This window comes from Bos grunniens, chromosome X, assembly GCF_055505025.1.
Source record: "Bos grunniens cultivar Pamir isolate PY7600 chromosome X, Bosgru_T2T1.0, whole genome shotgun sequence".
In the NCBI taxonomy this organism is placed as follows: Eukaryota; Metazoa; Chordata; class Mammalia; order Artiodactyla; family Bovidae; genus Bos; species Bos grunniens.
Genome location: NC_141194.1, coordinates 57,963,458 through 58,035,546, shown reverse-complemented (window position 1 = coordinate 58,035,546; position 72,089 = coordinate 57,963,458). Strand labels below are relative to the sequence as shown.

General features: G+C 37.4%; 1 pseudogene across 1 annotated transcript; it reads right to left on the bottom strand.

Annotated features, from left to right (window-relative positions):
* Positions 1-38,692: 38,692 nt before the first annotated feature.
* LOC147340507 (progesterone receptor-like) lies at positions 38,693-69,116 on the bottom strand (annotated as a pseudogene). Its single transcript, XR_015158677.1, has 6 exons — positions 69,086-69,116; positions 66,737-67,042; positions 57,132-57,275; positions 55,438-55,568; positions 41,770-41,939; positions 38,693-38,956 (listed from the first exon to the last, which is right to left on the bottom strand). The product of XR_015158677.1 is annotated as a progesterone receptor-like (transcript).
* Positions 69,117-72,089: the final 2,973 nt, after the last annotated feature.

The window sequence follows — 72,089 nt, the reverse complement described above, 5'->3', positions numbered from 1 at the left end:
GAAAAGTGAAAGTGAAGCCCCTCAGTCCTGTCTGACTCTTAGCGACCCCATGGACTGCAGCCTACCAGGCTCCTCCATCCATGGGATTCTCCAGGCAAGAGTACTGGAGTGGGGTGCCATTGCTTTTTCTGTATGTGTGTATATATACACACACATACACACACACACACACATAGAGAGAGAGCGCCCACATTCCATCTGAAAGCAAGAGATTACACATTCTTTTTTATATGAATATGAACCATTCTCTATAAGAGATCACAAGCTAGGCCACAAGGAAGCCTCAGTAAATTTAAGAAAAATTTAATCATACAAACATCTTTTCTTACCACAGAGCTCTGAGACTAGAAATCAACTACCAAAACAAACAAACAGAAAAACTGGAGAAAATACAACAGAATCACATGAAGGCTAAACCATTCTGTTACAAAACACCCAATGGATCATTGAAGAGATTAAAGAGGAAACTAAAACATATCTAGAGACAACTGAAAATGAAAACATGGCGATCCAAAATGTATGGGACATAGCAGAAACAGTTCTATTATGGAAGTTTTTAGTGACACAAACTTACCTCAGGAGACAAAAAAAAAAAAAAAAAAAAAATCCAATATAAACCGCCAAACCTTACAGCTAAACCAACTAGAGAAAGAAGAGCAAACAAAACCCAAAGATAGTAGAAAGAAAGAAATCATAAAGATCAGAGCAGACATAAATGATCTAGAAGCTAAAAAGAAGCCAGTAGAAAAGGTCACTAGTGTTATCACTAAGAGCTGGTTCTTTGAAAACATAAATAAAATCGATAAATGTTGAGCCAGACACAGAAGAAAAAAAGGGGAGGGCCCACATCAATAAAATCAGAAATAGAAAAGAAGCTACAACCAAGACTACAAAATACAAAGGACGATAAGACACTACAATGAGCAACTATACACCATTAAAATGGACAACATAGAAGAGGAAGACAAAGTCTTAGAAAGGTACTATCTCCTAAGACTGAACCACGAAGAAATAGAAAATAAAAACACACCAGTTACCAATACTAAAATTGAATCAGAAATTTAAAACTCTCACAAAACAAGGACCCAGGCTTCAAAGGTGAATTCTACCAAGCATTTAGAGAAGACTTGATATTGATCCATCTGAAACCATTCCAAAAAACTGCAGAGGAAGATATTCTCAACAAAATACTAGTCAAGCAAATTCAATAATGCATTAGATCATAAATCATGATCAGTTAGGATTTGTCCTAGGGGTGCCAGGAATTTTCATTATCCACAAAAAAAGAATCACTGTGATATACCACCCCAGTAACAAAATGAAGAGTAAGAGCCCTATGATCATCTCAGTATCTGCAGAAAAAGCTTTGGACAAAATTCAACATCCATTTATGATAAAAAGCCTCTCTAGAACATATATCAACAACACATTAAAAGAATTATACACCATGATCAAGTGGGATTTATCCCAGGGATGCGCAGATTCTTCAGTATATGGAAATCAATCAATGTGATACACCACATTAACAAACGGAAGAACAAATACCATATGATCACCTCAACAGATACAGAAAAATGTTCAACAAAATTCAACACCATTTATGATTAAAAACTCTCCAGAAAGTGAGCACAGAGGGAACCTACCTCAACATAATAAAGGACATAAAAGACAAACCCACAGCAAACATCAGTCTCAATGGCAAAAAACTGAAAGCATTTTGTCTAAGACCAGGAACAAGACAGAGATGGCCACACTCGCCACTACCACTCAAACCAGTTTTGAAGTCTAGCCATGGCAATCAGAGAAGAGAAAGAAATAAAAGGAATCAAAAATGGGGGAAAAAAGTGAAATTGTCATTGTTTGTAAATGAGATGATATTAACTATGGAAAATCATAAAGATGCTACCAGAACACTACCAGAGTTTATCACTGAATTTGGTAAATCTGCCAGATATAAAATGAATACACCAAAATTTCTTGCATTCTTATACACTAATGACGAATGATCAGAAAGAGAAATTACGGAAACGATCCCACTTTACATCACATTAAAAATATAATAAAAATACCTAAGAAGAAAACATACCTAAGGAGGCAAAAGACCTGTACTCAGAAAACTATAAGGATTGATAAATGAAATCAAAGATGACACAAAAAGGTGGAGAGATATACCATGTTCTTGGAGTGGATTAATCAATATTGGGAAAATGACTACACTACCCAAACTGACTAACAGATTTGATGCCATCTCTACCAAATTACAATAATATTTTTCATGGAAATAGAACAAAAATGTTTACAAATTGTTTGGATGAAAACAAAAGACCCGGAACAGTCAAAGCCATCTTGAGAAAGAAAAATGGAGCTAGAGGAATCAGGCTTCCTGACTTCACAATACACTACAAAGCTACAGTAACCAAAACAGTATGGTACTGGCACCAAAACAGAAATACAGACCATGGGATAACAATAGAAATCCCAGAGATAAAACCAGTCACCTATATCAACAACCTCAGATATGCAGATAATACTACTCTTAATAGCAGAAAGTGAAGAGGAACTAAAGAGCCTCCTGATGAAAGTGAAAGAGGAGAGTGTAAAGCTGACTTAAACCTCAAAAAAAAAAAAAAAAAACTCATTCAAAAAAACTAAGATCATGGCATGCAGTTCTATCACATCATGGCAAATAGAAGGGGGAAAGGTGAAAGCAGTGACAGATTTTCTTTTCTTGGGCTCCAAAATGATACAGACAGTGACTGCAGCCATGAAATTAAAAGATGCTTGGTCCTTGGAAGGAAAGCTGTGACAAACCTAGTTCAGTTCAGTTCAGTCACTCCTTCATGTCCAACTCTTTGTGACCCCATGAACCGCAGCACACCAGGCCTCCCTGTCCATCACCAACTCCTGGAGTTTACCCAAACTCATGTCCATAGAGTCAGTGATGCTATCCAGCCATCTCATCCTCTGTTGTCCCCTTCTCCTGCCTTCAATCTTTCCCAACATGAGGGTCTTTTCAAATGAGTCAGCTCTTTGCATCAGGTGGCCAAAATATTGGAGTTTAAGCTTCAACATCAGTCCTTCAAGTGAACACCCAGGACTGATCTCCTTTAGGATGGACGGGTCAGTTCTCCTTGCATTCCAAGGGACTCTCAAGAGTCTTCTCCAACACCACAGTTCAAAAACCTCAATTCTTCTGCGCTCAGCTTTCTTTATAGTCCAACTCTCACCTCCACACATGACTACCGGAAAAACCATAGCCTCGACTAGATGGATATTTGTTGACAAAGTAATGTCTCTGCTTTTTAATATGCTATCTATCTTGGTCATAACTTTCGTTCCAAGGAGTAAGCTTCTTTTAATTTCATGTTTCTGCAATCACCATCTGCAGTTATTTTGGACCCCCACCCAAAAAAAAAGTCAGCCACTGTTTCCCCATCTATTTGCCATGAATTGATGGGACTGGATGCCGTGATCTTAGTTTTCTGAATGTTGAGCTTTAAGCCAACTTTCTCACTCTCCTCTTTCACTTTCATCAAGAGGCTCTTTAGTTCTTCATTTTCTGCCATAAGGGTGGTGTCATCTGCATATCTGAGGTTATTGATATTTCTCTCGGCAATTTTAATTCCAGTTTGTGCTTGATCCAGCCCAGTGTTTCTCATGATGTACTCTGCATAGAAGTTAAATAAGCAGGGTGACAATATACAGCCTTGACGTACTCCTTTTCCTATTTGGAACCAGTCTGTTGCTCCATGTCCAGTGCTAACTGTTGCTTCCTGACCTGCATATGGGTTTCTCAAGAGGCAGGTCAGGTGGTCTGGTATTCCCATCTCTTTCAGAATTTTCCACAGTTTATTGTGATCCACACAGTCAAAGGTTTTGGCATAGTCAATAAAGCAGAAATAGATGTTTTTCTGGAACTCTTTTGCTTTTTTGATGATCCAGCGGATGTTGGCAATTTGATCTCTGGTTCCTCTGCCTTTTCTAAAACCAGCTTGAACATCTGGAAGTTCATTGTTCATGAATTGCTGAAGCCTGGCTTGGAGATTTTTGAGCATTACTTTACTAGCGTGTGAGATGAGTGCAATTGTGTGGTAGTTTGAGCATTCTTTGGCATTGCCTTTCTTTGGGATTGGAATGAAAACTGATCTTTTCCAGTCCTATGGCTACTGCTCAGTTTTCCAGATTTGCTGGCATATTGAGTGCAGTACTTGCACAGCATCATCTTTCAGGATTTGAAACAGCTCAGCTGGAATTCCATCACCTCCACTAGCTTTGGTCATAGTGATGCTTCCTAAGGCCCACTTGACTTCTCATTCCAGGATGTCTGGCTCCAGGTGAGTGATCACACCATCGTGATTATCTGGGTTGTTAAGATCTTTTATGTATAGTTCTTCTGTGTATTCTTGCCACCTCTTCTTAATATCTTCTGCTTCTGTGAGGTCCATACCACTTCTGTCCTTTATCGAGCCCATCTTTGCATGAAATGTTCCCTTGGTATCTCTAATTTTCTTGAAGAGATCTCTTGTCTTTCCCATCCTAGTCTTTTCCTCTATTTCTTTGCATTGATCGCTGAGGAAGGTTTTCTTATCTCTCCTTGCTATTCTTTGGATCTCTGCATTGAAATGGGCATATCTTTCCTTTTCTCCTTTGCTTTTCACTTCTCTTCTTTTCACAACTATTTGTAAGGCCTCCTCAGACAGCCATTTTGCTTTTTTGCATTTCTCTTTCTCGGGGATGGTTTTGATCCCTGTCCCCTGTACAGTGTCATTAACCTCCATCCATAGTTCATCAAGCACTCTGTCTATCAGATCTAGTCCCTTAAATCTATTTCTCACTTCCATTGTATAACATAGACAGTGTATTAAAAAGTAGAGACATCTCTTTGCTGACAAAGGTTCCTACAGTCAAAACTATGTTTTTTCCAGTAGTCATGTACAGATACGAAAGTTGGACCATAAAGAAGGTTGAACACCAAAGAACTAATGCTTTTGATTGTGGTGCTGGAGGAGACTCTTGAGAGTCCCTTGGACTACAAGGAGATCAAATCAGTCAAGTTTCCAGAAGAAACTGACCTAGATGGAATTTCTTATAACTGATATTTTAGAAATAATTTTTTAAAGTATTATATATATATATGTATATGTATATACATATATATATATATATATATATATCCTAACAGGCAAATCTGGAATGCTTTAAACATCAAAATAAGTCATGTAGCATTGGCTAATTGGATTATAACCCGAAGTGTAAAATGTCCATAACCACACTGATGCAACGAAATGGCAATAAATTTCATTTATATAAATAAATGTGAAATAGAGAAGAGACAAATATTCTGTACAGAAGAATTTCAAATAACAATTGATATTTTATTATTTTTTCCTGTAGGGATTTGAGTTAAACCCTTCCCCACTTGAGGATGAGCTAGGCCTAATGACTAGCTTCTAAAAATAGAGTTCAGAAAAATTATTGTACCCTTACAGAGAAGGCTGACAGACAAGATCTTAACCAAGTGATAAAAATTATCATCATGGATATTGTGCAGTTGTCTTGTAACCTTTAAGATGATGTGATGGGAAGAGCATATCACCTCTGTGGTTTTCTTTCCCAAAACCCATAACTCCAGTCTAATCATCAGAAAAATGTCAGGCACATCCAGATGGGGAACGTTTTACAGGATGGATACCAGGTCAGTATGTCTCAAGATTGTCAAAGTCTTGAAAAATAAGGTAATACTGAGAAAGAGTCACAGATCAGAGGAGACTTGGAAGACTAGACCCCTGGATTGCATTCTAGAAAGGAAAAAAGATATAAGTGGAAAAAGTGATGATGTCCAAAGAAAATCTAAAGTTTAGTTAATAATGTAACAACTGAAAACAGTACCAGAAAGTAGCCACAAGATAGCGACATGAACTGGGGGTACCTTATTTCCTTTGTGGAATTTAAGTTGCTTTTGTTCAAGACAAATACTTTTACTTGTTTCCCTCTTCTAAATTGGGATCTGTGTGTGGGACATGTTGCCTATTCATCACTGAATCCAGGCACTAGATCAGAGCTTGGTCTACAGTAGGGTCAGCCCCTTTCATTAAATGAATGAATCTACTAATAAACATTTCTAGAGTTTAGAGAATCCACCTGTGTTGCTTTTGTGTCTATGTCTCCTTGCCCAGGAGTAATGGGATTCATTCTTTAACATCCACTAAATGCATGGTTCTACCCTGAAGTTATTTATATATTAATGGAGAAAACATAACCTTCCTCGTGATCATTATATAATGTTCTTAAGTATAGAGATTATACAAGACTTGATCTTCTTTGAAGGGAAAGGCTACCCACTACAGTATTCTGGTCTGGAGAATTCCATGGACTATACATACAGTCCATGGGGTCACAAAGAGTCAGACACGACTGAGCGATTTTCACTTTCACATCCATACCTGACTACTGGAAAAACCATAGCTTTGACTAGATGGACCTTTGTTGGCAAAGTAATGTCTCTGTTCTTCTGATAGACCTGTAAATACTTGAATTAAGATGGATGATTTGGCAGTGATGTAGAAGTGCTCGATTTTCTAAACTATTCCATACAAAATAACTCCAAAATTTGAAAATTAAGCTATGCTAAACTTAAAATTGAATTTCTTGAGCCAGAGAAGTTGAGTTCTTAAAACTGAAAAACACAGCAGTTCTTCCTATTAAAAAAAAAAAAAAGACAGTGTAGATGAGAACATTTGAAGAGGTGTCCCCTCTTCATATGGGACACCCTTGGGAACACAAGTTCCCAAAATACTAATTGAGTACTTACTTACAAATGCTGTTTCTAGGTGTTTCATGTCAATGAGCCAAGCATGGCATTCAGCAGGGCTCTGTTGGTTGATAGAAATAAGTTACCTGAAACTTTCTACCTTTCCAAATTACCAGGAGCTAGTCTACTAAAGAAGATTCCCTTGGTCAGCCTGGGCTAGAGAAAGGAAAATAATAACATATATTTCCCAATACTCATTATGGATTTTGATATCTCTAAGTCACGTATCTACAGACAAGCTTATTTTTCACAGATTGAGTGCATTATATGTTGCCTTAGCAATTACAGTTCAAATATCTCTCAAACATTTTTGGAGCAACAAAAGCAGAAATATTTCTTCAATAATTCATGCTTGGAAGCCAGTATGTTAAACACGTGAGCCTAGCTACTAGTGGGTACATCTCCATGTGTTCCTACATCCAGGCCCACAACCTTTGGCATCTAGAATCCTTGAGGCTTTTGAGAACAAGATTTAGAAATGAGTCAGAATCTCTCATATCACTAATTAGAAAACTGAGGGCCGTGTCAGTATGTTTTCAGTGGAATCCCGGAATCCTCTGCTGTGATCTGACCACTAATTTTTAGATGTGTGGGGAGGACAGTTTCTTATATGCTTTGACCTTTGAAAAGTCTTAACTTTATTTGGAAAGGATATCCTCTGATGAAGCGTGTCTTCCCTGAGGGGTACACATGCAATGGGAAGGCAAAAGATAATATTCACTAGCATTGGCTATTATTAAAGGAAGAAAAAAATTATTTTCGGTGTTCAAGAATTTCTGAAAAGTAGATATAAAATATCTAGCCCAATGCCTTGAACCTAATAGATATTACTGGATAATAATTATTATTAAATTAGGCATATGACGATTTTGCAACTTTCTGATGTAAATAGCAAAAGAAGCAGTGAAACCTTAAATTGTAATAATAGACATTAAACAATGGCACCAAAAACATGGTACATAACCAGAAGTCCATACTGTCTCATGATCCTCTGATCCTTCCAACTACTAGACACAGACATTGGATGTCTTTTTTTTTTTTTTTTAGAAAACTGAGACTAAAAGGTTATTTTCTCCAACTTCCCAAAGGTCAGATAGTTGATAGTGGTAGCTTGGAGTCAAGCCCATGTGTCTGCTTTGAAATCCAGTACTCTTTACAATCAGCATGTTGTTGTTTAGTCACTAAGTAACGTCTGACTCTTTCTCAACTCCATGGACTGTAGCCCGCCAGGTTCCTCTGTCGATTTCCTCTTCCAGGAGATCATCTTGACCCAGGGGTCCAACCCGGTCTCCTGTGTGTCTCCTGCATTGCAGGCAGATTCTATACAGCTGAACCACCAAGAACGACACTTAGTGGGGTGTGGTAAAAACTCACCCACCACTGCATTTGAAAGAGGTCTTTGGCAAACTCAACCTTACCCAAAAGAAAACTGAAGATGGTGAGAGGATTCAAGCCCTGTTCTCTAACAATTGTTTTAGACCAGAGAATTGCTACTCCATGTGTAACCTTGAAACCATCCAAGAGCTGTTTAAAGATGTAGACTCTCAGGCTTTCTGAAGCAGCATCTGATTGTAATAAGATTTCGAGTGCTTTTGTATAAACACTACACTTGAAAAGCACTGATTTATTGAAAGTTTGATGAGGCTTTCAGGGAGATCCAAGGGCAGGAAGAGACAGAGCTTATGTCTTATTATTCTAAAGGCCAAAGATAGGACCCCTTGGAAGAAGTCACAAAAATTGATGCAAAGCTTTTTTAAAAGTAGTTTTATCACTAACACTTCAAGGAATGAACTCAAAGCACAGCTTTCCGTCATAGTGTTTAAGTGCATCTGGATGACTCACCATTTGTCAGGGCTTCACAAAGAAAAACAGAAAAACGAGAATTTAGACAAGTCTCAAAAGACAATCACTGAGCACCAGGACCTATGCAAATCATTGGAGAGCCCGAGTAAATGAGACATTATTCTTCCTTTCAAGAGGACCGTGGTTTATTGGGATAATAGATAAATCAATGAAATGTCAAAATGTTGAGAAGATGGAGTGCTGTGTGCTGTGAGAGCACAGAGGAGAGGTGCTGTTCTGAATCCAGGAAATGTAGAGGTGAGGACAAGGAATACACTAGTAGACTGTATGCAGAGAGAGACTGTGGGCGATTGTGCCTGGATGCCATCCAACTGAGTTTGGCCAACTGAGAAGCTGAAGGGGGCAGGACTCTGCAGGCAGGTGGGAGTTCCCCTCACACAGAGGAAGGGCTTACAGTGAGGGGTGGGGAGAGGGAGGGATGAGAATAGGGAGTGGGGAAGGGCTGGGATGAGCTGCACTTCCTCTCTTTCCGTGTCTTCATCCTTTCAAATAACAAAGGATAGCACCAAGCAGTGTTCTAGTTGCTCACCATTTAAAAAAATAATAGATATGGTCTTTGTTCTCAAGTCCATAGCTCAATGAGGGAGACAGACATGAGTTAAAAACAATGGTACAAATGAAGAAAGTGTGATAGAGAAACACATATGAAAGCTTTTACACATGAAGGGAAATGTCCTCAGTAGACCTTCAAGAATGGAACATGGATGAGGAATCAAGGGAACAGAGACCCAGAGACTTCAAGGTGAGTGGGGGTGGGGTGAGCTGGGAGATTGGGAATGACGTATATCCACTTGTTCTGTTGTTTAGTCACTCAGTAGTGTCCAACTCTTTGCGACCCCATGGACTGAAGGCCGCCAGGCTCCTCTGTCCATGGGATTTTCAAGGTAAGAATACTGGAGTGGGTTGCCATTTCCTTCTCCAGGGGACCTTCCTGATCCAGGGATCAAATCTCCATCTTCTGCAATAGCAGGGAAATTCGATACCCCTGAGCCATCTGGGAGCCCCATATATGCACTACACTGTATATAATAGATGACTAACGATTGCTGACTACAGCCCAGGGAGCCCTGCTCAGTGTTCTGTGAGGACCAAATGGGAAGGGAATCCAAGGAAGAGGGGTATGTGTATATATGTAGCTGATTCACTTTGCTATACAACAGAAATGAACATAACATTGTAAAGCAGCTGAACACCACCACCAATAAACAGTTGAGTGGGGTTTCTCCCATTCAAGATTAAAGGGAGATGGTGGGAGGACAGGAAGAGGTACAAATGAGCAGAGCCGATTTCATGAGGAGGGCCAATCTGGAGCGGCAGGAAGGTTTTAGGGAGAGGGATGTGATCAGATTAGCTTTACGGAGACCAGAATGCAGGGTGAGCTTATGTTTGAGTGTCGAGCATGTGTATCAGGCCCTGCAAGCTAAGGAGGCAATGTTACCTCAACCCTGAAAGACAAACAGGGTCAGTCCAAGGAAATGATTCATTCCAGAGGTCAAAGTGACATGACATGGCCATTGTTTGAATGAGTAATTTAGGGGATTCAAATGTGGCTCAGATGTCTGTAGGGTACTGGGGAAGGAACAGCAATACAGGCAATGGGCAAAGCTATCAATGCTGAAAGAAACAGCCAGAAACCCTGGGCACCGTGAGTGGTGGCCGTGGGTGACAGGCTCACCTGAGCCTTTCTGATGGACAGCCCTCCAGGCGCTGACTAGCGGCAATGCTGAAGAGACTGATTGCTTAGTGCAGCCCACAAAACCAGGGGCTTTAACTGGAATTTAAAGGATAGAATTCCTGGGTTGGGGGGGTGGGCTGTGAACTCCCTAGGCTGTCAGTATATGCACATTTTCCCTCTCAGCAAGAGGGTCCATAGGTATAATCAAACTCTCAAATTTCAGCACTCAGTTGATCTACCTTCTCCAGTATCAAGAATACCAAATGCTGCTGCATACATGGACGCTAACATTTGTGACCAGCGTGTCTGTCAGAACCAGGGATTGACCCTGAAGGTAGGAGTGGAGTTTGAGTGGGGACACCTTGACCCAAGGAATGAGGCTCTGTTGACTAAGCTCAAAAGCCCATGCCAGCCAAATGCTGCAGCTGCTTGATGAGGAAATGCTGAGACCACAGCACACATCGAGAGGGATGGTCCTAAAGGGGGCCAGAGGCAGCAGCAGGGGGTTTAGACCCCAGTGTCAGCCTGTTGCCTGGGGCCAAGTTATGACCTAGAAGCTGAGGAGGTGGCCTTTTCTTCTGCTTTGGGAACTAATGAGATCCTTATGCCAGAAGGAATTTTCTGGTCCTTGCAGAGCAGAGGGCCTTCACACTCTCTCCCTGATGGTGGGCGTCTCGGGACTCCTGGGGCAGACCAGTCTTCCCTATCCCCAGGGGGTGTTGAGTGGTGTGAAGCACAAAACTCAGGGGTTGTAGAGTGAGTGAAACTGCTGAAGGTGGCGGAGGATTTTATTTTTAATTTTGTCATAGCAATGTTTATGAAGTTTGGCTTTGATATGTTAGCCATTTTTCCCCAATATATGTTAAAAAGAGATATATAGTTATCAGGTCTTTTTAGCTGAGAAACATTGCCTTAAATAAACCAATACCTCTTATAATGAATGCTTTAAAAGAGTTGCTTTTCTTAGTGATAATAAAACTTGATTCATGGAAATAGTGGGGAATTGCTTAAGGACCATCTGGCCTCTACCTTCTGCCTGTTAAAATCGCAAGGGGTGGGGGAAAGGACAGGCAGGAAGAATCAAAATTCCAAACTGTGCTTGGTAACTGTAGTAATAGTCTTCCAGAAGTGGCAGACAGTCTTCACTGCCCATGTCCTCTCCACCCTTCCAGAGTTGGAGCAGGTCACTCTCCTCCTGAATCTAGGCTGGCTGTGATGAGTAGAACGTGGTACAAGTGCTGTGCCAGTTCTGGGCCAGCTTGGGGATGCTAGCCCCTCACTGTGCTGTGAAGAAGCTGAGACTAATACAAGCAATTATTTGAAGCCGCAGGAATAGGATGTAAGGAGTAGCATTGCCGCGTGCTCCAGCCCCGAAGCCAGCTCTGTGTGGCCCAGACAACTCCTGTGAGCACTTGTTCAAGTTCTGACACATAAAAGCAGAACAAATAATGAATTCTTTTAAGTCACCAAATTTTGGCACAGTCTATGTAGCATGGAAACAATAATTATGGGACCATATAGATCATTGACTGAAGAAGGCAATGGCAACCCACTCCAGTACTCTTGCATGAAAAATCCCATGGACAGAGGAGCCTGGTAGGCTGCAGTCCATGGGGTCACTAAGAGACGGACACGACTGAGCGACTTCACTTTCACTTTTCACTTTCATGCATTGGAGAAGGAAACGGCAACCCACTCCAGTATTCTTGCCTGGAGAATCCCAGGGACAGAGGAGCCTAGTGGGCTGCCATCTATGGGGTTGCACAGAGTCGGACATGACTGAAGCAACTTAGCAGCAGCAGCAGCAGCAGCAGACTGTGAGCCCCAGGAAACCACGTTCTCTGAGCCCAGGGAAGGAGCACTGTGTAAGTGGCCTACCCAAATCTGATCTTCCTCCGTGCTTATGGAACTTAAATTTCCTTTAAGGAGACAGTGGGCTTCCCTGGTAGCTCAGCTGGTAAAGAATCTGCCTGCAATGCAGGAGACCCTGGGTTTGATCCCTGGGTCAGGAAGATCCCCTGAAGGAGGGCATGGCAATCCACTCCAGGATTCTTGCCTGGAGAATCCCATGGACAGAGGAGCCTGGCAGGCTACAGTCCATGGGGTCGCAAAGAGTCAGACACGACTGAATGACTAAGCACAGCACAGCAAGGAGACTATCTGATACAGTTTCTGCCACTAATATGTAAATAAAAGTTATAAATGGGAAGTTTCTATGCAGGTTTCAGTTTGATTTGATTTGATTAAGTGCTACACCCTTTTTCATTGTGATTTCTCTTCTTATTCTTCCTGCCTGGAAATTGGATGAGGGCCTGGAGGTGAAGCAACAATTTGTGGCCCTAAAGGTGAAAGCAAGAAAGAGCCTGGGTCATTTATGTTATTGTGGAATATAACTGCAAATTGTGCTGTTTTGTGAGGGAAAAAACCATATTGGTTAAGCAGTGTAGTTGAGTTTCAGCTACAGTCAGCCAAATCGAATACCTTCTTCCTCCTCATTCTACTAAACCATTTGCAGAACTGAAGAATATCAATCATGAAGAAATTCTGTGCTTAACATACATGGTGGCTGAGTACTGCTGATTTCACCTGCATTTTTGAAGGAACCAGGAACCTTGATATAAAAGGCTCAACGTTTGTGAGATATGACTTACCATGCATATGTATGGTTGATGAATGTACCCATTTCAGACCATCACTGTGTTATGCTTCTCTCCCCATTTACATGTTGAGTAACTAAAATCACCAATCCAATTATGTCATATAGATTTGCAAACTAACCTTTAAAATTAGTATTTTGTTAATAATGATGAGTTTTATTTGTGATTCCATAAGAATATGATGACTCTGCTTTAAAAGTTATGTATTACAGCAAATGGCCCATAGGAACACTTTTCACCTAGATAGAGTTCATTCTCTATTATAAATGTTTTCTCTGTATTCACCTCTAAGTACTTTCCAGAGGGATGCTCTACTGCAGATGGACAGAATAGACTTATGACAGAAAGGCCAGGGAAAACGTTCAAGTCAGAAAAGGTAGACTTGGGAAAAGAGGGAGAAGGGAGAATGAAGAGAAAACTTAGGGGTTGCAGAGTGACAGAACTGATTGTCTCTGGACAGAGGATGCTGCCACTTATGTCTGAAGACTGTTATAAAATGCTGAGTACACAGGGAGGCATGGAATAAACAGGAGACCTTTTCAGCTGGTAAAGAATCTGCCTGCAGTGTGGAGACCTGGGTTTGATCCCTGGGTTGGGAAGATCCCCTGGAGAAGGGAAAGGCTACCTACTCCAGTGTTCTGGCCTGGAGAATTCCACGGACTGTATAGTCCAAGGGGTCACAACGAGTTGGACACCACTGAGCAACTTTCACTTCACTTCACCTCACTTCACTTTCATGCTGTTACCAGTTAGAGTTCTTGGCCTCCCCCAGTCAATAGAAATTGGCTACAGGCCAGACAAGAAACTCATGCTGGGCTGGTTGGGGCCCCTGCCCCAACAAGCAGGGTGGAGCCAGAACAAACACCAGGTTCCCTAGGTGCCCCCTTCCTGCAGGTGAAAGTAGAGTGAAGGTAGGATGGCCCAGGGGTTGGGCCAGAGGGGTGGCTTGTTTTTGCCCACCCCTTAGATGGTGTGTGTGCAGGGGGCGTGTCAGTATCCTGCTTTTGCTCCCAACACCCCGTTTTTGACCCCAGGCTCCTCAAAAGTGGCAGCTGGGTGTTTTGGTTTCTTTGTATCTTTTGGGTCTAAAATTTGCCCCAACTGGGCATGCACACAGTTACAGTTCCACACAGTGTCTTTGTATGCTGTCGCTCAAGGAGTGGTGTGCTCAGGTGCAAGCATCGAAGCATGGCAGCAAAGGGCCCCCGGTCCCAGGCCTGTCTTGAAGTGACTGGGTGAGTGAGTAGAGGGGTCTGCTGCCCTGCCTCCCGGCTCCCAACCCAATGTTTCTCTCTGCAGTTGTGCAAAGCCTCAGCTCTCTCACTGTCAAGGAAGACTGAAGTCCTCCTTAGCTTTACATAGCATGTTTGCTTGTTAATTTCTAAGTATAAATTGTATTTTAGTATATGTGTTGATTCTTGCAGTCATTTGGTTCCTGTCACCAAATGTCTTGACACAAGCTTCAGTGGTCAATAGGAATTATACTTAAATGGAGATAAGGCTGGGCTTGGGGTCAGAAAACCAGGTTGGAGTCCTCATTTAGCAGTACACTTAGTTGTCTAATTCTGTGCAGCTCTTCTCTGTTAGCCTCAGTTTCTTCATCAGAAAAAATAGAGATAATATCTATCATATAGTTTGTTATGAAACTTCTATAGACTAGTGTACTTCTCCTCCCAGAGTACTCCCCAGCAAAGTTTAAAAGGCGAAAGACAGAATCTCCTGACAGGGATATGGCCAAGAAAGCACAGGTTAGCAGGGATCTTACAGCCAAACTTAGAGTTCAGGCAGGTAACATAAAAGTGCAAAGTGAGCCAAGTGAGACTCATGATTTAGAGAATGCTGTACCTAAAAGGCACAGACCTATTAACTTCCACGTGCTTAACTGCTCAGTCGTGTCCGACTCTCTGGGCCCCCATGGGCTGTAGCCCACCAGGCTCCTCTGTCCATGGGATTTTTCAGGCAAGAATGCTGGAGTTGGCTGTCATTTCCTCCTCCAGGGGATCTTCTAGCCTCAGGGATTGGACCTATCTCTCCTGTATCTCCTGCATCAGCAGGCAGATTCCTTACTACTGAGCTACCTGGAAAACTCCCGAAGGTCTACCTACCCACCTGCAAACAGGTAGGGCTGGAGGGCAGTAGGGTTCCCCTGGCGGCTCAGTGGTGAAGAGCCCGCCTGTCAGTGCAGGAGACATGAGAGACGTGGGTGCAAAGGCAGTGGAACTCAGGGGCTCAGGAGCCGGACTGTCTGCACTCAGGTCCCAGCCTCAGTTTCCCTCTCTTTAGAATAGATGTACTCTCATGGCATTTACTTACTGTTGGAGGATTAAATAAGTGGATGTTGCCAGGCAAAAATGTAGGCTTTTCTGATTTTTTGAGAGGTGCTGAGATCTGGGTATTTGTCTGTAATCCCTTGCTTTCAGAGTGTTGGCAAATATTTCAGAATACTGAAAGATTTGTTGGACCAAGCAACACAATCTTAAAAGCAGCTAGTGGGCTACCTGTTCCTGATCATTGGGTTAAGTACATTAGAGGAAGGCTTCAACCTTTCTGTTCCTTTCTTCCAGTTGAAGAATAGGTCTTCTTGGATGAGGAAACTCTTACCAACGTCTGAAGCCCTTGGTGCCAACACAGCTTCCTCATTTGCCTTACGAGTAAACAGACAGGCTCCATTAGGGGGAAAAAAAAAGTCTAGTTGGCAGAGTTGAACGCAGATAGCTGTGAACAAACAGGAGAGCTCAGCAGAATCTAAAGGTGCTGAGGAAAAGTTGCATTATCTCACTGGCACAGTGAGTGCGCAGAGGAAATATTGGCTTGTGTGTGAAATAAAGATGATTGTGTGTGACCAGGAGGTGGCCAAGAACATGAACATTTTAAACGGTCATCTAAAATAAGCTTACTGGATCTCAGAAAAAACAACAACAACAACAACAACAACTTGAATTTTTTACCCAGTGTCCAACATCTTTCAGCCTGAGATCCTCAGGATCAGGGCCAGTCATAATCAATATCATCAAATCTTTGTGAATGTGAAGCACACTTCACTGAAATATTATTGCCTCCACATTTTAACCCATATTTCTACCTTCTGTTTTCTCGTTAGGAGCATCCTTTCAGGGACGATGTGGGGAGAGAAGTTTTCTCTGCCGCTTGTTTGTTCTGGTGAGGGCCGCCAGATACCTGTGCCGAGGTGGGATTTGGCAAATTCTTCTTAAAACATAGATTAAATCTATTAGAATTAACTCTTCAAAAATTAAAAAAAAAATCCTCCTGGTGTGGGTTTGCTTCTTTCTGAGTAAGAGTGGAGCATGGCCACTGCAAAGAGAAGGAAGGGCCTCACCGCTTGGATGCTGACTGTCCCGGGCTCTAGGCTAGCCTGTCTCCTTTAGTCATTTCATTTCAGGCATGTAGATCTGGGGCCCTTTAGACTCATGACAAGAAATCCTGTAAGCTGCTCATTTCCTTTTTCATGCAATGATAGGCAAAGGGCTCAATAATAAAAAAGGGAAAAAAAAGAACTTTCTGTTCTCTGGATAAGGACTTTACATTTTCATATAATTCTTCTAACTGACTTTTTTTCCTCTTGTGGTGTCACCTGAATTGATGGTTTTATTCTGTCAGTATAATCACCTCACAGAGGGCAGAGACTTGTGGTTAAACTCCGACTTTCTGGATTTGAATCCTGATTTTCTAAACCCTAATATTCTAACTTATAACACAGGAACACTAATAAAATATCTCATAGATTATTAGTAGTACAAGAAGTGGTCCTTAGGCTTCTCTGTCCATGGAATTCTCAAGGCAAGAATACTGGAGTGGATAGCCAGTCCCTTCTCCAGGGGATCCTCCAAACCCAGGGATCGAACCCAGGTTTCCTACACTGCAGGTGGATTCTTTACCATCTGAGCCACCAGGGAAGCCCCCTTAATAAAGAGTTTATATTATTATTAGTTCTTATATCAATCCTGTAAAGAAAAGTATTATCTAAATTTTACAGATGTGGAGTGAATTTAAGAAACTGCAGTAACAAGAAAGGGTTATTTCCCTGGTGGCTCAGACCTTAAAGAATCCGCCTGCAATGCAGGAGGTCTGGGTTCCATCCTGTGTCTGGAAGACCCCCGGGAGAAGGAAATGACAGCCCACTCCATTATTCTTGCCTGGAGAATCCCATGGCCAGAGGAGCCTGGTGGGCAATAGTCCAGGGGGGTCACAGAAGAGTCGGACACAACTTACAGCTAAACAACAACAATAACAAGAAAGTATAAGTTTAAAAGTTTTTATTTTTTCTTCATAACTAGTGTCTCTCATGGGAAATTACAGATTCTTGTTGCTTCTTTTAGCCCGAGTTAAGGCATAATTTCCACCAATATTGATGATAATTCTCTTAATCACGATACCAGAACTGGCCTAATGTGTGCTGGGTTTCTTGGTTGTATTGAGTGACTTGGCTTAGAAATGCATTACAATATGCAAATTTAATAGGTATGCATTCTCAGATGAGAATCAAAAATACTAAATAAAAATCTTCCATGTTGCTAGCACTGCTGGGTGGGATAACATAGATGAATAGGATAAATATAGTTTTAAATACCAGACTTTCAAAACCTTCATTTAATGGTGGAGGAAAACAACACTACTAGGCATGCTTGTTCAAAGCTTTTCACATGGTTTTAAAAAAATTCTAGAAAATGGTTTATATTTAAAAATTAAATCACATGGGCAGCCTGACTGGCAGCCAGTGTCTCTATGAATGTTAAGAATAGAGAATTATGATCATTCTCCAAACTGACCTGTTCCCACAAAGAAGAGGCTAGTCTAACCATAAGCAAAGATGGAGCTGAACGAGGGGAGAGGAATGGACCGGGAGAGGGACGAAAGCCACATTTCCTTCTCACGCTCGGCTCGTTATCATTGGAGGAGGTGGATCAGCTTTCTGAGTTTCATTTTCTGTACTTCAAAAATGTAGTGATAATAAATTCTTGCTTTCCATCAGGGATGCTTTTCCAGACAACACATGAGACAGTGATTGTGTAAGTTTTTCAAATGGTAGAAGTCAATCCAAATATCAGCAATTATTAATATGTCAGCTGCTGTGTGAAGAAGTGAAGAAGGCATGCTAAATTGAATTCTAATGGTATAAGAATCCATAGGCATTATATAAGGGGAGAAGTTGAATTACTACTTCTATTTCATTATGTGTTTTGGTTTTTATTTTTTAAAAAATTTTATTGAAGCATAGTTGATTTATAATTTCTGCTATACTGTAAAGTGATTCAGTTATACATATATATATATGTCATTTTTCATATTGCATTAAAAGATTTAATACCTATTTTGTTTTTATTCCCGGTGTTTTAAATCTCAAAAGATACGTGAGTCTTATTTAAAATGAAAGATAGTCCTATAGGAAATATAATATTAACAGATAAGTAGAAAAAATAGTATGAGGTAGGAAGGAACAGCTTAAAATATTTGGATTTTAATTTTTTTTAATTTCTTTATAAAATTTTTAAACAAACTACGACTCTTATTTATTAAAACCTTTCCATAGAGCACAACAGATATTTCATGGGATTTTTTAACAAAAGAGTCAGTGATGTTGAGAAGCAAACCTGACTGGCGAGTGTTCGCCCTCTGTCTCTCAGCAAAGCCTCGCTAGTGTTTCTTGGTCTTCTGTGTCAACTTCCTGTGGCTGCCACGCTAAGAAAGGTCTTCCTAGGAAGGAAACATTGTTCCTTACTAAAAGGATTAGGGAAATCATCCTAGGAAAGATTTGGATTCAATCCTTAAAGGATAAAAAAGACTTAAAAGACAAATAACAAAGCAGAGGAGGACACTCATGGGAGATTGTTACCATTGATATCATTGTTCTTATTTCTTTTCACCTGTTTTAAGAATTATACCTAATTTAGTATGTCTTAGTGGTAGAACTTGCCTACTTACATGGACACTTGATATATGTTAAAACTTTCTTTTATGTTGTAGATTTTTTTAAATATATTACCTGAATTAATGTACTCTTAAAAAGTAGTTGAAGCATCTCTTTTTGGCCTTTTAAGAATGAAAAAAAAAAAAAACAGCACATTGCAAGTTCAAGGAATGGCATAAATGATAGGTGCTGGCTGGACCCATGGAGCTCTGAGCTGAGTTCTGACTCACTCTGAACTTGTTCCCTTCAAAACCCAACTCATAACACCCACAAATCTGCCAAGGTGAAAAAAAAAAAAGTTTCACTTTCGTTTCCTTTGAAACTTCTGAAAGTTTTAAGATTTTTACTCAAAAGGCAAAGAGGAACGGCCCCAGTCCTTTCCTGCCCTGAAGCCCTATTATTTGTCAGATGTTCGGACACTTACAACAATAAACATGAATTATGGACTCTAAACACATTTACTGCTTTATTTACTTCTCAAGGTCTCCAACAGACCCTAAGAAATAAGTACATATTTATGGGGAAGCATTATCAGGGCCCACTTGTGTAACAATTTTAGTCTCATTGGAAAGTATATGCATCTTCTCTCATAGCAGTAACTGGAGAGATGTTAGACCGTCATTACTCTGGACTATTTCTAGCCATAGGAGCCCTCATCAACAAAAAATGTTATCTTTTCAAAAATACCTTTTTATTAAACTAAATTCCAAGACCTCACTATCCAGGAAACCTTTCCTCAAGAGGCCTATGCCTAGTACAGAAATCACACTATTTCCTATAGATAAGACATGTTTTCCTTTATGAAATGGATATGACAGGAAGGTGTATTTTTTTAATTTATTCACTTCTTAGACTATTAATTGATCAGTTGCTTCCTATGAAGCAGTTCTCTGAGAGAGGATTTGCAGGGAGTGAGTGTGGACAGGTATGGTGTGCAGCAAATACCTGGGCTGGGGGAGGCTCGTGTGCCTGGGATTGACTGAGTTCCCAAAGCCCTCTGCAGACATGTGGAAGGTGCCTTAAGGGAAATGGCAGAGACACAGTAGCAGTGTGGATGCAAAAGACATCTCTGCTTTCACAACTCTCTGGGATCACTTCTGAGTCTTTGGATGCCATTAATAAATGTGTTCATTCTTTAGCAATAGTGTAAAATTAGCTAGCTTTCAATTGTATTTACAGTAACTACCTATAAAGCTCAGCTAACCCAGAGCCACTTCCTTTGCCAAAGATCACATTGTACTTTTGATATAAACACACAAAGATTCATGGGAATGGTCATTGACCTTCACAGCTAGAACACAGAGCAGTGTTAAAAGTACTGTACATAGGAAGCTAAAACCTTTGTTAATATAATTGAGAAGCTGATTTGTTACATTTTCTTTCAATTGCTTCTTCTGGCAATGGAAGGACTCTGACCCCATAAGGGACCACAGTCTGCTATGGGACCAACTCACCTACCCACCCCCCCACCTCCAGCATCTGTTCAGGCTCTTTTTCTGTCTCTCTTTGGGTTGCTTGTAAAGTGAGTGGCTGCTCTGTTGACATAGTTGGGTTTGCATTTCTCAGATGTTGAAATTTTTTATTTCAACATCTGAGAAATTTTATAAGTAAAAATGTCATAATAGCAGTGACAGAGCTTTGAGAAATAATTAGCTATTAAATAATTCCTAAATGAAAGGCCCTTGCAGATGACTGTGGGGACAAGATTTATTTACTGTGACATTTTTCATGTGATAGTACAGTTTAATTCTTTTTCAAGTTCTAAGTTTTCTCTTTCAATAATCTTTCCTGTTTTTCTTCTTTATTTAACATCTTTTTTTAATGACACTGTCAAACCATGGTAGTTTTCTTAAGATACTTGTCTTAGGCCCCTTCTTTCACTGAACTGTTGTTTTCATAATATGAAGTTCTCAGATACTCAAGCACTACTGTTTTCATTGGCTTTTTCATTGCCCTTGTTCTCCAAAGACTTTGTCAAAAGTTTGCATCTTTGAAGCATTTCATGCTACCACTTTGATTTGCTATTTCCCTTTTGGTCAACCTTTCCAAGCCCAACAGACCCAGCTCCAGACTACGTTCCTTTGGGCTACATTAGCCTCTCTCCCTTCCCTGAATTCTAACACTAGAATTGAAACCTATGATTTAAGATTTAGTTATAAAATGGCATAAATTTCCTTGAGTTTTTATCATGTGCGCAGTATTCCTCAGCTCTAATAAGATCATGAATTAAATGTGGATGGACTTTGTCTTCTACTTAGATAACCCTTTAAGATCTTGAATGGCACGTGATACAACCTTGATGTATGTTGGTTAATTTCTTGGGAACTGTGGGGGACATTCCATCTTGTCATTTTTCAGGTTCTTAGATAGTCTGAAGAAATGTTTTCTATTTCATTCCCCCCCCAATCATTTTAAGCCAATTTATTAGTAGACCTTCATTCATTAAAATAGGATTCTATTTTAAAGGTCATTAGATCAAGCATTTAGTTGACAATCTACATCTTCTTTTTTTCCTTTTTTTTTTATCTTGGTTACTTTTGGAAGATAATGCAGTTTCATTCCTCTTCCAGGTTTACAAAACTGTGATTTTAAATACTTGAAAACATAAAATATAGAGAGAGATCATTTATTGATTCATTTCATATATGAAATCACTCTACTGAATTTTGTGCAAATTAGTGATGAGATGTAGATAAGTTACAAATTTCTAGAACTAATAAACTCTTCATTAAACTTTATTGTGATCTTTGCTTTTGTCTCTCTTTTAGCGTCAGAAAATAAGAAAGTAAAAGATTTCACACATTTATTGATGAATAGGTCAAAGATAATCATCAGTGGAGCAGAAATGCCTACTTCTATCATTTTATCATTATTTTTGGTTGAGAAAAAAGAATGATAGAAGTTTAATGTGTCCCAAAACAACATTGATCTGCAGAAATATGAGAAATTCATTTCAATTTTTCAATAAATCCATATTTTATTGCTATAAATATTAATCCATAAAATATGGACAGCAAATAATAATCTTATAGTTGTATCAAAATAATATTGTGATGCTAACTGAAATGGGAGGCTAAATTCACTAACTCAAATCTATGTGAACAAAATTAAAGGGAACCTGCAATTTTCCAGCCTCTATATCAGCTGAAAACCCACTTCTGTCAGGAGTTCTACCTGAGCAATAACATTCAGTGTTCAGCCTACAAATTGGTACCTCACTCAAACTTTTACAGTCACAACCTCCATGACCTTGGATGACTTGTAAACTCATTTGAGCTTCAGATTCTTTATTTGCAAAATGAAGTGGTTGAATTGATTTGTTTCCTTACAAAGTTTTGTTGCTGTTGCTGAGTTAAAAATGAAAGCAATGGAAGACACACGTACATACGGACACTAAAATTATATACAGACTGTGTTGGGTTTAAGCTGCTCAAAGCCACTCCTTGAACCACAGATACAGAACTCATGAACCAGAGGATTTGTAAAGGCCAGTGTAACTCTAATATCCTATGACTCTCTGAACATACTTTTGCTTTAAATCACCTTAAATAGTATAATGAGAAAAAAAAAAAAGGGAAGAAACATATACATATATAAGCAAAAAGATAATTCAAGTACAACATATATCTGGGTAAGAGGATCAATTTAGATACTAGATGGTCATGTTTGGAACATGGTTAAAATAATGAATTTGATGTGCAGAAGTGAATAAAATATATCAGCACTAATAATGCATTTTAACAGTAATGTTTTAAATGATAAATTTCTATTTATTACAAGATGAATTAACTTATACATCTCTAGAGGTACATTTTCTTTTCATGTCATTCAAAAATTCCATATAGAAAAATATACTGATTCAGAGAACAATTAAAACATAATGACGTTCAAATTAATACAGAAGACATTACTAACTTGAAATACACATTTTGAAGATGATTTTTAAATAACTAATTTTTAACTTTATCATGCACACTGTTAATTTTCAGTTGAAATTATTTCACAATTAACTTGGACTTAATAAAATGACATTCATATTCCCATCTAAACCATTTATCCTCGGGGTATGGTTTGAAGCTATTCGCTTATTATTTTAAGCAGTTATAACAATAGGATTATATGAATATAACAGGGAAGAATTAAAATGAAAATTAACATTTTGAATTATAACTTTAAAATCAGCTTCAAGAAAGTATAAAGGAAAACATAATTTGTTTTTCAGGACCAAGGTGTTATTAAAGGGAATGTGTAGAGAGGAGATGGAAAGACGAAAGGAATATTGTTTTTGCGTATCAGACACAAATCACTATATCAGAGAATTAGAATTTACTGACAATAAAGTACAGAAAAGTAGGTAAAATACATTAGGTTTGAAAATATCACAAGTCAATATTTTAAATTTCATTAGTGTTATATACTATAGCTATCCAATTTTATAACTGAGAGGGTAAAAATCACTTTGGGGAAATTTCTGTAAGTATCATAATTTTCAGATTATTGATAGATGTGTAGGAAATAAAGAATAAGTTTTCCTTTCATTTTTTCAGAAGTTAAATGGAAACACTCAAGTTCAAATTGCATGAGGTTAAACAAAGCCAAGATATAAATTAAAAATCTATTAAAAGTTAGATTGAACTACTTTTGTCTAGATTTCAGTGTAAAGAAAAGGCAAAGTTAAAGAGTCTACAATGCACTGAATAGAACTGTAAGTTTCAAAGCTTTTGAGATACCTGTATATCATATGTCCTCATTTTTCAGATAGGGAAAATGAGGTTCAGACAGGTTAGGTAATTCACACTGGTGCAGTAAGAAGTTTCAGAGTACAGCATAGAACACAAGTCTTTTAAACTTCCAAACTATTTCCCCCTGTATTTTAGCCTGCACTGATGACCCTTGTTCTCTCTTGTAAAAGGAACCTAGCTACATCTTTCTCTAGATTGCTGTGTACGCGAGCTTGCACTCATGCATGCATGTGGAATTGAGACATTCTGCATTCCAGAATACTTTCAACGTAAGCCCTACTTCAGTATAGATAACTTGACATTGCAATAAGTTAAAGAGTTATAGCTCCACATGATATATGCAACTTAATTCTGTGCAAGAAAGTTATTAAAAATATGAAAATGATGTAAAGATAAATAGCCTCTGAATTGAGTATTTTCTTAGTTTTTGGAAGAAATTTATTTTGTATTTCCACAGCAAAGGTAAAATGAACCACCAGACAAGAGTCTTAGATGGCCAACTCAGATAATTTAGAAACAAACAATAACCTCTTCCTGTCCCCACATCACCTCTACTTGGGCCGGTTTCCTCACTGCAAAAACATATTTGTTATTAAAAAACACTCTATTAACTGAGCTACTTTGTAGAGAAGATATTAAGTATACATGAACATTAAACATGGAATTATTTTATTTTCATAAAATGTGCTTTAAATGAAGTCCTTTTAAATAGTAGTCATGAACATGAGTCTCCATTTGGAAGGAAGAAAAATTCACAGGATGTGCAAACAACCATTTTTGACAATATTCTTTTTTTTTTTCTTTTTAAGAAAAAACCCTCTTAGCAATCACCTATGACAGGTCATGGTCGAGCAGACTGAGCAGGTCCACAAACTCAAGCCTGAGCTTAGCAGCCTGAATGTGCACAGACTGGGGAGCCCAGCCCCCAGGCGGGCTTCCACACACACTGCCTTCTCTCACGTGCTTCTGTGCCCAACCAGCATTCTCATTTGCAGGGTGAGGAATTTCACTTTTATGGCTTTTCAACAAATAAGGAGCTCTATCAGTGAATTTATTGGCTTGGTTATTAAAAATCATATTTATTTGGCCACCAAAGGTTGATTTACTGTTAACTACCTACATCATAAAATATATGTTGTAACTATTAAGGATTTTTAGCATGTGCTTATCTATTTCTTAGAAAAAATATATCTGTATAGTGTTATACAGTGTGCAAAGGAATTTTATAGACATCTCATTTAAAAGCAAAGCTCTGTGTTGAAATATTCTCTGCTAGGTAGGTGAAGACATTGAGCTTCAAAGAATTGAAGACAGATACTATGATCACAAAGCATTACCTTTTAAGGAAGTGACGAATCTTTTAAAACTAAGTGCAATATTGCTGTTGGCTTTTTCTACATGTATTTGGGTAACTTTAAGAACTATTCGAAACTGGTCCTTAGACCTCTACTTACGAGATAAACAAGCATGCATGTTCTGGCTCACTCCATGCTTACCTTTTTTCAACCAGGTCATCATTATTATTTTTTTTTTTAAGAAATTCTTAGTGATAATTATCCTTTAATAAATGAACAACATACTTCAACCAAAATTCCGAAATTTGACCAAGCTAACTGTAGAGTCCCTGGCTCAATTAACGTGAATATAGTAGTTCTTCCCTCAGCTTAAATTTTGTTGCATAATTTATAGATTTTCCCCCTTTTCTATATTTTCTCACATTTTGTGGGAATTTAGATAATATGAATTTCTTACCACACATAATTTCAATAATTTACATGTCATTTAGGAACTTGAATAACTGTAATAATGGCTTGTAAACTATTAAAATTTCACAAAAAAATCTAATTCTTTTTGGACATTGATCCAAATTCCTAAAATTATTCTTTCCTTTGATAAATTATTTATGACTCTATAATGTTTCAGCAAGAAGAGTACATCTTTAAATCACTGTCACCATTAGGAAATGTGTAAAATTTGTGAAGAACAAAATAAGTCTGACAAATAAAAACATTTCTTCTATTTCATATCATTCACATTGGTCTGATTTAAATCTTACTTAAAGGAAACAATTTCATCGTGCAGTTCTGCTAAAACTCAATAAATTCAGGAAGAATTTCAAAATTTAATTATGAATTCTATGAATAATTTTATATTTACTACAATTGTTTCTCTTTATCTAGAACATGGTCCAACTTTAAGTAATTTTTAACAAAAATACTTTGTGTCTATATCTGTCTTACCTTTAAATAAAGATTATATGGTTATTTATCTTAACCTTCTGATACACAAGGATTAAAACATAGAGCAAGATATTTGAAGTAGGACAGGCACTAAGGCATCAATTTATCAAAACCACTTAGTAAATATAATAATGGAAATATTGAGAATGTATCCTCAAAATTCCAACCATTAAAAAGCACTCATTTCCAAGGCACTTGGAGCCACCCTGAGGCTACAAATCAAGAAACTTTGACTTTTAAGGATATATATTATACTCCCTAATTTCACTTTGAGGAGGATTTTAAAATATACTTTAACATGTATATATTTTAAAAGGCACTGTATTTTAGTAATTTTTAAGACCTAGAAGCTATCAGTGAACTGTTCAATCCAAAGTTATTTCTCTATCAATAAAAAACCCATTTTTACAACTACACAGACCATATCAATTAACTGCTTGCACAAATCTCTGTCTTTCTTTATATATAATTTCTAGTAATTAAATCTGACTTAAATATTTAGTAATAAATTTAATAGGGGAGGAGTTGAGTTTCTTTTGATATTTGATGAATTCCTGAACAGAGGCTATAATGTTTGGAAATTTATGTTATTTATATTTTGGATTCCCCAGAAAAGTGACTCCCCATTTCAGAAGCTATCTATTAATAAGGATGATTTTGTTTCTTCATTTCTTAAATAAAAACTATTACAAAAGATTTAATATGTATGCCAGGAAAACTAATTTAATTTGGAAAAAAAGTGACAGAATGTCCTTTTTTTTCTCTTTTTTTGAAGAGCACTAGTGCAAGAAATTGTTTTTCAAATTTAATGAACTACTCTGAACCTCTGTCTTCTCTACTGTAAAATGGAACTCAATATTTAACTTGCAAAGATTACTGTAAGAACTAGAGATAATATATGTAAAACTCCTTCCCAATACAAGGCCTGTGCATAGCATCTACTCAAGTAGCAGCTAAAAGGACTGGTAATATTTATCAAATGCATATTGATTCCTGATCTAAATAAACAGGAATTGATATCAACACAGATTAAAAGAAGTAGAAGCAGTGGGATTCTATGAATTAAGAATGAATATATACTCACACCGTACTCTTGCCTGGAAAATCCCGTGAACAGAGGAGTCTGGTGGGCTGCGGTCCATGGGGTCCCTAAGAGTCGGACACGACTGAGCGATTTCACTTTCACTTTTCACTTTCATGCACTGGAGAAGCAAATGGCAAACCACTCCAGTGTTCTTGCCTGGAGAATCCCAGGGACAGAGGAGTCTGGTGGGCTGCTGTCTATGGGGTCGCACAGAGTTGGGACACGATTGAAGCGACTTAGCAACAGCAGCAGCAGGGATGATTTTTGATCTTACAAGGAGCTATCAAGGGAATGTTTTTACACAACTATGTATGACTTCAACAGGAACTTATTTACCAAAGAAGCATATTTGCATATGTCCAGTATTAAATTAGATTCATAGTAATGAAACCAAATTCACAGTAATTGTCTGAAGTACTTTGTTAACAATTAGATTACATTATTTTCACTTTAATGTTAAATGCATTAAATTTCATATGAAAATCAATAATATTTTGTATAATAAATATTAAACCTTTTACTTCACCAGTGTGATACACTGCATTATTGAATCTTATTAGAAAACAGTTGAGTGCATTTTGTCTTCATGAACAATTCGCTGGGTTCAATGTAATTGTCTTGAGAGTCAGTCCTTGCTTCATTAAAACATACACACAGTCAAGTATATTACCTATATAATATATAACCTATATAATCTCACCACATTCACTACCATACAACCTGAAATGTTGATCATAAATTTAAAGTGACTGATGATTTTATGCATCTTGTATATAACTGTATTGAGGTAAGACATATAGAAGTGCTTATTTTAATATCACCCAGACTAATTAGTGGTAAATTGTTGTTTGAAAAATATATTTCTTTCACTTTCAAACTACCAACCAATTTAATGTCAGAGCCCTGTCAAGTGGAACAGACTGACTCAGTTTTTTCACGTAAATCACAAAATATTTTCTCTGAAGTCTACCTCTAGTGTAGAAACAAAGCGGAGTTCCGAACATTAGATTGAAAAGAAGTGTGTGACGCGCTTGTCAGGCACTCACTATCACCTGATTCTTAGTTTTGCATTTGTCACCCGACCATCACCAGGGAACCAGTGCCAGGCAAACACAAAAGGAGAATCTAATTCTCACTGTAAGAACCTCAGATGAATTTCAAATATTGTCTCTCCGCTTAAAAATGAGGAGCTAGGAGTGTGGGACTGGACTCAAGAAGTATATCGGGGCTAAAATATCTTTCAAGGTATAAATCTTCTGTATTAACACTACAATCTACTGAAAATAGGATAGTAGCAATGGAAACCTAAAGGGGTATGGATCTTGAGAGAGGAAAATGATGATTCCTTGTATCTCTTGACAAATATTACACTAGTTTAACTAACAAGGAATAGAGAGGATTTTTCATCAACTTCAACATAACAAAATGTAAAAATCAACTACGTGTCAAGAAGTCTACTAAATCTTGCAGGTGAGTACAAAGCATTAGATTAAAAATTAGTATGTAATGATGCCATTAAAATCCCACTATGCTATAATTTTTATAGGTATGCATTTGTTACCAACCAGTAATTCCATGGACAGAGGAGCCTGGAGGGCTAGAGTCCATGGATTCACAAAGAGTTGGACATGACTGAGCACACACACATACACACAGAACCAGGAGTGTACAGGGGAAGAGAGAGTCTCACCCTCTTGACAGAAAAATTAATATGATTCCAAAAGCACATCCAAAGAATATATTTATTGAGATATATTAATTTTGTGTTTTTCTTTTTGACACCTGGTCCTAGTCAGTTGGAAGCAGCTATGTTGCTCCAAGAAGAATTAGAACTGTTACAGCAGAAATGCTTAAAGGAAGTTGACATTTACCTTCTGATTTCACAATTAGTCCTTGAAATCTAGAGCAAGACAAGTCTGGAGGATGGGGCTTTCCAAGAAAAAAATAAAATGATTCTCTAAATCTCAAAGACATCCTCAAGCGGTGGATTCAAACAGAAAGGATTCCCAGGAATAGATGAAAAAGACTCAGTCTAAGACCCAGGGGAAGCCTCCAACAGACAGGAAGAGAAAGTGAAAGGCGTCTGTGATTCAGAAGAGGGAACTGGAAGAGTAAGAAGATCAGATGATAGCGTCCCAGTTTTGAAGGAAGTGGGATGAGCAAAAGAATACCCAGACTAGTCAGGGGAAATCCAAGAAAACCATGGCTTTAGTGCAAGGATATAAAGTCTGCAAACATCTCAGAAAAGCATGGATTCAACATGGTGCCGGCTGGGTGGGGGCTTTGCAGAAAAGGTGACCACACACAGAAGCCAGATGGGGAAAGCAGCTGGGCCTCAGAAGGATGTGCTGAGCCAGGAAGGAATGGAAGATTCCTTCAAAATCAGACAAGTCAGACAATCAGACAAAATCAGACAAGTCACAAAGAGGTCACAGCCCCCTGCATCCTGGACAAAAGAGAACAGATGTGATTATGAGCCAGTGTCTTAAACAAGAGGTGACAGCAGTGGGTTCTGATGACCAGGCATGGTGAGGGACGGGCGAGGCCACTGAGGTCCAGGAGAAAGAAGACCCCTTCCCATCGCCACTGCCCCCACGTAAGTGTCTTCCTTTTCCCAGTTGTCATGGGTTAGTGGAAGGGAAAAGAAAGAACAGCACTGGATGGAAACTGGGGGAGATAATTCAAAATAAGGCTCTGTGAAATGAAAAGCCATAGATAGGCTATTTCCATGTGCCAAGTTCGTTCCCCACTCTCTCACTCATCAGCCCTCCTTCCTCGACTCCACTCCCTCTGTGAAGGCATCACGAAGAAGTCTTCATGAATAAGACATCATCAAGAAGTCAAGACTCCTTGCAGAGAACTAAGCATTTTTGTACGTACTATTTTGCAATTATTCTGAATAACAGCATCTGAAGAAGGATCTATACAAAAGATGTCTTTATTTTTTTTTTAGCTGAATATAGCTTAGTTTCCCTTTCTTTTCCCATTTGCTGATTCTTAAGCTGTTCTAGTCTTACCTTTGTGCAAAATCCAGGATCTTGAGATTTAATAGATGTGCAAAAGTGAGGATATTGGTAGAGGGGTAGAGATTGTTTGATAAGATTCTAGAATTTGGTATACTAAATGTCTTAGTTTTTTATCATCTTTTTTAATGAAAAATTTGAAATTTCAACAGTGACAGAACAGGCATCTGACCTATGTTTGACAACGTATACGGCATATTTTACCTATTTCCATAAACTCTGTCAATTCTTTTTTTTTTTTTTTTAAATCTCTGGAAAACTAGGGAGGAGGAAATGATCACCTCCAACTCTTATGTTTATGGCCACTATTTTCCACTGGAATACTGCAACTTCCTAACAAATGTTCTCTCTATCTCCAATTCTGTTCTCCAGATGGCAGTGAGGGTGAGCTTTCTTATACACCAATCTGAATTCTGCTGCTCTCCTGTTTAAACAGGCATCAAGACTGCACGATTGAACATGGTTACAAGACCATTAATTTCCTAGACCTGGTTTTCTTCCGCCTCATCATCAGCCCCCACCCGTCCTCTCACCATTAGGTCTGTGCCTGTGCCATTACCTCCTGGCTGGAATTCTCTTCCCTTCCTGCCTTGGGCGTTTGTTAATTCTGCATGCTCAACTAATTGTTAAACCACTTTTAGATCACGACTGAGAAACCTTTTATCATTATGCCTTTGTCCACCCTTAAATTCAGCCTAGGTGTCCCTCATGTGCTCCGATGGCTCCTTGTACTTTCTCTACCATGACATTCAATACACAACATCTTAACTATCTATTTACCTGAGTCTAGTCCCCATCCAACTGTAAACTCAGAGAAGGTAGGATTGCTGTCTAATGTATTTTATTCATTACTTATCTCCACATTCTGGTAGAATAACTGACATGCAACACAGTAATGTTTGTAACTGGTTGGTGAAGAACAAAATGATTCCTCAATAAGATAAATTTAAAAACTGACTCCTAAAATAAGACTTTTCAACTTTGCAGGAAAAAAACCCACAATTTTTTTGTTTTTGTATTTCAGAGCTTTTTTTTCTTTATATTAACATAGATAACTGAGAGTCAGTTACTTTATATTAATGTAAACTATTAATAAAATTTTAGTTTCAGAGTTGAAATGGATAATTTGTTCCTAACTTTTTCCTTCCTCCCCCTTCCTTCCTTCTTTCTTTCTTGTAGTCCCTCCTTCATTCTTCTTTTCCTGCTCCCTTTCTCTTTCTTTCCCCCTTTCTTGTCTCTCTCCCTGTCTCTTTCTCCCCTCTCCTTTTTCTCTCCCTGCTTTTTACGTGTTGACACCTAACTGGTAGCTAAACAGAAACTTAAAGATCAGTGATTTTTTTCTAAACTATTTATCCTCAAGTTAGAAAATGCGCATCTTTATTAAAAAGCAAAAAGTAAGCTTCTCAGCATATTTATATTTTATATGATTGGAGAGTATGTGATTATTTTTCTAACATTTACCATTGTTATCATTGTAGACAATCATGTTTTGTGTCATCAGCATAATTGTTCACTCAATAATAAAGGGGAAAAGCTACTGTTTAGAGTACTTCTCCATTTCACTTCTGTAAGTTGTATTTACTCCTTGCAAAATATGAAGAATTTTTATATTTTTCTTATTTTTATCCCAAATTTCAACATGAAAAACTTAAAAAAAAAACTCAATGTCCTGACTTTTCTTGTGGATGTACATGCATCAGAAAAAGTGAAAATGCACATTGTATTCAGTTCATAAGAAGAAACTAAATTGGTTACAATGATGAGTTCTAAAGACTGCCACTTGAAAAATCTCTTTCTACCCTCAGTTATACCAAATACAGGACTCACCATTTTAAGTAAATGTTGGATACTATTCTTAGTCTATAGAGAATAAGCAGAGCTGCATATCTCTGTTTTGATGAGAATATGGTATGATTATATTAACTTTACATAAAACTTCTGATGTTTCTCATGAATTTTAAAGCTCTTAGAGAAAGCAATGATAGATGCCCATTGATTATTTTTCTGTTACATATTTTAAAAACATTTTTTCATTTACCCAGTGAAAGTTGCACAAAACCCATTAAATCAGTGTGGACATGATTGTTATGCTACTCAGAAACTCTAATTGATATGTCTTTGAATAAAAAATGTAAAGAAAACAAAACAATTATTTCTTAATAGGAATACAGTTTGGTGGGGAGACTTAAAAATCTAGCTTTCTGAGGGTGGGGGTTCGTAAAAGTTTAATGGCAAAAGTTTTAAACAACTGCTTTCTATAAATAATTCATAACAACAACAAAAACCTTCACAGGTAAGTAGATTTCATAGAAAGAGGTGTTAAGCTTTATATGTAATTGACAAGAGGAAAACATTTTAAGTAGGTTTCATTTAGAAAAAGTTATGCTTGCTAAATTGGATATATTAGGATTTGATGTATTAAGAGCAATTTCAAAAGATTACAATATCATTTAAATAGTTTGCTTATATATATCTAAATGTTGACCATGATACTGATGTCGCACTGCAGTTCATAATTTAATTTTCTTTAAAGCAATGGAGAGGGTAAGCTTTCTTAGCTGCTTAATTCACATTTCTCTGTAAGTCTTTTGTCAGTTAAAGCGTTCAACCAGCTTTAGCTTTCAAAAGCTTAAAGTAATGCCTTCCCATCTCTCCGCGAGTAGAAAGAAAGCAAACAAACTCATGTAAGGTCAGCATGACATAAAGCAACAAGAGCCAGTAAATTGAAAATGAGGTTGACATTTTGGGGCTAATCCAGCAGTCCTGTAACACTCTTCCAAGCTCCACAGCTGCACAGGGCTGTGGACAAGCCGGGGTGCAGCCTCCAGGCAAGTGCCCGGAGCACTGCCTTGGAACGCAATCAACTCCAAGAAGAGGAGCAGAGCCCTTTGAGATTGTCTTTGCTTCAGCAATATGATATTTAGGTAACGTACATGTTAAATCACTGCCATTATGAACTTCAAGGAGAACAAGTCACTCAATCCTGAAGGAAATCAACCCTGAATAGTCATGGGAAGGACTGAGGCTGAAGCTTCAATATTTTGGCCAGCTGATGCAAAGAGCCAACTCATTGGAAAAGACCCTGATGCTGGGAAAGATTGAAGGCAAAAGGAAAAGAGGACAGCAGAGGATGAGATGGTTAGATAGCACTGCTGACTCAATGGACTTGAATTTGAGCAAACTCTGGAGACAGTGGAGGACAGCATGGAGTCACAGAGTCAGACATGACTTAGCGGCTGAACAACAACTATGAACTACTGCCCTTTAACTTATCACCAATGCCCCCTTCCCTAAATTCTCAAATCTTGTCTAATGGTAGAGAGGACAAATTATTAAAGAAAACAACACTTAGCCTCTTTTCTTTCACGTTTTTAAGGCCATACTGTTTCATGCCTAACTCTGGACATACAGGTTTTATTGGCCCCAAGTAACTGATGGTCTGTAAGGACTTTCCCTGAGTTTAAATGGGAATGTGAGCCAACCTGAATGCAGTTATCTAGGCCCAGTTCACATTCTGAATTCATATGGTCATAGATTAATCCAGGTTGGATTGGATTCCATAATATGAAGCAAGCAGTCATTTATTTTACTGCTTTTTGTTCAACTTGTGAAATTTGATAATTTGATAAGGACCAGAGAGTGTGGAATAATGATATATTAAATAGATAATGGATGCAAGGTTGAGAGATAGAGACTGTCTTTTTCACTAAACTTTGAGTAGGGAAAACATAGTGAAACCACAGAAATCAAGCAATATTATCTTCATCAAAATCATTACATGGCTTAGTCTAGTGTGGATAAGCAATTTAGGACTTGGCAAACCTGTGAGACTTTCTAGCTATGTATTTCCTGCAAAATTTAAGAGCTGCAAAAATTCCCCATATCCAACTGGTAGTTACCCTTTCTTGGGTTGTCTGCTTATCCATTAACTTTATCAATGGAGACATGGTTGGTGAATTCTCAAGTATAAAAATAAAATAGCTTTAAAATTGAAAAAATATGTTCTTTTGAGTACTTATACACCATGGTCTGGAGATTATATGAATATTTAAAAGAATTGATATTCTGTTCTGAAATCTGGTATGTAAAGAGTACATGTACATGAGAGAAGTTGCTCAGGTATTCACAGTAAAAACTCTAGAAATTTAATAGCTTTCTTACCAAAACAATGCAAGATCAAAGCAGACATGAAGATCTCTTCTGAGAATTTTATAACATAGCCTTAAGGACAGGAATGATTTTTAGGGAGCTGATGACTTCATTATGATTTCCAGATCCATTATTCTTTTATGCAGAATTATTACCACAGTAAAAATAATCTGAGCATGAACTATATAGCATAGATTTTTGGAATGGCTGTGTTTTAGTCAACCTCTCTATATTTGAAAGAAGTACTTTTTTAAAAAGGTCAATATCAGTACCTTTATTCTTTGTATTATAATGAATGGAACCGGCTCTTTAGATTTTTGATAAAGCAGGCCATAAACTCAAAAGACTATATTTTTTTCAGAGGAAGAAATTAACTGAATACTTTGAACTCTAATTGCAAATCAAATATTTTAAATACTCATATGCACACAGAGGTAGCAATAAAGCAACTTCATTTTCTAGATTCCTTGGTTTCACTATAGAATATACCAGATTAATCTGATAAAATCATAACTAGAACTATGGCTTAAAGAAAACATAAAAATAGCAGTTTTTTTTACTGCTTGTCATTTCTTGTGTCATGTCACTTGTGTATTTCTTTTCATTTTCATTTCTATTAATCACAAAACAATTGGCACAGGCAATTTTAATCAGACTTGCTCAGCCAGGTATTAAACAGAAGAGAAAGGGAGAGCGGGTCTAGATCAGCTCTCTACACAGTACTCGCTATCCACTGTAGCTGTTTAGAATTTACAGGCTGACAGGGTATGGCTATTGGAGAAAACATAGTACCTACCATATTTGCATATTATCTGCCCAGCAACTAATTATTTTAATGTGAAATATGAAAAATGATAGTACTGCCTAATTTAAAAGTGCCATTTTAAAAATAAAAATGCAATTGTTATATAACAACTGACACTGGAGGTATAATTGCTTCAGACCCAAAGGGCTTCTCAAACCTTTTTCAGGGAAATATTTTTATTAACTCAATAATCTATTTCAGTGTCCTTCAAGTACTGTCTGATATATAACCTTCTTCGTGTGATTTAATTTCACTTTAGAGCCTCCAGAAAGCACATGGCCTATAAAATTAAGATAAAAGTTATGCGACTACATCGGAACAGAGACATTAATAAGCAGAAATTTGTAGAGGAAAAGATTTAGAGGCTACATATCTTCCATTTGGTTATGTCATGTTCTTTTTCAAAAGCTTTAACTTTTTTAAACCTTAGCTTGAAATATTAAATCCTAGGATTTAGACACCTTCATTTTCTTGTGCTATAACAGGCACTCAATAAATATTTATTGAATGAAATCAGAGATGATAAAATTTTGTATACTGAGGTTTTTAATACAAACCTCAATTGTATTTAGAATACAATTTAGAGCTACTTATATTTTCTTAAGAAACAATTATATTTGTGGAATTTTTCTTAGGGAGGGAAATAGTACTCCATTCTGTTTTAAAATTTAGAACAGGGAGCATAAAGTGTGTTCTTACTAAATGAAAAATGTACTTATATTTTCTATGTTATAGTTAGTACAAGGAGAAAACTCACAAAGCAGGAAAAGAAAAGGTGGAATATTTAAAGAGATGATGTTAGGGGCCATGGGAAGAGAAAGTGATCAAGTCATGCACACGGAAACACATCCTGATGCAACAAACCCACATGGGATTCATTGTAATACCAAACCCAGAGAGCATGTCATTCAACTCCCCGACAAGGAACATGACTGTCCTATATCAAAGTGGCTCTCAGACTAGTAGTAGAGTAAGAATATAGAATAATGCATTATTGTAATCCAGATCTGCACAAAATCTGTGGAACCTTAGGAGAAAAAAAAAGTCACTCTCTGGAAGATGCAGGGAAGATACGACAGAAGTGATGTTTTGCTGAGCCTTGAGCTGAGACAGGACTGGTATCAAAAGGGGGAAATAAAGGCAGAAGACTGACCCTAAAGATTTATGTGTTTGGAATAAAAGGTGAATGTATGACAGGGGAGGATAAAGAGAGTCAAGTTACAGGAACCGATGTTTGAACATCATTTCAGAGTGACTCCTATGTCACTGCATTGATAAGAAGAGTGAACCAATTAAAATACAATTTTTGAAGATGGAGCCCAGGAAAGGATATTTGTAACAAGCTCTCCTAGAGATTGTAGTGAGCTTCCTTGGTAGATCAGACAGTAAAGAATCTGCCTGCATTGTGGGAGACCTGGGTTTGATCCCTGGGGTGGAAAGATCCCCTGGAGAAGGGAATGGCTACCCACTTTGGTATTCGTGCCTGGAGAATTCCATGGACAGAGGAGCCTGGTGGGCTACAGTCCAGGGGTCACAAAGAGTCAGACAGTTGAGCGATTAACTCTTTCAGACTGTAATGTGCAGCTATATATATATTTGAGAAACACTGCAGTGGGTGACTGGAAGTCAATGAATATTTTCCAGTGAGGAAATGGCAAAATTAGGTCCATTTTAGGAAAATAACTTTGGCCTGGAGAATGGAGAGAGAATGAGTCTGTGTGTTTAAGACTTTGAAAGACTAGATAGCAGTCAGCATTGTATTGGAACACATTTGTATTCACTGAAAAAGACATGTAGACAGACACACTAAGGAAGAGACCTTTTTTTTAACTAAGGTTAAGACTATTTGAAATTCTTTATTTAAACTCTTATTGAACGTTATAACCAAGCATTATGAAATTTGTTTATTACCTGTTTGGGACACGGACCTAAAGAATTCAAGCCATGGGTCCTGGTTAGAAATTGTTTTAATCCCTATTTCAAATGCCTTAGGAAGATTCACTGTTTACAGTTGCTCTATATCTAATTCATTCTGAAAATGGAAGAAGTTATTGGCAAGAAACAGTTATGGTAACATTATGATCTGCCAGGTTTTTTTGGTCAGATGAAATCACTTTATCTTGTTCTGGGGGTTGTATTATTATTCATTAATTGATGATTCTATGTTATTGCCCCTTGGTAAACTTTAAGTATCTATCGGTTTAAGGGAATGGGTAATTTAAAAATGCATTAAGAAATCAGATGCTTTAGTAAATGTTTCCTATATTGTTTTCAAAGTTTTTTTTTTTTTTCTCATTAATAACTATTAATCTGCATAAAGTAATATGCTTTATTTATAAAGGAATGTCCAATTTTAAAGAAATTTCAAAAAAGAATTAGGTCTACTAGTTTCTCTGAACTGTTAAAAATTATATATACGCCTAAAATTGGTACAAATTATTTTATTTAGAAAAAAAAATGATTGGTTTTTGTTTTTACCAGTGTTTCTTCCTGTTTTATATGTGTGTGTGTATTTTTTTTTAAATAGGTCTATTTAAAAAAACAGTGACACCTATTTTTTTTTTTTTTTTACATAGACCTGTTTAAAATAGTGACATCTAGGTGTCCAGTGATACCTCAGAAAAAAACTTGTGTGTCTCCAAAGGGATATTTTCAGCTCATATAACAATGTGAATTGTGTGTTTTCTAGTTATGGTTATATTATTTTAAGCCAGTATTTAATGTTTCCTAAAATATCTCTTAGACTGGATCAGAGACACTGAAAACATTTTAACTGTGATTTGTCCACTATGCCCACTCAGTAGAGAGAGTAATACTTATCTCTTTTTTCCCCCCTCCCTTCTTTATTTTCCCCCCCACCTACCCTCCATCCCTTTCTTCTTTGATGTGAAAAGTGAGTAACAAGCTCTGACCAAAAGGAACATTCTACAGGAAAGTTATTATTACAGGAAAGTTATTATTAAAGATGAGGAAACATAATAGAGACTTGGTAAGGATAAGTGACTGTCCACATGCCCTAGATGTAGTGGGTAGAGTTAGACCACAGACTTTCTGGCTTCCTATTTCAATTCAGAATGCCTTGTTAAAGGACAATTCCCCTCACAAAAGGCTAGGAGAAAACTGCAAAACTCATGATATACTTGTCATAACACTATGGCTCTCCTTCCTTAATAACCTCCTTAGAGATCTGTGTTTCAGATCTGGGAAACAGTCTTAACATATAAGCTGGTTTTCTTAGTTTGAGGAGCATCAATCTATTTCAAGAATTTTAAACTCTTTTTCTATATATTTTTTACATTAAAAACCCTTTGGAAAATATGGTTAAGGTTATAAATTACCTTCTCACAAAAAAGTATATACACTCATATAGCTACAATTTTGCATACCAATTTGTTTCATTTTTGTAAATATAATCAGGGAGACAAAAGGAGCTATATAGAAAGAACATAGAACAGCTTTTTGTTTTTACCTGTAAGATTCTTCTTTTCTCTAAAGTAGCTTTGTTATATGTGAAAGATAAAAATGTCACCTGAATGATATGAAATGATACAGATAAGATTAACATTAACAATCACTTTAGTACTGTTTCAACCTTGCAAACTCTTAAGGAAAATATGGGTTCACAAAAACACTAAAAATCTGAATTATGCTTTATAAAGGAAAACAATTAAACCTCACAACTTTTCTTTGAAATTTACACAGTATGACACGTTATAAATGTAAGGCTTTGAGAAAAACAGTAAAAACTCGTGACCTCATAATCATCACCCCCCAAAAAAAACAGACATAGCACAAAATTTAATTTTTTAAAGATAAAAATGGCATTCACTTTTTATGAAAGAGAAGAGATTTCACCATCCCTGCCAAGATCTTGGGTAATTGTGCAGCAATAACCTCAGACATCATTTCTGGAAATTCAACACTCAGTGCCCAGGACTGGATAAATGTATTCAAGCAATACAGATGAAGTTGTTTGACAAGCTGTTGTTTTAACAAATGGATAAGAAACATGTAAGGAAAATAATAAATTTCTAAACTATGTAAACATCAAAGCTTATTTTTCTAATAATAGAAATGCTTCAGATGTTGTTTTTTACCAAAATGAAAAAACTCTCTCCATTTCCAGAATAATATATAAAATATTACATACATATGATGAAACATACTAATATATAGAAAGATTTAAAGAAATGAAAGTATTCTGTAATCCTATTGGATAAGCAGTGTGAACATTTGGTATATTTCAAGTTTTTCTGTTTACACATACTCAAGTATATGCATAATATATATATGCATAATAATAATAATATATATGCATATGTATTTCCATAAATGAAATTACTTTATAGTCTATTTCTTAATCCAGCTTTTCCCACATAACAATAGGCAAACTCTTCTATGTCAATACAAACAACCCAACCTGATTCATTTTAATCTAACTTTTTTTTGGCCACACCATACTGCATGCGGGATCTTAGGTTCCCCGACCAGGGATCAATCCCACACCCCCTGCACTGGCAGCACAGAGTCTTAACCACTGCGCTGCCAGGAAAGCATCATTTTAATTTAATTTTAATTCTGTCAAAATAATATTTTGCACATGTTTTTGAAAGTCAGATAGTACTGCAAGACCTACAGGAGCAAAAACACAGATGCAACCACTTTGAATTACTTTAGTTTGGGTCATTTGATATTTACCTCTGTATTTCTAATAAATTATATTTCCCAAAGTTTACATTATTAAGATCCTATTAAATAAGGATTTAGCTTTCTTGTATTATACACCCATCTCCTCAACTACACATACTTTCTCTTCTTCCTATTCTCTATATAGATACATCTCAGTGTTGGACTAAATCAATATCTAGCATTTATATTATAAAAATTTTTATTGTTTCTTGCTGGATTACATTTCCTTTCCTATATGAGTTACTTTAATTTTGCTAGTGCTAATCACCTCATGTTTCTCTGCTTTTTTTGTTTGTTTTTTTCAATATTTATCACAAAGCCATAGTCAAATTCTCTGACAGAATTGTAAAAACTTACTTCAGTATGTTCATACAATTAGTAATATCTCAAATCTAACTTTTTTTTTTCTTGGTGCTAGTACCCTGAAACCCTGTGCATTAGTTACTGTGCTGGGACACCCCTTTGCATCTCTCCTGGGTTGAATCTCATACTCCTTTGGCTTACGCCAGGGTTCTGTTGTAAGAAATCCTGCAGATGCCCTTGAGAAAGGCTCTATTTGACGTAAGGTCTAGGAGACCTTGAAAGTCTGAAAATACTTTCATGATGCCATCATATTTGTTTGATGATTTGGCTGGTACAAAATTCTTTGAAAATTTTTCTTTCCTTCAAAATTCTCCATTATTTTCTGGGTTCCAGTATTTTTGTTGAGAAGTTCTACAACATTCCGAATCCTGATGATTTGATGTGACTTGCTTCTTTTTTCACTGGTATATTTTAGGATACCCTCTTTATTCTGGGTATGCTGAAATTTTACAATAATGTGCCTTGGTTCAATTGGGTTGAGTCTGTATACTGGGCCCTTATGCTCAGAAAATTCATATCCTTCAGTTCTAGCAACGTTTCTTTTAAGATTACTTATGCAATTTCCTCTCCTTGATTTTCTCCACCCTTTCTTTTGGAGATAACTACGAACTGGAAAATGAAGCCCTGTGGATTCATCCCCTAAATTTGCTATCTCTCTAAATTTTCATATCTTTTTCTTTTTTGTTACTTTTATCTGAGTTTTCCTGAGATTTATATTTTCTGAGTTTTATATTTATACTGAATTTTTAATTTATGCCCTCCTTTAATTATCCAAAGGTATTTTCTCACTAAATGTTCTTTTTAAAATGTTTGCTAGTCTCTTTTCATGGATGCACCATCATTCTTATTTCTGTGAGTATTTTAATTTTTGATGCTTTCTTCTGTTATCTGCACTGGAGCTTTTTCCTTCAAGTTACATTTTTTTTTCTGTTTATTTTGTTCTCTGCCTTACATTTGAGAGACTTTATCTAAATGGCTAATAATTCTTGGCTGTTCACATTCAGCAGTGAGGCCTTATATTTGATCTAATGAGCAGAGAGATTTTTATGCCTTTATTATTTTAGTGTTTCTGAACACAGTAATGATAAAAGTTTGTATGCAATACATCTTGACTAAGATGTATTGCTGGATTAATTTCCAGAATTGTATTGTAATCGTAATTTCCAGAACCCTATATATTTATCCAGTTTGGTGTTAGGCATTTCTAAGGTGTTTTGTTTTGTTTTTTTCCTTCATGTATAAGCAGTGAGGCATACATATCTTAAATACTTGCCTAATTATTTAAGATAAACCCTAAAAAGTGGGAATATGAAAAGAATGCAACCTTTAACTATTGCCACACACTGCTAGAGTGTCCATTAGCATTGTTGCTGACTTATAACTCCACCCAAAATGGTATGAGAGTCTTATTCTCCACATCCATATCTTTGCTTTTCCAGTTTACATAAAATATTTTCTAACTTAAGACAAAAACATTTTGGAGCATTCTCAAGAATATGTATCACAATTCCTATCAACCATTACATTACTCTCAAATTTCACAAATACTAGTAAAAGGATATTTCAGTGATTTATACTGAAAATGAAAAAAGCACAATATAAATTGTGAGCAGTATGATGCAAGTACTGTTTTAAAGTGTAAGTACAAACATAAATTTGACGAACACACATGAAGTAAAACTTGTATTTCACACTAAAGTAATATATAGAATTCAGAAAATAATCACTGATATTCTAAAAACCAAAATACTTATATCATGCAAGTTATCAAGAAGTTTTGTAAGCTGATAGAAACGCTGTGAGCTAGGGACAACTCCTTTTTGCCTCAAACCAATTGCCTTGATGAGCTCTCTAATGTAACTTGATCTCATCTCTTCAAACTGGTTTTGACTTCTTAGTCCTTCTAAAGGAACTGTAAGAAGATAATTATAAATGGCAGTTATGTTTAAAAAGATGACACTAGCACTTTATAATATAAATTTCTGAACTGTACAGTGATTTCTTTTGATACGCAACTCTAGAAACAAATATCTAAATAGAAAAGAGTGCTACTAACAGTTTTAGGACATGTAAAACTTCTAGTTCTTTTGAAGAATATGGTAACAACAACTAGGTAAGTTAAAGAACATCTCAGCTTATTTTAGAGCCATATTAATGGATTATGCATTTGACTTAGCATCTGCTCAAAAGAGCATCTGACATTATTGTACATTCCTGCCTCAAATATTTAGTTTAAGTTTACAACTACACATATGCTGCATCTTTTTTGTTTTTTTTTTGTCTCCTGACTATTGATACAAGAGAAAGTCATTGATGTTTGAATTTTCTCTTATATTCAGCCACTTGGCTATACTCTATTTTATTTATGTATTCATTTATTAATATTGTTAAATCTAACAGTTTGTGTTGGATTATCTTTTTTTTTTTTTTTTGTATACGACAATACCATACTCAGATAATATCCTTATTTTTTCCTTTCCAACAGTTGTAGCTGTCATTTCTCCTTCATGGTTCAATACATTGGTTAAGTCTTCCAGAACAATATTAAATAATAACAGTAATGGTAAATACTTAAATTTTGTTGCTGATTTTATTGATAAGTGTCTCTCATTTCCATTATGATGTTAACTGGTAATTCACACTTCTACCTCAGAAACCTTTAATTCATACATCCAAATCTTAGGCACAACGTCTTACTATAGCCCATTCTCTTGTTTCCACTACGTAGTCAATAAACCTTTCTCCTAAGTCTTTCTGGTTCTTCTGTTGTGACCTGTCTGAGATGTCCTGGTTGGTTTCTTTAGCAACTGTATTACCAGAACTCCCAGCTCCTTTATTCCCTCTTACTTCAGTCACAACTGTCCCACAAACAAATCTTCAACCATAAGTGAAGTTTCTGCAACTATATCCAGATTACTGAAAGAAAAATCACATAATCTATGGATTTATGCATCTAGATATTTATGATCTTCACCTTTAGCAATATTTCTAGAGAGAAGTGTACTTCATTTGAGCAAAGTCAACTCTATGTCTCCAGCAAAGGTAGATAAATAAAGCTTTTAAAAAACCTCTTTCTTTATTCCCTGTATCCCAACAGACCTTGACTTCTACTTCCCTTGGAAAAAGAAGGCCAGAGATGATAAGCCAATAGAAACTAAGAGTTAACTCTGGTTTAGAGTCTTCAAGAGCTCAGATCCTCAGTATAAAAGGGACTTAAGTAATTTGGGCAATAGGACACTTTTGCGCCAACTGAAATCTTAACTGTATGTATATCATGTTGAAGCCTGTCTTGACATCAATGACTTTCTCTTGTATCAATAGTCAGGAGACAAAAAACAAAAAAGATGCAGCATATGTATAGTTGTAAACTTAAACTAAATATTTGAGACAGGAATGTACAATAATGTCAGATGCTCTTTTGAGCAGATGCTAAGTCAAATGCATAATCCATTAATATGGCTCTAAAATAAGCTGAGATGTTCTTTAATTTACCTAGTAAACTTAACTGTATGTGTATTATAACATATAGTGTTATAACATATAGTATCATAACCTATTCCCTTTACTTCATATAGCAACTATTTTAAACATCCATAACTCTTTTTAACAATCCCAACCAATTTTCACATCTCCCTCACTCTTCACCATGACTATAAAATTATTTTTTCTTCTGATTACTGAAGTATTGTTTTCTCATTGGGCTTTAAAGAGCTGGAAAACTAGTAACCCAAAGCCTTCGACACTATCCATCTACCTGTTGAGGACCAGACTTGAAGCAATTATCCTTACTTCAGGAAAATCAGGCCTAATCTCATCCTGCCTCATGCTATTAGTATCAACCACTAACAACATGCTCCCAGGATATAATCTAATCACTAGGCTCTCATCCTATGCTCCTGGGATATCTCTGAAAATTATTCTCCTTTCTACTCTCTTCCTTAGATTTCAGATCTATGATGAACCAGCTGTAAAAAAGTTATTTCTATTTTATTTGAGCTCTTTATATTAATTCATTGTTTTCTTAATTATTACTCAGCATTACATGACTGGAGAATTTTCTCTGAGATTCTTATTGATTCCATATGTGGGTTTTCAGCATTTCTTGTAAATATATTGGTGGCAAGTGGGAGAGAGTGAGTCAAGGGCAGTTAGCAATATGCTTGCTATTTTAGATGAGAATACTTTAAAAAATACTTATTTTTGATTTAGTTATTTAAAAATAGTGTGTATCAATTAGAAAAATTTTGAAAAATACTGAAAATACAAAGAAAATTATAAGTCACCTGAGATCCTACAATCCAATAGTTTGGGATATTTAATAATATTATATTGAGAATATTTACATAATTAAATCATTCAAAGTTGTTCATATATGAATGTTTTAATTCTCACGTAAAATTCAATATCACAGAAATGTGTAGTAAATGCAAGTTATTTAATTATTTTATAATTCAACACTTGAATCATGCAACATCATGCAATATTTTACTAATATAAACAATACTTGCACTCATCTCACATGCTAGTAAAGTAATGCTCAAAATAAGACAGGCTTCAGCAATATGTGAAATGTGAACTTCCAGATGTTCAAGCTGGATTTAGAAAATGCAGAGAAACCAGAGATCAAATTGCCAACCTCAGCTGGATCATCAAAAAAGCAAGAGAGTTCCAGAAAAACATCTACTTCTGCTTTATGGACTATGCCAAAGCCTTTGACTATGTGGACCACAAGAAACTGGAAAATTCTTGAAGAGATGGGAATACAAGACCACCTGACCTGCCTCTTGAGAAACCTGTATGCAGGTCAGGAAGCACCAGTTAGAACGGGACATGGAACAACAGACTGGTTCCATGAAAAGGAGTATGTCAAGGCTGTATATTGTCATCCTGCTTATTTAACTTCTATGCAGAGTACATCATGAGAAACTCTGGGCTGGAGGAAGCACAAGTTGGAATCAAGATTTCCGGGAGAAATATCAATAACCTCAGATATGCTGATGAAACCACTGTTATGGCAGAAAGAAAAGAAGAACTAAAGAGCCTTCTGATGAAAGTGAAAGAGGGGAGTGAAACAATTGGCTTAAAGCTCAACATTCAGAAAACTAAGATCATGGCATCCGGTCCCATCACTTCATGGCAAATAGATGGGGAAACAGTGAAAACAGTGACAGACTTTATTTTTTGGGACTCCAAAATCACTGCAGATGGCGACTGCAACCATGAAATTAAAAGACACTTGCCCCTTGGAAGAAAAGCTATGACCAACCTAGACAGCATATTAAAAAGCAGAGACATTATTTTGCCAACAAAGGTCCATCTAGTCAAAGCTATGGTTTTTCCAGTAGTCATGTATGGATGTGAGAGTTGGACTATAAAGAAAGCTGAGTGCTGAAGAATTAATGCTTTTGAACTGTGGTGTTGGAGAAGACTCTTGAGAGTCCCTTGGACTGCAAGGAGAACCAACCAGTCCTTCCTAAAGGAAATCAGTCCTGAATATTCATTGGAAGGACTGATGCTGAAGCTGAAACTCCAGTACTTTGGCCACCTGATGGGAAGAACTGACTCATTGGAAAAGACCCTGATGCTGAGAATGATTGAGGGCAGGAGGAGACGGGGACAACAGAGGATAAGATGGTTGGATGGCATCACCAAATCAATGGACATGAGTTTGAGTAAGCTCCAGGAGTTGGTGATGGACAGAGAAGCCTAGCATGCTGCAGTCCATGGGGTCGCAAAGAGTCGGACACTATGATGAATGTCATTTCTGATATTTAAAGGATATATTCTTATAAGTAGAATTATTAGAGTAAAAGATATTAACTTTCTTAACCCTCAAAATATATATTTCTAAATTATCAACACTTCTTACTATTTATGTTGGGTGGTTGGTTCTGAGCAATTTTCATTTAGGGTAATCTTTTTTTTAGAGAGAAAAATAAAATATCATATCATTTTCATTTCTCCAGTTGTTAGTGAGGTTGAATAATTTTTTAATGCTTATTAGTGATTTGGTTTTATTTAAATTTTTTTTCTGTTTTGTACTCATTTTTTTTTGCACTAAGATATATTTTCTAAGTTTGCGGTTTAAAGCCCAGTTTTAAAATATTTAATCAGTGCTGTAACTTTATTAAGGCAAAGAGTCCTCCCTAGGCAACCCCAATTTTCCCATGCTCAGAAAGCCAATGCTTTCCATTTTTTCAACTATTTATTTTGGTCTTTCCTTCTTAAGTGACACCCTTATATTGCTGTTATTTGAATTCTTAACAGTATGGAAAATAGGGCTAAAGCTCTATTTCCATATTCCAGATCATCACCCCTATACTGCTGCTAAGTCGCTTCAGTCATGTCCAACTCTGTGCAACCCCATAGACGGAAACCCACCAGGCTCCCCCATCCCTGGGATTCTCCAGGCAAGAACACTGGAGTGGGTTGCCATTTCCTTCTCCAGTGCATGAAAGTGAAAAATGAAAGTGAAGTCGCTCAGTCATGTCCGACTCTTCACGACCCCATGGACTGCAGCCCACCAGTCTCCTCTGTCCATGGGATTTTCCAGGCAAGAGTACTGGAGTGGGGTGCCATTGCCTTCTCTGATCACCCCTATGCCACAATCATATACTCACATGTGAAGAACTTCCTTTTCCTCATCTTCCTAATATAATTTTCATAATATTTCTTAGATGAATATTTAGAGTTTATTATTTTAGCTATGTAAAATGTTACCACAGTCAAGTCATATAGAATTAACTAGGACTTCTTTCCAAGTATAATTTTTTTTGTTTTACTGACAGTAAGTAACCATACCGATGCGTGTGAAGTGGTATCCACCTGTGGCTTTTGTGCTTCTCTAACGATTAGTGATGCTGAGCATCTTTTCATGTGCTTAATGGCTATTTGTAAATCTTTTGAGAAATGTCTATTAAGGCCTTTATTTTTAAATTGGTTTATTTTTTGTTGTTGTTGGATTGCAGAGATTCTTTATGTCATCTGGATATTAATACTCTTACTTTAGCATATATCTTTTTCAATGTTTTCACCAAATCAATGGATTAACCTTTCTTTGTGTTGGGTCCTTTGATGCACCGAAGTTCTAAATTTTGCCAACATCTATTTAGGGCATCCAAAGTGGCTCAGTGGAAAAGAATCTGCCTGTAGGAGATGCAAGTTCAATCCCTGGGTTGGAAGATCCCCTGGAGAAGGAAATGGCAACTCATTCCAGTATTCTTACCTGGGAATTCCAAGGACTGAGGAGCCTGGTGGGCTACAATCAATAGGGTCACAAAGAGTTGGACATGACTAAATGATCGAGCATGCACACAAGCACACTTCCTTCTGAACAGTGATGATTTTTCCTCTGCTTTTGAGAGGTTTTCCAACTTTCAAAGTCTCTAGGCACTTTAAAATTTTATATATATATATATATTTCCAAGAATTCTTTTCTTTGTGTTATTCCTTTTTCATATATTCAGTATTATTTCATGAATAGAATATGTTCTTTTATCTTTCTAAAGAAGAGAAGTGAAAGGCAAAGGAGAAAAGAAAAGATATATCCATCTGAAGGCAGATTCCAAACAATAGCAAGGAGAGATAAGAAAGTCTTCCTAAGTAAACGCTGCAAACAAACAGAGGAAAACAATAGAATGGGAAACACTAGAGATCTCTTCAAGAAAATTAGAGATACCAAGGGAATATTTCATGCAAAAATGGGCTCAATAAAGGACAGAAATGATATAGACCTTACAGAAGCAGAAGATATTAACAAGAGGTGGCAAGAAGACACAGAAGAACTATACAAAAAAGATCTTCATGACCCAGATAATCACAATGGTGTGATCACTCACCAAGAGCCATATATTCTGGAGTGCGAAGTCAAGTGGGCCTTAGAAAGCATCACTACAAACAAAGCTAGTGGAGGTGATGGAATTCCAGCTGAGCTATTTCAAATCTTAAAAGATGATGCTGTGAAAGTGCTGCACTCAATATGCCAGCAAATTTGGAAAGCTCAGCAGTGGCCACAAGACTGGAAAAGGTCAGTTTTCATTCCAATCCCAAAGAAAGGCAATGCCACAGAATATTCAAACTACTGCACAATTGCACTCATCTCACACACTATCAAAGGAATACTCAAAATTCTTCATGTGAGGCTTCAACAGTACATGAACCAAGAACTTCCACATGTTCAACTGGATTTAGAAAAGGCAGAGGAACAACAGATCAGATTGCCAGAATCTGCTGGATCTTAGAAAAAGCAAGACAATTCCAGAAAATCCTCTACTTCTGTTTCACTGACTATGCTAAAGCCTTTGACTGTGTAGATCAAAATAAACTGGAAAATTCTTAAAGGGATGGGAATACCAGACCAACTTCCTTCCTTCCTGCAAAAACTGTATGCAGGACAAGAAGCAACAGTTAGAACCAGACATGGAATAATGGGCTGGTTCCAAATTGGGAAAGAAGTATGTCAAGGTTGTATACTGTCACCTTGCTTGTTTAACTTTCATGCAGAGTACATCATGCAAAATGCTGGGCTGGATAAAGCACAAGCTAGAATCAAGACTGCCAGGAGAAATATAAATAACCTCAGATATGGAGATAGGGCTTTCCTGGTGGCTCAGATGGTAAAGAATCCCCCTGCACTGTGGGAGACCTGGGTTCGATCCCTGGGTTAGGAAGATCCCCTGGAGAAGGGAATGGCAAACCAGTCCAGTATTCTTACCTAGAGAATTCCATGGACAGTGGAGCCTGGCAGGCTACAGACCATGGGGTCACAAAGAATCAGACACGACTGAGCAACTTTCACTTCCAGTAGTCACATATGGATGTGAGAGTTGGACCATGAAAAGGCTGAGTGCTGAAGAATTGATGCTTTTGAACTGTGGGGTTGGAGAAGACTCTTGAGAGTCCCTTGTACAGCAAGGAGATCCAACCAGTCCATCCTAAAGGAAATCAGTCCCGAATATTCATTGGAAAGACTGATGCTGAAGATGAAACTCCAATACTTTGGCCACCTGATGCGAAGACCTGACTCACTGGAAAAGACCCTGATGCTGGGAAAGATTGAAGGCAGGAGGAGAAGGGGACGACAGAGGATGAGATGGTTGGATGGCATCACTGACTCAATGGACATGAGTTTGAACAAGCTCTGGGAGATGGTGAAGGACAGGGAAGCCTGGTGTGCTGCAGTCCATGGGGTCGCAAAGAGCCGGACATGACTGGGTGACTCAACAACAACAAAGGATAGCTTTTAAATTTCTCCGTGGTCTCTCTTTCCTCTAAATTATTTTTCTATTTTGTCTTTATGTTTGATATCAAAGACCTTCCTCAGATGCCCTGGTTGTTTATTTATATTCAAGCATGGAAACTATAAAGCTGATTGCTAGTTCTGTTTGAATGAGTAGTTGTTATTGACTATAAGCTTTAGTGTAGGGTATTCTGGTTGAGCTATTTCAAAGAGAAAGCCTTGCTGTTAGCATATTTAGTTCTTTTTTTTCTAGCTTAATAAATTCTTTATACAAGAATCTTTCATTCTCGTATCTGGAGAATATAAACCTGGATGACAGTGTTCCAGAGGACTGGTGATTTTGGAGGGTGTTGTCTCAGCATTTGGTATATAATCTTAATCTGTTCACACTATCCCCCTTCACCCTCATCAGTGCCTGCAGTCCACCAACCCAACTGCCTTCTGTTACATCCTCTTCAGGGAATAAACCTACAATCTCTGCCTTAGTTGCAGAACAACTGCACCATTGGTGGATATTTAGAAACACATTTTCAAGAGAACTTGGTGTTTCTAATTCTACTTTCACTCTCATTTAAAAAAAAAGATCACTGTTGTCACTAACTGCAAAACATGTTAGAGGTTCAGCGATACAAATCAAGGTACTTGCTTTTTGACTTTTCTTACTTCTGGCTTAGAAAGCACTTTCTCATTCAGTCACATCTGACTCTTTGAGACCACGTGAACTGTGGCCTGCCAGGCTCCTCTGTCCATGGGTTCTGCCAGGCAAGAATACTGGAGCGGGTTGCCATTTCCTCCTCCAGAGGATCTTCTTGACCCAAAGACAGAACCCTGCATCTTCTGCGTCTCCTGCACTGGCAGGCAGGTTCTTTACCACTGAACCAGCTGGGAAGCCCTCCACTTTCTCAGGTACACTAAGTTAGTTTCTGCTTGTTGGCTTGTGGGATTTTACTGCTACTGATATTTCTTTCATTTTACTTACTTTATTTTATTTTTAAAGAAATCCCTTGACTAATAGTTTTATGTAGTTTAAAAGGAACAATGATTAAAGTGTGTATTCAACCTGCCATATTTTCCTGGATATCTGTATTTTAATTTTTAATGGCAAATGGGTGGTTTAAATTCTTATCAAGTCATTGAACTTTTTTTTGGCCAACTTTTCTATTGCATATATTTTTTAAAAGTATTCTTTGAGATTTCTCATTTTTATTCCTTTTAGCTTATTTTTAACAAGCTAAAGTGTTTACAACGATGAGCCACTTATTTTAATATACAATTTGAGCTAAATATTCAAACTAAGTTTTCCTCAAACATAAAGCTTCTTTTCTCAACAATATTTATTTGTTCCATACTCAAAGACTTCTAGTGTTTCCATTATAGGACATAAAGTTCTAGTATATATAGTCTGATTTGACAAAGAATTCAGAGTATGTATTTTCCACATTATTAATTATTCTAACTTTCTAATTCTCTCCCCATCCCCATATTTTTGTAATACTTACCTATTTTTTAAGATTTAAAGATGAATTTCAATAGCTGTGCCAAGTGTCTCCTCAAAATCCCATTAAAATTTGTGTAGATTTTATTACACAAATTATTACATATAATACTAAATAATTTATATATGTTTATATACATAGTACTATTCACTAAGTACATTATTTTCCCTTTTCTTAAAGTTGAAAATGGCTGAAAACCTTGCCTTCCATGGTATGTGAGTGGAAGTCATGTGTATCTCCCTTCCTTTCCTTACAACTGTCTTCCCTTAGCACTGCTCTAGTGATTATGGAAGCAGGTGTCAAGATGCTGCCTCCATCTGCCTGAACACCTGAGTGATAACAATGAGTCTCCCTGTAGATCTGCAGTGAAAATATGCAGGGAAAGATTGAAGGCAGAAGGAGAAGGGGACGACAGAGGATGAGATGGTTGGATGGCATCACCGACATGATGGACATGGGTTTGAGTAAGCTCCGGGAGTTCATGATGGACAAGGAAGCCTGGGGTGGCAAAGAGTCAGACATGACTGATGACTGAACTGAACTGAACTACTACCTTCATCCATTTTTTGATTTGATTTATTCAGGCTCTTTGAGAGACTCACACACCTGTCTCTATGCCTAGAAAGTCAGTCTGATGACCAGAGTTGTGGGAGGGAGGAACCTTGACATTCACAGCCATTCCGTCCTCTTGTGCCAGTCCACCTTATCATCTCCCAAGGAGACTTTCGAGTTGACTCTGTCAAAAGAAAATGCTCCAATAGGAAATGAATGCCTGGAAATATCCCTTACAAGACTTCGACTTTTTAAATAAATTTTGTATGTCATTCAAGAGCTAATGGAATAACAACAAAGTATACCAATCAGCTAAGTCCAAACTTCAGACTAAACGTACTACGTCAACTGCTGTTTGCATGGGACTAAGGAACATCATTCTTTAACTGGAGAGCTGAGAAAGGTAACAGTTCCCACAGACATCTGATTCAGAAGAGACGGTGCTCTCCCTTTTAATTTCGTTATGTATATAATATGTATGCTAAGTCACTTCAGTCGTGTCCGACTCTGTGCGACCCCAAAGACGGCATCCCACCAGGTTCCTCCATCCCTGGGATTCTCCAGGCAAGAACACTGGAGTGGGTTGCCATTTCCTTCTTCAATTCATGAAAGTGAAAAGTGAAAGTGAAGTCGTTCAGTCGTGTCCGACTTTTCACGACCCCGTGGACTGTAGCCTACCAGGCTCCTCCGTCCATGGGATTCTCCAGGCAAGAGTACTGGAGTGGGGTGCCATTGCCTTCTCTGATATAATATGTGTATATATATATATATATATATATATATATATATATATATACACATATATATTAATAACTTCATACACATACATACGGGCTTCCCAGGTGGCGCTAGTGGTAAAGAATCTGTCTGCCAAAGAAGGAAATGCAAGAGATGCAGGTTCAGTCCCTGGATCAGGAAGACTGAGTGACTGAACACGCACACACAAGTATAGTTTCAGCAAGACTGAAAATAGATTGAGGCAATGAAAGAAGATGATCATGAGCATAGGACCCATAATGAAAGTTAATATTAATACAAGGGAAATAATAACAGTTAGCAGGAAACTTGTGTGTGAAAGATAGGAGGAAACACTTATAAAAATAAGGAGAGAGCAAAGACAGAGAAAACATGGAACATGGAAACATCATAAATGTGCATGTGAGAGAGAGACTCGGAGAAACAGACCCAGTGAATGGGATGCATAAGAGCGTGAGCTTGATCTGCAGAGGCAACTTTTTCCTAGAGGTTTATCTGAGTGAAGCAATGAAGCAATTTTCCAGCCCTGCTCCTGGAGAACAGGTCTGGAATCTGAGAGGACAGAATATACCAGTGAAAATACACCAGCTAAACTAACAAACTAGAGACTGGCGGTGGGAGGAAAGTCTCAGGGGAATTTGGGCACACATGGAGCAGAGGAAATTCCCTCAGGTCAAGGCACAGTGGATGTTATGGTGACTGACATTAGATCTGAAGAAGACAGATGACCTGAGCTTCCAATTAGGCCATTTTCTTCTCAATTGACTGTGGACACACTTGGCTTGATTCCATGCTCAGCCCAGATATTTCCCTGTTGCTGGTAGTTTTAAGTTTTGGCTCTACATGAGGAAATGATTGGGAGACACAGTGGTTCTATCAATTTAGGCAGCTGGACCATATTGACCTGGTAATCTCATGGGCCCAAGCCACATAAACTGCTCCCTGACACCATGTGGGTATTTGCTCCACACTCAATCACATTTCTGAGTTGTCCCTACAATAAATGGGGCCATGACAGTGTCTGGTGATGACACACAACCTCAGAGTGCCAGAGGATGGTTTGAAGAACAAATTCAAGCTGCAGCCATATCCAGGCGCATAAAGCAAAGAGCAGTACTTGATAAGGAGCTCAAGAGAAACCTGAGACAATTCATTGTCAAAGAGAAGATGAAAGAGGGAAAAGAAATGGAGAACTTTTCTCAGCAGGTTCTTCCATTACCACTTCACTATCTTCTCAACAGTTACCACAAATTTTTAATTCATAGCTGTGTTTCCTTAAAATATTCCTTATGAGACTTGTGAATTTGCTTTGAATTTAAATTGCTTGCTGTTCCTCCTCGTTGGCTTATGTACCTGGGTTTTGCTGTCCTTTGTTGCATGTCTTTCTTACCTGAGTACTTCACTGCCACCAGAGGACTTTGCCATTTGCTCCTCTCATGGGCAACTTGTTAAACAAAATATATAGCAACCAATACTAAGCCCTAAAAAAAAAAAAAAAAAGAAAAGAAAATATAGTAAGAAGAATAAGTACTTAAAATTTTTGAAAGCTACTGAGGTTTAGGGCTTGTTTGGTTCCCTGCATAATGTAGCCTACCCATAAATACAGTATTATGTTAATGCTATCAACTAATTTGGGAGACCTAGGACCATCTATGATATAACTACTATTGAATTCATTACGACCAAGAAAAGAATTGACAGGAGTTAACTGCTGTATTATTAAAGTTCTTTCAGTTGATTGTTGGCCAGTCCCATATCAATTCCTTTCTCTACTTTGTGCTTTTTTAATCAAATTGTGCTTGAAGGTCTGTGCTCCAGATAGACTTCCCAAGGGTTGGGTAAAGGGCTATGGTTCCCTGCTGCTGCTGCTGCTAAGTCACTTCAGTCGTGTCCGACTCTGTGCGACCCCATAGACGGCAGCCCACCAGGCTCCCCCGTCCCTGGGATTCTCCAGGCAAGAACACTGGAGTGGGTTGCCATTTCCTTCTCCAATGTATGAAAGCGATCTGTGTCTGAGCACAGACTTCATGAGGTAAACTGCCTTCTTAAGAGTTCAGCTTTTCTGCCTTTCCTCTTGATATGCTCCCCCAGCCCTACCATGTAAGATCCATGCCTCTAGAAGGAAATTCTTGCAGAAATCTTTTCTGAGGAAGACTCCTGTATCACTTTCTACCTCAGGTCTTAGCTCTCTGTGGTTTCCTTTCAAATCACAATGACTGAAGGAGGAACCAATTCAAACAGTCAAGGTTGAGTCTACCTGTGTGTGGGAAGGGCACGGGAAATGGTAAAAGGTGGAAGCAATTTAAAAAGTGTTCCACTCAGACCCTGGGAGATCCATGGAAGCAGAGGGGCACATGTTCTTTGTGTGTGAGAATGAATGAATGGACGTCTGCCCACTCTTGTGGTGACCAGCGCTATTTCTTCCGGGTACACAGCTAGGGGGCGTTCCCGAGCTCTCCCACAATTAGGGTGCAGTACTCTTGCCTGGAAAATCCCATGGACAGAGGAGCCTGTTAGGCTGCAGTCCATGGGGTTGCTAAGAGTCGGACACGACTGAGCGACTTCACTTTCACTTTTCACTTTCATGCATTGGAGCAGGAAATGGCAGCCCACTCCAGTGTTCTTGCCTGGAGAATCCCAGGGACGGGGGAGCCTGGTGGGCTGCTGTCTATGGGGTCACACAGAGTCGGACACGACTGAAGTGACTTAGCATAGCATAGCATAGAACGTGGGTGGAAGATAGTTCCAGATCTAGTCTTCAAACCTTCTCTTACTCAGTGCTCATCTTCTAGTCAGATAAAATGGAAGACTCCAAGCTGATACAAAGGGTAGAGCCTCTGGATGAAAGGAGCCTGGGTTTTCTTGGCCAACCCACTGGACTGACTGTGAGTGGTCCATAAACTGTTATTATATTATGCTACTGATTCTTGCAGTTATGTGTTATAACTGTTAGACATATATAACTATCCTGACATAAAGTAAACAGTTACAAATAAAACTGTGTGTTTTATAGAGTAAATCCTTTGTAGGGTGGGGGTGAAGGGAAGCATAGTCTGTGTTTATGCAGTATTAATTAGATTATAATAGTTAATTGGATGAATATGAAAAAAGTTATTTAATCATGTTTTACCCAAAAAAAGAATAGAAACTGGCTTACTTGATGGGCTATTTTAGTATTAGGTGATAGATAAAATCTGAGAAATATGAGGTAACTTTATTATATAGATGCTTCTCTTTTGCAGTTTCCAACTCACTAAGATTCATAACTCATCTATAATTATACAATAGTACTGTTGTTTGAGATTTCCTTAATGAATTAAAAATTTAAAAAGTAAGTCTCTTGCATTCAGTTACTTATACTCACTCACTTGTATTAAGAAGTAGCAATACTTTCATACAGAGGAACTCTTCTTGGCTGACTTGAAGCTTCACAAACTCCTGTGGGATCTGCCACATGGTTAGGCATAATGAATAGAATGATGACTCCTTCATCCGCTGTCTTGCACCACACACAACACACAAAAGAAAAACCAACAGTTGAAAAAAAAAATAAACACACATGGTCTTAGCTAGTTTAAGTAATTTATGAACGGTTATGAGTTTTATTTATTATCTGATTTATTGAACATGGCTTTTTATAAACAAACTCAATATTTGGATATTTAAACGTCTTCTAAATTTACTCACACTAATGGATTTTGAGGTTAAAAATTTTTGAAGTTGAAAGTTTATTTTAAATACACATTAACTAAGATTAATGTTGCTATTCACTTTTACTATCACATTTTAAAAACCTAACCCAAGAAAGGAGAGCAAAGTTGTAGCAGTTAAAAATGTGGTGCTGAGAAACACTCAGAAAATATTTATTTACTGATTTTTTTTCCTTGTGGATAAAATACGTAAAATTTTGTGTGCAATCCAATGCGAGAGTGAATTCACAGAAATTGAATAGTGTAGAATACTTCGGTGCATTCAGTTTAGAATATTCATGTAAAATGGCTACACTGTGAATGATTTTAGAGGAAATATATGGTGATATAGAAAAGAGAACATTAGCAGCATTAAATAATTGACAAGACAAACATGAATTCTGAAACACCAAGGGCATTTACTTAAGGTATTTTCTCAGCTATGTACTGTTTTGTAGTATCTGCACTAGTCAAAGAAGTGATCAGGAATGGTGGGAAAAACAAGACAAAACTAGATTTGACTCAGGAGAGATAAAATTACTCTCTTGGATTCTTTGGCAAATTACGAAGTCTCCTCTGCTTTAGTTTTCTGAACTGTGAAATAAAGGGTGCTGATTCCTTACAAATTTCAAGGGACTGTGGGATAAAATAGAATAACATATATGAAAGTTACCTGCGATCTCTAAAGTTTAGTAAAGTTTGGTAAGTTTAGTAAAGTTTAGTAAGTTTAGTAAAGTTTAGTATAACTTATCATTTTATATAATTCTGAGTCAACAGACTCAATTAGGACAGTACAAATACTTTCATGAAAAGATTCTTATTCAGTTTAAAGTTATATGTAGAAAGTTAATTATAGTAATTCCAATATAATCAAGCAAATTGGATTCGATTTTATTATCTTTCAATGTTTTAAATAAATTACCAGTCTAATTTATCCTCTAGGAAGACAAATAATATTTTTACTTTTTGAAGGTAAGTCAATACCTTTAAGCAAAATTATTCCTCGTTTACTTCATTATCTTCATTACTGCCAATGTAAAAATTTTAACTTGATAAACTAAACATTTATTTGGTCTTTAAGAAGACCAAATGTATTTCTTGATACATTTCTGAAGTTTAAGAAATTTTTATTTGTGACAACTACTATATATTGAAATAAAAGAAAAAGCTCTAAATAGCAAATCACGGATAATACATTTTTACTAATATTGTCAGTTCAAGTTATATTTTGAGGTAGTTCCAAGAAACATTTCAGGAAATTTTTATTATTTAGGACACTGGGTGTATGATCATCTACTGAAATGTAGTTTTCAAGATTATCCTACATATACACTTTTGATAATAATAACAACAAAAGTCAAATTATTACTTACTCATTTAGTATTAGATCAGGCGCAAAATATAGCATCTGTCCACTGACATGTTATAAGATCTCCATCCTAGTCCAAATACCATTAAACTCATCCAAGAATACTGGATGAGAGTTATTTGGTCATCAATATGTAAGTTCCAAAAACCTACAAAACAAATTTAAAAATAGAATGATCCCTGTGTCAAAAATCACTATGTCAAAACCTGAAAAATAAACATTTGAAAACAGATATAAGTAGGGTATGCTCCAATACCTTGGCCACCTGATACAAAGAGCTGACTTGCTGGAAAAGACCCTGATGCTGGGAAAGATTGAGAGCAGGAGGAGAAGAGGGTGACAGAAGATGAGATGGTTGGATGGCATCATCGACTCAATGGACACGAGTTTGAGCAAAACTCTGGGAGATAGTGAAGGACAGGGAAGCGTGGTGTGCTACAGTCCATGGGGTTGCAACGGGTTGGACATGACTTAGCAACGGAACAACAACAACAAGGGTAATATTTTCAGTCAAAATATTTATATACAAAAAAAATCAGGAAATAATAATAAAATCAGAAAAAATTAAAAAGGATAAGAGATTGGAATTCATTAAAATTAGTCATTGTGATTTAGCATTTCTGGGAACTCGCTAATTAAATCAAACATGTATCATTCATTCATGCAACATTTATTTATGGAGAGTCAATTATGGACCAGGCACTGTGTTAAAATGCTGCGTTACAAAGATGAGTAAGACAAAACCCTTGCCCTAAAAAGAATCTTAAAGGATAGAGAAGGTAAGAAGGAATCCACCAGGCAGTAGAGAGAGTAGGAAAACTGCCCCAGACAGAGATAATGCCTGAGCAGAAGAAAGTCAGACTGCTGAGGAATCTCAACTCTTTGGGATTTAAACATAAATTGGTTTATTTTGTAAAACCCCTGTTTTCAGTTTTGCTACCTCTAATTTTTCTTTAACAACTCTTAATTAAAGTTTGAGTGGATTTCCACAGGTTTCTGACCACTTTTGCTTTCTGAAACTTAATCCAGTTTCATTTTAAACTCCCCTATGGCTTAAAAGCTTTAAAGTCTGTATGTATATGGGTGTGTGTGTGGGTGTGTGTGTGTGGTGTGAGTGTCCTGGTCTTTCACACCTTCACAACCTCTCCCTTTTAGATCTTTCTCTGGTTTTGGTGGCAGAGGAAGAATGGCAGGAAAAGGGCAAATGCATCGTGACTTACATAGTCAGCGTTTTTTCCCAGCTCTTTCCAATTCTCTTTTTGCCTGCTTGGGGAAAGATAACCAGTTTAGCACTGATAATGTAAAGGAGGGTAAGGCAAAGAGGTGTTTGGAGGCGTGGGCTGGTGTTGGATCATGGGTGGTCTTGCATGCCTATGAAGCAGCAAGGGGAGTGATATAGCCTGATTTACACTATGCAGGGCTCACTGGCAGCCATGTGGAGGATGTGTTCAAGGGAAAAGGTCTGAAGTTAGGGAGAGAAATTGGGAGCTATTGCCAAAGGCCAGGAGAGAGATGATAAAAGCTCGAAATAAGTCAACAGGTAGGAGTAGAGAAGATAGAGCACATAGGAGAAAGTTTTAAAGAGTAAAATGAAAGAAATTGGCAACTGAATATATACAGATTGGAAAAAGAGGAAGTCAAATAGATGTTTCAGTTTTTACTTGGATGGTGCATGATGATGATAACAGCATTACTGAGACAAAATAAAGGAGAAAAACAGGCGAGAGAGAAAATAAGTAAGCTTTGGACCTGTTTGAGGGACCAATGGAAGATCCGTTTGCGTAGGAATTAGAGGTATGGGGACATATGGAGCAAAAGATATAAAACTCTAAATTATTTGTACTTGAGTACTTGAAACAGTAAAAGTGGGTGAAATATTCCATTAAAGGTATAAAGAAAACAAACATTTTGGTAGGATCATCAACCACGTTCTATAAAACTTTTTAAATAACATCTATTCCTTCTAGGACTCTGCTGAAGTCCACTTACAAAGGACCTATTTCAAGAGTCAAACTTAATTCTTTAGATCTCAAGTGTAAAAGAACTTTATTTCCTGATTTGGTTAATTATCTCAAAGTAAACAGAAAAGGCTATCTTTCCTTCATGTACTTCCTGCTATTCCCATCTTTGTATGAATAGCGGGAAGACTACTCTTTTCTTCCTGGAAATTCTTAGTCTCAGAGAGACTGAAAACAACCTTAGCACATATTCATAATCAGCGGTACCACAGCAGGTATTTGCCCCTTTAGAGGCAGCGGGACTTCCCTCCCACTCCCTGTCTCTTTTTCCCTCTATGCAAATAGCTTCCCATCGTTTGCAGTTTGGTCAACCAAACTACAAAAGCAAGTACCCTACGTTCCCACAAGGAAGCTGGCTAAGGCCTCTGGTTCCCTGGGTTTGTGATCTAGGTTTGATCCGTAGAATACCTACTATCTGGACTTTGAAGCAAAAAATAGTAAAACAAAGATCAAGATATGGGTAGGCTTTACTTATGATGGTGGTGGTGCCTAACGACAGTGGGATCCAATGGGGTCATTTGTGATGCTTGTCTTGGCCCTCCAGAGAGGCCTTGATTTCTGTCTCCTCTTCAGACTTGTCCTTCTATTCAGTGAAGCCCTGACATCTTTTCAGAAAATTATGTTTTTCTTTTTTGTTTGGTTTTTGATAGCAGGATGTTTTTGGTTTTTAAAACTTAGTAGAGTTGGTGTTTATTGCTTACTTCCTGACTGACTCAGGTACAGAAAGACTCTCTAAAAATAACTAGCCAAGAAAAACTTGGCATGCAATTTTCATAATTCTCTCTTTATTTTCATGTCATACATGCATCTTGAAGTTCATGTTTATATATTACCTGTTTTTTTTTTTAAATTATGAGTCACTCAATACATCTAGTACAGAAATGCCACTTGTAAACTACATACTTTATAGGCTTTAAAAAATGGGTAATTACTTCTTCCATTAAGTTTAGGATCATTTGATAAGAGATAAATAATAAAGTTTCCTAATTCCTGAAAAGCAAGACTCCCTCAAGGGAGGCACATATAGACTTGGCTTATTTGGGGTATGTTATAATATAAAAGGCAAATCTTGGTGAAATAAAATATAAAATTACCAATATTTATAGCAGAAAGTATATTCTTTCTATGTAACAGAATGAAAAAAAAATCAGAAAAATAGCTTTATTTACTCTCCCTTTAAGTGAGTTTATCTGAGATAAGTGTACAATGTTAAATTGACTTTAACATGCTTAGTACAGAAGTGCGATTTTTTGAAGCCATTAACTGTAATATCATTCATTACTTTATACTGAAACAAAGACGGGAACACTGAGATCAAAGTCCCATTGATGATAATGATCAGGTAAACTCCGTACTTTTGAGATGAGGATCAAAATGAAAACCTTCACACAGAGAAGTGATGGATGACCTGTAATTGTGTTCAACAAGTAGTAAAGAAAAATGCTCTTTCCTTTTAAGTGACTTGACCTGATAATTTCTGTCACAAACTGTCTAAGCCTTAATGCCTAAAACAAATTGAAAAGAAAGTGTACGGTAACACCTGGCCTACATGACCTTCTAGGTTCTCCTGGCTTAATCCCAAAGATTTGATAAAATATACCGGTTGTGCTCCTGTAAAAACTGTCATGTACTGAAACAGTTAATCTATAACAAGGGAAGAGCATCAACTATCTCAGCACCTTCCCACACAAGCACAAAGAAGCTTCAGCACAGCAAGTGTAATCACTACCATACATTTGATGAACTTATGCACAAATGCGAACTTGAGTATAAAGATTTAAGGCAGCATAGTTCTCAAAAAGCTAAGGGACCTTCAACTCAATCTGGGGAGGCTTGGGGAAATCTGCCCAGGGCAAGCTGATTAGCATCCTGAAGACTAGTTAGGGACTAGCTAGGGGAAAATGTGGGAGAAGCGAAGGGCCACCAGGTAGGGAAAACAAAGTGGATGAAGAAAGGCTGGAAATTGAGCAAAGAGTTTTGTGGGAACCAAGCCTCAGAGGTGCTTGAAGTGGGAGAGTGAGAGAGAATGTAAATTCAGGAGCCGGAAGGACCTGAAATAGTAAGGCTAAGAAGTTTGACGTTGTTCTGGAAAGGGATGGGAATAATATAACAGATGATAATTGCTTTTGAAAAGATGATCCTAGTGGCAGAATTGAGGACTATCTGCGGGCAGTGTGAAACTGTGATAATAGTGTCAGTCGGGGGCTGTGACTGAAACCTAGGGGAAAATGATAAGGACTTAAAATAGCTCAAGGTAGTAGCAGTGTAAATAGCATGTATAATAAATCATACATATAATAAGCAGAGTTGACAGAGGTGAAAGAGAAAAGTGAGCAAAGAATTATAACCAAGATTCTGTCTGCAGTGCCATTTCAAGATACAGAGAAAGGTCTTAGGCTTATGGAGTAGAAGGTCATGCTGGCTTGGAAGCTCATGTAGGTAGAAATGTGTAATAAGCACAATAAATATATGGTCCAATACTTTTGTAGAGGATCTAGGTTGTCACCATGTAAGTAGGAATCATGAGAATATAATGGGAGCTGAAGACAAGGCCGTAAGTGAGCAAATCCAGCCTTGCAGACTGAGAAACTACTGGAATAGAAGATGGAACCAGGAAATGCCAAATTCATGGGAGAACAAGTCCACAAAGGAAACAGATGTGTAAATCGAGAGAAACATATCTGCCTGGAAGGGAATGAACGCTACAGGAAGAGTTTCAGCAAGACACGGCTCCTCCATCCTGGCTTCAGAGGTACGCGAAACATGGTAAGGGCTGAAAGTACTCATTTGATTTGACAAAAGATTTTGGTGACATTGACAATAGTAGTTTCAGTGAAATAGAATATTAGAAAATCATTTTTTAGTGTCTTCATGAAAATACTATCAAACCCTGACTTTACTCCAAGAGGGCTAATCTCATTTCTTTTCCATCACTTTTTTTTGGGAGAAGTAGTTTAATTTATTCATTTGATTTGGGGAGAGAGACAAAAATATTTTGTCATGCATGCAGTGGCTCAAAAGATATTTTGACTCAAAAGATATTTTGTCATGCTTCAAAGGCAAAAAAAAAAAAAAACAAAAAAAAAACAGGCAAAGGACTGTTCTAGTCTTCTGATACTGATGAATGCAAGTAGTCTGGCTGAAAAGTAAAATATGTTTACAAATGTCAAAGCATTGGCCTGAATATTTTTTCCAGCAAATAAATAGAAGAATCAAGGCAAAATTTATGCAAAGGAAATATTTCTCCTGAACCTCTCTCTCACATCAATTCTGCTATGATGTATTCTGCTATAATACACAGAATAAAGAATAAGGATGAAGTTGGACTGGGAATGAGTACTTAAACATTTAATATCCAAAGTCTACCCTGACTCAGCCTACAATGTACACCTCTAAATTTACTTTCTGTGATTCTCTCCAATATAATTTTCTCAGTGGTTTCTTAATTCTTGGATGATGAAAACCCCAGAACGCCAGTGGTGTTTGAGAAACCGTATGCAAGTTGTATTCTCTCAATCAGCAGCTATTAACAATTTTAATTACTATACTGTGGGGGGAAGGTATGATAACATTTTTACGTTACTAAGGGACCTTCACTCTTCTAGAACCATTCTTATGCTGGTCTATCATTATTCACCAAACACACCTCATGATTCCCTTATTTTACACCATCAGCCACACTATTTCTTCTATCCAGAATGCTTTCTCTTCTTAACACTATTTAATAGTTTCACTTCTCCTTCATGGTGTACTTTAACTGATACCTTGTCTCTGAATCCTTCTCTTGTCCCTAAAGACAAAAATGTTCTTCTGTCTCCAGTTTTTAAAGTCCGTACCTTATGTCACTTTCACATACTACTACAGTTGATCTTTGAATAACACAGATTTGAACATGGGTCCACTCACCCAAGATTTTTTTCAGTGCTATAGTACTATATGATCCATGGTTGGTTGAATCTGTGGGTACCGACCTGGTCTAATTTATTACTCACCAAACATACCTCTTGATTTCCTCATTTTACAGTATTAGCCACACTATTCCTTCTATTCAGAATGCTTTCTCTTACCTATATGTGGATTCTTGGCTGCTTGGACAGTCAGTGCCCCTAACTCCCTTGCTGTACTAGGGTCAATTGTATAGCTGTTTGAGGCTTCCCTGGTGGCTCAGATGGTAAAGAACCTTCCTGCAATGCAGGAAACCTGGGTTCAATCCCTGGGTCAGGAAGATCCCTTGGATAAGGGACTGCTACCCACCCCAGTATTCTTGCCTGGAGAATTCCATGGACAGAGGAGACTTGTGGGCTATAGCCCATGGGGTCACAAAGAGTCAGACACGACTGATCGACACTTTCACTTTTTTGAATATCTTTCATTACACTGTTTTGAATGTTCCTTAACAGAGGGAATACATCTTGCTCATTTTTAAAATTTTGCAAATATTATGCTACTTCAAGTTTCAAAAAGGAAAACATTACCCACTGAAGTTGGAGCTAAGTGTCAATGTAAAATCATTCATATAATAGATACAATATGTCAGAGACAATGCAACCTCAGACATCACTTGTAAATGTACTGTCATGAGGCATATTTTGTGAGTCTCCATTAAATAGAAAAAGAAAGGTATTTCTGAAATAGTATGGTAAAGATGTCAGATATGCTGTGATCACTGTGACCCGTCGAAGACAAAGGAGAGCACAGACAAAGATGCAACGGGAGTTCCTGAGCAGGCAGCACAAGTCCTCTTGGGGGCTTGCAGCCACTCGCCCTGTGGCTCTCATGCATGCTGACACCTTGGTGATGATCATCAGCCTGCATCTGATCTTTTCCTCTCCCAGAGAAGTGTTTAAAATTATCTTTTTTTTCTTTGCAAAGTTAAAAGGCATTGGTTTGTTTGGATAAACATATATACCCAAGGAATTTTAGGTCTTGAACAAACACTTATTACATATGCTGTTTTCACTTCAAATCCCTACAGGTCTACTATTGTCTGAGCCTAATCAGACAACAAAGGATATTGTGAATAAGTGCTATCCCTGTTTAGTTTAGGGCCATGATTCCTTTCTCCAGAGCTTCGGGGCAGATTCTCTTCTCTGATGCCTCAGAAGGCCTGAAATCTTATCTTAAGCTGACTCCCAAAATACACTTCCTGTTTGTGAAAGAACTGCCTGATCTACCTACATGTTTTCCGAGCAATATCTTTTTTTTTTTTTCCACTTTAAATAAGTAAACTATCAACAAGCTTAATTTAACTAAGTCCATCTTTCACGGACCAATAACCCTGTGAGTGGATAGATAAAAGAAGTTTCCCTTATGGACAAAACTGATGACCAGGTGCAAGGATGCACTGCACGACAATGCAGTGCCATCACGAGCCCAGCCTGCTGGCTCCTCTACCACCACCGAGTAAGGGTTATGTCTTGCACAAAGGAAACGTGCAATAGACATTTCTTGAGTGACTGATGTGAATAAAGCTGGAAGTTTTTGAGCAGCGAGTAGTTTTGAGAACAAATTGTTATACACGTGTCCTTCTGAGTCCTCCCACAGAGGTCAATATGGTCACTCTGTTTCACTGACTGCTTTCATCATTCATTCAAGTTACTCTCAGCATTCAGACCATGAAAATATGGTTTGAAAGACCATGGCCCACTCAGTACTTTGATAATTTTAATGCTTCCCTTATTATACAGTTAATGAAAAAAACATGTGTAATACTGGTGATGCCATCATTCTTCTTTACTTATACACAAATAACATTTTGCAACATTAAAAAAGTTGTCACCAAATGCAATGTGAAAATTTTATCTCACCCTTTTGGAGGATATGTGGGGATCAAAAATCTAGACAGATAGTTGTATTTCAACTTAGGAGACTCAATTAGTTTTTTTCCAAAATGAATAAATTATCTTTGTAATTATAATTGGTTATTTTCTAACTTTGCTAAATGATAATAGAGTCTTTTTTTAACAGTAGAGAATCCACAAAATGAAAACAAAAGAAATAGGAGCTATGTCAACAAAAATCAAAGAAAGAACCTTTCCAAATAATAGAAAAACATAAATGTTTAAATACATAAACACTAATATTTTAAAACCGAAAAAGTTCGCCAATGTTATTGTAATATTTTAATAAATATCTATTAAGTTTGATAACCACTTTACAGTAAACTTTAAAAAAAATTCAGAACTTTTCTAATAAAAAAAATTACCTGTCAAAAGCCTTTCAACAAGAGTGAAGCTAATAAGAACCTGGGCATTTTGATTTTTGATGTTACTTTATCTTCACTAGAATAGTGAGTTTAATTAACTTTCTCAACATGTATTTTTTTAAAGAGTCAACAAATAGGAATCTATTTTTCTTTCTGTCTCATGTAAACTTGACTTTTCAGTAACAATTCATCTATTATATTTCAAACCTTTCAGGTAGAATAACTGAGAAATAGTATTAAGACAAATTGGGAAATGAATTCTTTTTTTTAAAAAAAGGCTATTAAATTTACTTGGAGACTAAAATGTATAATATGTTTAATTCTTGATCAGATAAACTAGTCTAAAGGAGTATAAGGTTACTATCAGTGTGAAGAGAAAATAACTTTAAAAAAGGTTTTATTTCTAATTATGGGATTAATGCCTCCACAAGTAACTGTACATGTGTGTGAAATTGCTTCAGTCATGTCTGACTCTTTGTGACTCTAAGGACCGTAGCTTGTCCAGCTCCTCTGTCCACGGGATTATCCAGGCAATAAACTGGAGTGGGTTGCCATGCCCTCCTCCAGGGTATCTTCCCAACCCAGGGATCAAAGCAGTGTCTCTTATATCTGCTGCACTGGCAGGCAGGTTCTTTACCACTAGCACCATTTGACAAGTATTTACTTGTATGTATTATTCTCTTAGCTCTGCAGTCCAAGGTTTAGCAGGTGAGAACTACATCCCTGTAATTCTTTCAGTCTCTTGGCTCCTATGGAACTGTGCTGAGAGAGCAGAAGTAACTAATAAAGTGACTAAAATCCTTTCATGATGACATAATTCAAATTCTCACTGTCTGAGTATAAATTCACAAAAATAGTGACTGGAGGTTTCTCTGTGTCCAAATTATTTGTTTTAGGTTTAGCAATTTTATTTCTTAATTGACTTTACTCTGCTAGACTCTGAATTCTATTTTGACTTGTTATATGAATAGATACATTCAGTCTTATTTTCAACCACATGAGGTTGGTTAAATTTGGATTTGGAATGAAATAGACATTTCTGAGAAGATGGTCAGTTTATCTTTCTGTGAACTATAATACTATCTAGTAGATAATACAGAGTTATGCTATTCCTTAACTGCTTCATATATGTATTCTTGATTCATCAACAAGACTCAAAATGTTATCTATGTCTTTTTTATTTCCATAGCACATAATAGGGTCCTAGACAAACAGTATATAATATAGGGGCCTAGATAAATATTTTGCACTGCTGAAACACACACGACAACCCCCTGTTTATACTCCATTTAATTTATTGCATGGCCTGTTTTATTTAGCCACCCACTAGTATGAAGCCATAGTAAAAATTTTTATTACATGCTATTATATACAAATTATTATTACCTGGCAGTGACTTAGACCACTTGACCACTGAAAGAAGTTGTCTGTCGCCAAGCTGATTCAGACTTGTCAGCAGAGAGCTGGAGGTATCAGGTTTGGTGTTGTCATGTCCTGCATAGACCACATCTGGTTCAATGCTCATGAGCAAGTTGATTAGTGGGGGGATCAACTGCAAGTCTTGACTTGGTGAAAAAGTGATTCTCTGGCTTAGGGCTTGGCTTTCGTTTGGAATACCCACCGGCTGTGGGAGGGCAACAGCATCTAGTGTTCTCATAACTCTAACTTTATTGAACTTTTTAAACTTTCGGCCTACAGAGAAGAAAAAAAGAAGAAACAAAGATCATGTAAATACACAGAAACTAAATATTCCAGCAGAAAATTATTTCTAATGTCTTAAAATTACAGCATTATAGCATTATAGGTTTTGGTTATCAGTCTAATACAATGAGACCTAGTAAGTAAAAAGGTTAGGTCTCAGACATGGATTAAAGAATTAATTACAGCAGCTTGGGGAATTACACTAGTATCCAAGGCAAGGTTATGAAGCTTTGCAGTAAAAAAAAAAAACAAAAACAAAAACAAATGGCTCTTAGTAGAGACTAAGCTCAGTTTTTGGGGCTTCCCAGGTGGCGCTATTGGTTAAGATCCCGTATGCCAATACAGGAAACATAAGAGATGCAATCCCTGGGTCTGGAGAATCCCCTGGAGGAGAGTACAGCAACCCACTCCAGTATTCTTGCCTGGAGAATCCCATGGACAGAAGAGCCTGGTGGGGTACAGTCCATAGGGTTGCAAAGAGTCAGACATGACTGAAGTGAACTTAGCACACACTCACGCAAGTTCAGTGTTGGCCAATATTCTGATAGGAGTATTCGAATAGTTATTACTATTCTGACCAAATTGCCCCAAAATTATTGCTAAAAACTACATTAATTAAAACACAACCTTTAGTAGATGTTGAGTATTATTTTGAATTTTATTCTTTTAAGAATCTGTTAAAGGATATGCATATACACATGCAAACCCCACAAAATCTTGTACACAATTTCAGTGAGTTCATGATCAGTTGAAGTTCCCTGAAATCAGTACATGGAGTAGTATGAGATCTAAGGACCCAAAATAAAGAACCTCATTTCTAAATTAAGTGGGGAGAGAGTCCGCATCTTGTGCTGGTCAGACCACATTTGTATTTCTAGACCATTTGTAGAATTTCTATTTCTAGAATTCTTTCCACTGCTGAATTGTGATGTGTTAGGAAGAAAAACGGGCTGACAGGAAGATGAGTAAACTGCTGAATTGTGATGTGTTAGGAAGAAAAACGGGCTGACAGGAAGATGAGTAGAAAATCCACCACGTGAGGAGTGGTTGAAGGGGACCAAGATACACAACTGGGCCACTGCTAGTTCCCAGAGGCCCTGGGGTGATCAGGGGGCAGGCCAGACTCCAGCCCCTGCCGACTCTATGCCAGGCATGGGCTGCTTAATGGTATCAAGTGTCTGTGCTGTTCCGCCTGGAAAAAAAAAAAAAAGGCTAAGGGAGGCTTGATAACGCTTTGCAATCATCTAAGCAGAGGTTGCAGTCGGCTGTCTTCAAACGCTTGTTCTGGCTCACAGACGTGTTTTCTTTGGCTCACACGATTCTTCCCAGAGTTATAAAAACATTTCTGAATTAGCTGGGTGGCAACAATCTGTTAAAGCCACGCTGCAGCTGTTGCTTTGGACAGGGCACAGACAGCCCGCAAACTGGTGGTAGGCCTTTGGTCATTTTTCTTAAATCAGATCACTCTGCCCACTTAAATAACCTGCCTGGACTCGTCAAGCACTTGCCCTGGTGATTTCTCAGCTCAGGTATTGTTATTAAGAAAAAGGATTCTATTTATTCTATGGAGTCCCCCCAAACTGTGCTAGAACCTTCAGGGGACAGATAAGCAAATGCCAGTCAAAACACAGAAAGGATCCAGAAGTGTTTAAGGAGATGAAGCAGGTTTCTTTGCGAAGGAATGAGCTCTTTGAGGGGAAGGAATTAACGTTTGTGGAGTATCTGCTTTATATATGTATCACGTTGCCTCACAGAAAGTGGGAATTATTAATTCCATTTGTAAATTAGGAAGAAGAAGAGTAGAGAAGATGGCATGCCCAATATTAGAGTGATAGAACTTGGATGATGTGGACTCTGAGTTCAAACTCTTTCTCACACAATCTCCCTGGGTTTTCAGGCAAGGACTTCATGGTCATCTGGGGGGATTCTGAAAAAGAAGTTTAGATGTGAGATGCTGGAAAAAAGCACAAAGGTTTGATTCCTTTCAATCCTAAAATATTGTGATTAACAGAAAATAAGACTTAACACCCTTACCAGCCTCTTCTCTCCCCAACAACTCCAACATGGTTTTCTTTTTAATTTGCATTAACCGCCTTTCTCTTTTTTTCATTTAAAAAATTAATTAATTTTAATTGGAGAATAATTACTTTACAATATTGTGATGGTTTTTGGCATACACTGACATGAAACAGCCACGGGTGCACATGTGTCCCCCATCCTGAACCCCCTCCTACCTCCTTCCCCACCCCATCCCTCTGGGTTGTCCCAGAGCACCAGCTTTGAGTGCCCTGCTTCATGCATCAAACTTGCACTGGTCATCTGTTTTACACATGGTAATATACACGCTTCAGTGCTATTCTCTCAAATCATCCCACCCTCACCTTCTCCCACATAGTCCAAAAGTCTGTTCTTTATATCTGTGTCTCTTTGCTGCCTTGCATATAGGATCATCATTACCGTCTTTATAAATTCCATATATATGTGTTAATATACTGTATTGGTGTTGCACTTTATAACTTACTTCACTCTGTATAACAGGCTCCAGTTTCATCCACCTCATTATAACTGACTCAAATGCATTCCTTTCCATAGCTGAGTTCAATTCTGGTTTTATCAGGATTTGATTACACTATGAAACTATGTAATTTTACTGAAAACCAAAGCAAATATTTTACACTTTGATTAGTGTAATGAGTCTTATACACAAAATAAATTCCAAGACAATTTCCTAACATGTTGATTATACAAAGTGCAATTTGAATTAATATAGAAATGTTCACATTTCTGTTTGTGATCCAGTCTTTCCATGAATCCCAGTGAAAAAGAATGGGGGACATGCAATAAAAGCAAAATTGAAAGGTGAACTAACATTAAACTAGATTACTTACATATCTATCTTATATAATCTAACTTGATGCTCAACCATTTGAAATAAACACTAGCATTTCCATTTTTTAAGATGAGGAATAGGTTTACAGAGGCTAAGTAATTGGCTAAGTTTATAGAGATAATAAATGCCAGAGCAGAGATATTAATCAAGGGTTAATTTCTTTTAGTCTTTCTTTTACTTACTCATAAAACATTTATTGAGTGGTTTTATGTGCTAGGCATCATTTAAGGTTCCGAAACTGCAGCACTGAATAATCAGACGAAGTATCTGTTTTTGTGGGGCTTATATTCTGAGGGGAAGATGGAGAGGACCTGTAAACAAATAAAGAGCAAGATAATACCAAACAATAGTGTGCACTATGAGTGAAATGGATAACAGTAATAGAAAGTAACCTGATGGAACAGGACAGAGTTAAAAATGGTCAGGGAAAGACTACGGTCTTTCCACCAGACCACACTGCTGCCCCTTCATATAGCCTTTATTTCTCTAAATCTGTAGGCTAATGACTCAGAGCAGATCAAACAGTATATGTTAAAGGAGAACTTTGCACACCAGGAGAATTAACAAGAATTGAATAAATGTACAGTATTATTAAAAGATGCTTTCCTTAAGCACTCAGTTCAGTTCAGCTCAGTCGCTCAGTCATGTCTGACTCTTTGCAACCCCATGGACTGCAGCACACTAGGCCTCCTTGTCCATCACCAACTCCTGGAGCTTGCTAAAACTCATGTCCATCAAGTCAGTGATGCCATCCAACCATTTCATCCTCTGTCATCCCCTTCTGCTCCTGCCTTCAATCTTTCCCAGCATCAGGGTCTTTCCCAGTGAGTCAGTTCTTCACATCAGCTGGCCAAAGTACTGGAGCTTCAGCTTTATCATCAGTGCTTCCAATGACTAGTCACGACTGATTTCCTTTGGGATTGACTGGTTGTATCTCCTTGCAGTCCAAGGGACTCTCAAGAGTCTTCTCCAACACCACAGTTCAAAAGCATCAATTCTTTGGCACTTAGCTTTCTTTAAAGTCCAACTCTCACATCCATACCATGACTACTAGAAAAACCATAGATTTGACAAGATGGACCTTGGTTGGTAAAATAATGTTTATGCTTTTTAATATGCTGTCTAGGTTGGTCATAGCTTTTCTTTCAAGGAGCAAGTGCCTTTTAATTTCATGGCTGCGGTCATCATCTGCAGTGATTTTGGAGCCTAAAAATATAAAGTCTGTCACTGTTTCCCTTGTCTCTCCCATCTATTTGCCGTGAAGTGATGGGACCAGATGACATGATTTTAGTTTTCTCACTGTTGAGTTTTAAGCCCACTTTTCCACTCTCCTCTTTCACTTTCATTAAGAGGCTCCTTTAGTTCTTCTTCATTTTCTGCCATAAGGGTGGTGTCATCTGCATATCTGAGGTTATTGATATTTCTCCTGGCAATCTTGATTCCAGCTTGTGTTTCTTTCAGTCCAGCGTTTCTCATGGTGTACTCTGGATATAAGTTAAATAAGCAGGGTGACAATATACAGCCTTGACGTACTCTTTTCCCAATCTGGAACCAGTCTGCGGTTCCATGTCCAGCTCTAACTGTTGCTTCTTGACCTGCATACAGATTTCTCAGGAGGCAGGTCAGTTAGCCTGGTATTCCCATCTCTTTAAGAATTTTCCACAGTTTGTTGTGATCCATACAGTCAAAGGCTTTGGCGTAGTCAATAAAGTAAAAGTAGATGTTTTTCTGGAACTCTCTTGCATTTTTGTTGATCCAACAGATGTTGGCAATTTGATCTCTGATTCCTCTGGCTTTCCTTGAAGCACTTTTCCTGAAGCTCTAAATTGTTACAATCTTGCCACCTCTATACTCCACCCCCTACAAGACATGTTTGTTCTCCCCAAAACACATCTTAAGAGATGTAATAACTCATCTTTCTACAGTTCATGAACGTGTGGCATGTGGGAAAAATGGACCTTGGGTTGGCCATATCTGTGTATGAATCCTATCATTTAAAAACATTATATGGGGGTAGATTATTTTATTTATCCAAGTACCAGTTTATTCAGCTTTTAAATAGGGAATTTACCTCTCAATACTGTCATCAGTCTAGGTAAGATAATGTGTAAGGTATGTGGTCTAGTGCCTGGTATAGCAGACACTCAC